This window comes from Pleurodeles waltl, chromosome 6 (assembly GCF_031143425.1).
Source record: "Pleurodeles waltl isolate 20211129_DDA chromosome 6, aPleWal1.hap1.20221129, whole genome shotgun sequence".
Lineage (NCBI taxonomy): Eukaryota > Metazoa > Chordata > Amphibia > Caudata > Salamandridae > Pleurodeles > Pleurodeles waltl.
In genome coordinates, this window is record NC_090445.1 from 556,642,494 (window position 1) to 556,714,582 (window position 72,089).

The following is a 72,089-nucleotide window of genomic DNA, read 5'->3' on the forward strand; positions in this document are numbered from 1 at the left end:
CTGGCCTAGCAGTAAACAGGCTACAGCATTGTCACCGGTTCATAATCAAGCTGGTGGCAATGCTGTAGCCCGCAGGGTGCACCAGTACCCTCACAATGTTCACTGTCTGCAAAGCAGACTGAACTTTGTGATGGTGCTGGTCAAGAGAGCCCCTACACTGCCCATGCCAAGTGCATAGGCAGTGCAGGGGCCCCCTGTGGCCCCCTGCACCTGCACTTGTTCTCCACCAGCCTTTTCATGGTGGTATTACTGCCATGAAACTGCTGGTGGAGAAAAGGTCCTAATTCCCAGGACTGTGCTGCTTGCAGTGCTGCCCTGGCGGATTAGGATCTCCGCCACTGACAGACCTCTGGGATCCAAGAATCTGGTGGAACTGGCAATCAGACCACCAGGGTTGTAATGTGGAGGTCATACTGCTGCATTGGCCCAATGTGTTTCACCAAAAAAAGGCTTGATCATAGATATTGAATATTTCAGCTCCAGCTGATTCTTCTGAACATGGATGCTTCCTCAAAAGAACAAAAACTATGCTTAGGAGCAATAAGTATGCTATAGCTCACATCAATACAGCTGTCAAGAGTGTAAAGCACAAACTAAGCATGCTGAAGAAGGTATTTCTGCTACTCAGCTCTAACCACTAGATTAAAGTGGTAAAATTGCTGATCATTTAAGGCCCAACCTCAGCATGATTCCAAAGAGTTGTGCTACCTTTCACTCCCTAACCAGTTACTTCAGTTTCCTGTGACACCCTAGTATGATGATTGACTGTAATCAAGCCCTGAATTTATAGTAGCTCTTACCCCCACTGCATTCATGAAGGTATGGAAATCAGGTGAATACATTCCTTAACTGAGAAAGTGAATCATAATTAACTTATGTTTGATACATACTGAGGAAGGGCAGTGAACTGACTTGGTGAACCATTCAGTGCCCATACAATGTGCACATCTTCAACATAGTTTTGAAATGTAAGGCCCTAAGTCTGAATAAGGCAAATGGGGGGTGGCTGTAAGTCTTAAACACAGAGGTAGAAAGTAGGGAAGCCTAATGTGCATTACAATCTCATAACAAAGGAAAAAGGGGCAAGCCTGACCACACTATAATTTATTCTGTGATCTCAACCATGCAATTACATGCTCAGAAAGCACCTGAACATACCTCCACAATCAATTGTATGCTAGGCGTAATGAGAGATCTCCTCCATTCTGCCACCCAAGGGACTAAATGGGCTAATTTAATTCTTGGCGGATAGAGTAATTACAGTAGCCATGGTGGAGTACTTCACTCTCACCATGCTAAGGGTACTCCTCTAACCGTATGTAGAGATGTCCGCTGCACCCAAGCACATCACTAACATTGTAAATTTGACAGATGGTTCCCTCACATGACAGAGCCAATATACATGACTTACAACTTTTTTTTATTTTCAAAAAGAAAATCACAAAACAGGATTTTCTTTTTGAATATAAAAAAAATGCCCTCCCCCCTTGCCATGGGAGTATTCTGCCACCCAAGGGGACTAAAGGGCTAATTACATTCTTGGCGGATGGAGCAATTACTGTAGCCATCGTTGAGTACTTCACTCTGGCCATGCTGAGGGTACTCCTCTCACAGGATGTAGAGATGTCTGCTGCACCCAAGCACATCATTAACATTGAACATTTGACAGATGGTTCCCTCACATGACAGAGCCAATATACATACCTTACAACTTTTTTTTTATTTTCAAAAAGAAAATCCCCAAACAGGATTTTCTTTTTGAAAATAAAAAAAAATGACTCCCCCTCCCCTTGTCATGGGAGTATTCTTCCATGGTGTCGGGATAATTAAAAACTTTTCACAGTCCCTTACCACCACATTTTACATCACAGTAATGGGCAGTGAAATCTGGCTGTGTGTTCGCCTAATCCAAATACAGCAGGCAGACACATATCCGACCTCTAACAGCCCTGGCTTTGTCAGGCCTTCGGAGGTGTATGTACGTGGTGATGTCAGAGTAACTTCCTCCTTCTATACACTGAAGGTCCACCCGACGCGAGCGGACCTTCAGGTTGGTAGAAGAAGTACTCCATCATTGTTCTGACAGATTATCCTTTCGGGTCAACATAAAAATCAGATCCTAAGTCTTCCTGCCCTTAGGAATTACAACTCATTCCATCAGCAGCAGCAAGCTAGGCTTAGGGAAGTCCCATATGACTGGTAATCTTGGTACATAAAACAAAGATCACAACAGATCCCTAAAAATACACCTACCATCACAGTCTAGATCAAGAATCCCCTCAATGGCTGGACTTCCAAAATCTAAAAAAAACATTCACTGAAGCATCTTTTAGCATATATGCCAGACTAAACGAGAAAATCTAAATAAAACATAACCTGATCATGATAACTATTTACATAGTTGCAGGAAGATAAAAATAAAAAAACAACTAGGAAACATTTCCACCAACAATAAAACTAACATATAAGGAATGCATTATGAAAAAAACACAGAAAGATAGACCTCTGTAAATACTACACTGAGCACTTATGATCACCCATTATCTTTACCCGGACTCATGCATGGAAAGTCTGGAAAAGCCCATGGGATGCATTGGAAATCATTGGGGAATTAGCAAGAGATGGAAGCATTTTGAAGAAGAAAAGAATGCATATTAATTTATGCACTTATTTTATTGCTTTTAGAAATCATAAACATAGCTTAATCACTTTACAATTAGCTTGAGGTGTACAGTGACTTAGAATTCAACAAAATAAGAACCATGAGCAATAGAATTTGTGGAATTGGATATGAGTGCAGTTAGGTACAATATCAATAACAACTTTATTGATACACTGACTGCTGCAGCAAATGTGGCACACACACAAATACATTTGTAAGGTAAAACATGACTTGTATCATTTGATGTGAAATCTGTGCACTAATGTATCAAGGTCAATAGCAAAGAGACAGTAGAGGGATGGAAGAGGGGCAGAGTACTGTAGGACAAGAATGTGGAAATTGAGGCAATAAAAACAAGAGGGGTAGAGAGAGAAAAACGTGATGGAAAAGGGTGGTAAGGAGTTCAATGGAGGATTAGTAGGAGAGGTGATGGTTTAAGAGATGCTATTTTTCAATGCAAGTAGGGAAGGAAGCTGTCTGATCTCTTTAGAATATTGTTCCATATTACTAGAGTTTGTTGTTATATAAAACAACCTGATATTTTTTATACATACATATATATATATATATATATATATATATATATATATTCTCTTTCTGTTTTTACAAGAGAAAAACCGCACTCTGTCGTTGTGCCAATAATTCTTAACTTTTATTCCATTAGTGAGATCATGAACAAAAACAACCAGGAATCCCCTGACGCGTTTCGGTCTCACCGGACCTTGTTCACAGGTGTTTCCTGTGTACTAATTTAGCGCTTTAAATAAACTACCCAAAAGTAACAGAAAAAATACTAAGGTTACACCAAATTATCAAAAATTACTCCTTAACATCACAAAATATTTACACTTTAAAATAAATCCTTTTTTATATATCCACATTTACCAAATTGCAACAATGTTTTCACTGCAATCCAAGATGTTTTTCCACTAAGTTCCACATTGCAATGTCTTCTGGTAGATGTGGTTTATAACATCTCGTTAAATCAAATGAGTTTTAAATATATTTTGTGAAATCTTATTTCAGTGACTAAAGATTTAGAAACAATTTATTTCGAGGTATATTAACAAAACACAGGGGCCCTCATTAATTTTTAATTTACATTTACATAGGAGTCATACTCATTTATTGCCTACAATAGCACAAACCCCAAAATTCATTTTAAAAAAAGAGAGCCCACACTAAATCCTGCACCTCTGATTTGTCAATATTAGTATTACGAAATTATTCCTTCAATCAACTTATATTTTTAGCACCTGACAGATGACAACGGAAGAAAAACACATCTTACAAAATGGTAGAAATAAATTCAAATAAATGAATGGCAACATATTATGTGCTACGAAGACCCTTTATAGGTGTACAAATAACTCTTCATCCTGATTTAAACCTAACGGGGTGAGAGATCGAATGTCTAGGATATGTCTGGATTCCAGTTGACGCAATTTCTTTTCTCTGTCACCACCACGTTCTGATTTGGGTACCTGATCAATTGCATAGAATGTCATAAGTTCCCACTTGCTGTCATGTTTCTGTTCCATATGTCTCGCTGTTGCATAGCTCCTATCTGTATTGACAGTTGCTTGAATATGTTCTAAAATTCGCTTTTTAGTCTCACATATGGTGCTGCCAACATATTTCAACCCACAAGGACATTCAATTACATACACTGTGAATCGACTTTTGCAATTCAAATGCTTGCGTATCACTCTCTCCATGCCAGTATTTGTTGAGTACTCTTTCTTGTTCACCCCAATTTTACATGCCTTACAGCTGCTGCATTTCCAAAAAACAGGTTTTTGTAACCAGTTTGCTTTTGTAGTTTGGAAATGACTGTGTGTTAATTTGTCTCTTAGGTTTGCTGTTCTTCTGAAAGTCATTAGTGGGTATTGTCCCATGATTTCTCCCACTATTGGGTCCATTTGTAAAATTGCCCAGTGATTTTCCAAGATTTTACGAACTTGTGTAGCACTCTGTGAGTATGTTGTTATAAACCTCAACTGTTGTTGTTTGGCATGTTTAATGGCTAGGTTACCTCCATGAATTAGTTGTTCTCTTGATAATTGTTTCAAACGTTTCTTCGCCAAAGCTAAGCATTTTTTTGGATATTGTCTTGCCCGGAATCTCTCCTCTGATAATTTCAAGTGCTTCTCACACTCTTCCGGTTCTGAGCAAATTTTCTTTATTCGTAGAAATTCACCATAAGGGATATTCCACTTCGTTCGTGGTGGGTGAAAACTGTTAGCATGTAATATGGAGTTCGTGGCTGTTGTCTTTCTATGCAATGAGGTCTGAATTGTCCCCTCCTTAACATAAATTTCTGTGTCTAGGAATGTCACACGTGTTGCACTAATGTCGTAGGTGAAATTAAGTTTTGCTGCATTAAATGGGTTGGTTTGAACAACGAATAGCTTGGGCAGAAGAAAATGAGATTTATCAACAAAAAGTAGTGGTCTGGCTGAGGTACATATCCCAGTATGCCACATAAAGGCATAAATGAGAGGGAAAGTATAAGTAGAGCACTTAATGGATTGGATAATTACCATGATCAAGACCGTGAAGGTCGAAACGCGTTGGTGTTTGTTTGTCTGGTATCATTTCACCTATTAAATGAAGATTTTGTGAAAATCCTGTGAGTGCCGCATCGTTGACAGAAGTGTCAAGCTGGTGTGGAAATATCTATATATATATATATATATAGATAGATATATAGATAGATAGATAGATAGATAGATATATGCACTGAAAAATCAAAAGGTCCAGAGATGTTATAGTTCGGTTCAGATTTCACACTCACAAAACCATCGAAATTATATAGCAGTTGTATTATCTCAAGTAACTATAATTTGTGCCCTAAGGTAACTATAACTTGCAGCCCCACGATGCAGAGTTTTCTCATTAAGAATTTCACTGCAAATTATGCAGTGATATTATCAATGATTACCTAGATGATGTCATGAGTGATTAATATATAGGGTTAGCAGTACATGGCGAGTGCATGAGATAAAGCTATCTTAAGCATGAGTTATAGTTACTTGAGATAACTATAAATATAATAATTGCTGAATTTCTATGCGTGTAAAATCTGAACATAACTATATTGTTCCTGTAACCTTTGGTTTTTCAGTTAATTTCTCAGGTTTTTAAATTGTCTTTCCTAACTATAGCATCCCTGTAACCTTTGTTTTGTTCAGTGAATTTCTTAATTTCTTTAATGCTATTTCCTAACTGTAATGTCCTTGTAACCAGGGTGTGAGAGTGGGTGTGTGATTGGTTGTGTGGGTATGTAAGTGGGTGTGAGTGCTTGGTGCATGTGGGAGTGGCTGTGTGGGTGTGTCAGATCAGCGTTACTTTCAGATTACTCAGACTTGAGCAAATCATGCCTGGTAAATGCGCTCAGCACCTCGCCTTTTACTAATTCCGGCACAGCAAAACCATTACACACATTCTGACCATAGTTGACGGTCATGCTCAAAAACTGTACCACTGTGAAAGTTTTGTTTGCCCTCATGTGGATTATCCACTTTAATTTAAGTTCAAATTCAGAGAAAACGTCAGCTACAGCCTCCTGAATTTAGAACACGCATCAACTAGTGCAGATTCTACATAACATAAAAAAAGAGAGACAACTGTTAATTGTGTAATTTAAGTCATCTTTTTTACTGCTGTAAATAACATGAATAATATAACAACTATTAGAGGTATAATAAAACTTAGCATTGTTCAATAAGAATCCAACAAAAACAATAATAAATACAATTATACATGTCATTAAAATATAATGAATTTGATAATTTTCTACTTTCTTCCAATAGCATTTGTGTCATTTTTAATATATTTCTGCTCATTTGTTTGGAATACCAGATAGATATTAAAATTGATACCTGTTTTATGTTGTACAGTGTTTGGACAAAATACAGAGAGTTTAATATTGTGATACCAGAATATAAATCCAAGGCTATTGTGATGTTAAATATATCATTGACAGGAATATCACCAGTAATAATTTCATTTTTTAGTGTTGATATTATTATCGTTGTTATAAACATCATCAGTAATGATAATGATGTAAATTGTTTGTTTTTTGTATTTTTTGCAGTTTAATGGTTTACCTTTAAATACAATATTATTAAGAAACATTTACAAATTTTGAAATGTTTAATAATTTTATTTTTAAAGGAAATTTAGATGTTAATTGGATTATTAATTTGTTTATTAATTTATTTGGATGATATTTTAAGTTTTAATTGTGTGTGCATAATGTGTATTTTAGCTGGATGATTATATATTATAGATGTATTTATATTAGTTATTTTTTATATATGAAGACATAGGGCCTCATTAGGACCCTGGTTGTCTGACTGTCGGACCGCCAACATGGCAGTGGGGAGGTAGCCACCAAGCCAGCGGCCTCCCCACCGCTGTATTATGAGGTTTCCGTCAGGCTGGCCAGCGGAGATAGTGCAGCGGCATTGGTCTTGACTCACATGGCAGACAGGGCACATTCCAAGGGTGATGACAGGGGGGTCCCTGCACTGGCATGGGCAGTGCAAAGCCTCCTGTGGCCCCGTCCTTGGCTTTCTGCCATTCTTTCCATGGTGGGGTCCCACCACGGAAAGGCCGGTGAAAAGGCAAGTTGTAATCCACATGGTGGAGCTGAACTCATCTTAAAGTAATAAGGAGGGCTTAGGTAGTCTTTCTTCAATGTCTCCAGACCTGCCCCAAAAGAGCATCAGCTTAGTACTCTCTGTGATGATATTGAAGTCTACATAGTTAGTGCCTCCATGCTGACAAGTAGGTCTAGAATCCAAGACATTGGTGAGGCTCTCTCTTAAGCATGTTGCACTGCTATACCCCAAACACCACCCCCCTATCTTCCAATGTTAATTGATTCACGCCAAACAAGAAAGTCCTCATTTACCTGATGCATGGTCATGTGTGCCATAAAATATGCAGGATGCACACGGAACGGAACACATTTTATCTAGCAGTGCAAGCCATCACCACTGGCTGGTGTTTTGAGGGCGGTCAGCCCCAGACTAATCCTCCATTGTACCAGTATTAGCCTCCTTCTTTGCCAGAAATGGTCCCCAACAGCCACCAGAGTCTTGCTGCATTTTCACACACTTCTCCTCTGCCAAAAATGCCCATTTTCACACAAGCCCTTAACAACTCATTGCTGAAATGTTAAAGTTAGATGTCAGAGTCTTCATATGAGAGTCCTAATCCTCTTCTTTCTTATAGGTAACTTTTTGCTAGAAGTTAAGCCCTTAGGCTACAGAAACAGCAGCAGGTTTTGACAGGGCTCCATCCTCACTTCAACTCTGCCTATCTCCAAGCTTCCAGGCTAGATTTAGGGCCTCATTCTGACCCTGGCAGTCAGATCGCCACCAATTTGGCAGTCTGACCGCCACATTACAACCGTGGCTGTAGCGCCACAGTCGGACCGCCAGCACCACCAGTTTTCCTCTGTAGGAGGGACTGGTAGTGCTGGCGGACTTAATCCGCCAGGGCTGCGATGCAAGTAGTGCCGTCCTGGGGATTGTGACCCCCTTCACCACCAGCAGTTACATGGCGCCGAAGTCATAATGACCCTCTTAGTCTTGTCATAGAATCTCCCCTTTGATTCTATGCCATGTTTATGTCTGCCACAGGATGCAAGAAGCTGTGATACTATAGTTGATCATCTTATAATCCTTGTGGATGCCTCACACTTCGGCTATGTTTCTAGAGTGCCAAATCTAAGATCCAGAGCTCCAGAGAGCCACCAGTTTATTTTATTTTACTTCTGTTGGCTGGCCTGCGACTCAGTGTCTCTAGGGTGCTCATTGAGACTGATACCCTCATCACAAGTCTGGCGGCCTCCACATTATGACCATGGCAAAAGCACCACAGTCGGACCACCAGCACCACCACATTTTCACCAGCCGACGACTGGTGGTGCCACCGGTCTCAAACCGCCAGGACAGCGTTGCATGCAGCGCTGCCCTGGTGATTACGAGTCCCCTCTCTGCCAGCTTTTACATGCGGTTGCACTGCCATGTAAAAGCTGGCAGAGACGGGGTGCTGGGGGCCCCATAGGAGATCCTGCACTGCCGATGCAATTGGCATGGGCAGTGCAGAAGCCCCCATGGTCAGCCCTGTTGTATTTTTCACTGTCTGCTTGCTAGACAATAAAAATCACAACGGGTGCTGCTGCACCCAATACACCGCAGCATTGCCGCTGGCTTTATTATGAGCCTGCGTCAATGTTGTGGGCTGTTTTCTGCTGGGTCGGCGGTCAACTCTTAATAGCCCTCGTGGTCGGATCACCGCACTGGAAGTTTTCTGACCACCTAGCTTCAGCGGACGGGCCTGAGATTAAATGCTCCTCTGGTCTCTTTTCTTCTCTGGCCTGTGACATACCTCTGGTAGCTTGGTACAAAGCAGGCAGGCTTAACTTAGAAGGCAATGTGTAAAGTATTTGTGTAACACTTTAAACAGTAACACAGCAAAAACATTGCAAAAGACTCCACACCAGTTTAGAAAAATAGATTATATTTTTATGAACAAAACAAGACCAAAACAACAAGACAGGGTATGTGGGAGGAGCTGGCCACAGCCTCACACTTATAACTGAATCAGCTGTGTCCTGTCCCCATGCAAATGGCAGCATACCCACCCCATGGGGAGTTTGGAGTCAGGGAAGAAAGCGAGGACCTCAGAGTACTTCAAAAACTCCTTTGAAATCTCCCCCCACTTCAAAGGCACCACTGTGCATAAAAATTGGACCTCAGACCTTACCACTTCTGTACACTTCTGGGCCTGTAGGTACTCTGTCAGGAAGAAAGACTCCTGTGCTGCTACAAGGTCTGCCACTCTGCTGGACTTCTGCTCTGGAAAAAATATTTTCTTGCTGTGCTGACCTACTGCCTGCTGCTCTCATTGCTTGAGTGAGAAGGACTGGACCCACATCACTTGAATTCAACAACTAGCGTGACCCCAAGAGGCAGCTGACTGGTCTCCTGTTTTCTGAAGGCTCAGGGACATAAAACACCTCCACCCAACCCAACTGGACTCCGCCATCTGTAAGCCTGACCTGCCAAGTGGTGCCACCCCCGTGCTGGACCCTTGGGGGTATATCTTCAGGTGCAGCTCCAGCAGAACCAGTGCATCCCCACCATTGTGTGGATAGAACCAATATATCGCTTTCAGAACCAGTACTGCAGCGTTTCCTTTGGCACAAGGCGCCTGCTTTCCCTGTTGATGACAGCCTTGACAATGATGCCAAGCTCCACATCAGAGCCACTGCCTTCATCAGAATCCGTGCAGCTCCGACGTACCGCCACCACTAAGCAGGGAACTTCAACGCATCTCCTTGACTGTGTAGGGAAAATCAACGCATCTCCTCGAAGGCATAGTTCAGAACCACCACAACACTTTCACAGAAGGATCTTAAGATACTTTGGTGCAGTGGTTCCAACTGGGTCCCTGTACCTAGCCCGTGCTTCATTGCAGTCATCCTGAACTTTTAACTTTGTCCGCGTCCAACTTGACAAGATAGGCCCGGCTTGCGCTTTTTGCTTCTAAGCACTTTTCTACATTTTATTCTTTAAAAAATCATAACTCATGTTCTGTTATTGCATTGTGGTGGTAGTGACCAGAAGTGGTGTCTTTTTGTTTTGCATTTTCATGGTTTTATGGTTTGAAGTGTTGCACAAATACTTTACACACAGCCTCTTAATTTTAGCCTGATTGCTTTGTGCCAAGCGACCAGGGGGTGAGCACAGGTTAATTTATGGTGCATTTGTGACTTATCCTGACTAGGATTGTGGTTCCTGCTTGGACAGGGTGTGTACCTCTCCCAACCAGAAACACCATTTCTAACAAGCACCAATAATCCCTACTATTTTGCCGACACTACTAGGCCATCCCTCCTAGGTATGAGGCCAAAACTGCATGTAAACAGAAGTTGAAGTTGGTCAGGCATTAGGACCACAGTGTTTTTAATATCACAAAAACAGTTCCCATACATTTTGTTAAAAACAACCTTCCCTGAATTGTTAAGGGGGACCTGAGTGCTTAGAGGGTGCTGACGGTGCTGGAATTTAAGAAGTTATTTGAAGTATCATAATGAAACATGTATTACTTTTGAGAGATAATGTAAGGATGGTGAGTTCTGGAAAGTATCCTTTTAATGGATTTATAAAAATCCCTGCCCTTGGTACAGTCTAGTTAGCTATTACTAATATGCATTCTTGAAAGCGCTTGGTTTATCATATACAGTAAATCATTTTGTGCAGCCTATCATATACCGTAAGTAATATAATTTTATACTAATGATTTAAGTATTCACAATGCTTTCTGGTATTTGCTGGGCCCTCAGAGCACTATAAATACACTATTTTGCACTGCCCCAAGTAGGATTCAATTCTGTGACTGCCTGTCCTACAGACACCTGCAGTAATCGTATTAACCAATTTATGTTTCACAATGTATAAGAGTGCATTTTCCAACAAATAGTTTATTTGCATTAAGTTTTTATTTAAGGTGTGTGCATTATCTCATACGCATTTGCTGTAAAGGTAAAAAAATAAAAATACTTAGAGAATATTTTGTGGCTTTTAGCCATTTCTTTGACCCCACCCCCACAGAGCTCAGAATCACACTTGCTGGCAATAGCAGTATTTCAATGTCTGTAACACAAATTTGAAAATACAGTACAGAAAATGTTAGAAGAAAGCACTTTAAAATATGTTCTAAAGCTGCCCTAATGGCCTCTAACTGATAAATAAAGTAAACAAAGACTGAAAAGGCATGTTAAGAATGAATACAGAGATGCTCATATAAAGTTCTACTTAACCATGTCTGGGTCTTTCCAGACTCATAAAACGTGAACAGGTGGCCAAGCATGGCATTTTCCTCTGTGAAAGCTGGGAACCCTAACTGCATTCAGTTCGTGTAAATGACGATGGTCTGGAAACATGAATAAAGTTGCACTTCCAGGCCACGTTCATTTACAATTCTTTAGTGAGGCATCTGTGCCCGCTGGGAATGCTGCCATGGACCACTAGAGTGGTGCACCCCACAGTTTAAAGACCTTTGATATATAGCCTTGTCTTTTCAGTTGTACTGATCCCGCTTTTAAATCTTAAATTGCAGTAAATTATGGCCCGATTTACAAACTGCACTTTTGAGTGTTTGGTGAATGTTTACTTCTTTGAAGTATTCACAAACTGCTCTTTTGTAATCACTTACACTTTTGTAGTAACTTACAATTTTGCAGTAAATCCAGCACTGTATATAGCCAGCCACTGGTACTGTGACACTCTCCCATAGAAAATAATGGAGGTAGAGATGAAATAATGTTAGATTACATTACATTTTAAAATAGTTAAAATTTAAATAAATGTACATTAATATTAGAAAAAATATAAAATATTACATATTATTATTTAATTATAAAATATGTAATAACATGCTGTGAATTTAAAAGGAAATATAAAAATGTGGTTGAATTTTATTTTAAGTCCCTAACTCCATTATTTTCTATGAGAGGGTGGAGTAGTACCAGTGATTGGCCAAGTGTAGTGTTGAGCTTACTACAGAAGTAGTTACAAAAAAGTGCTGTTTGTGAATTCCCAAAAAGAGTAGACTTACTCAAAAATGTAAAATTGCTCAAAATTGTATGGTACTGTTGTGAATCAGGGCTTAAGTGTGGTAATTAACTTATGTGTTTTCTAGTCATAACCCTGACTGATGTTGTGTTGTGAAATCGTTTTACACAAAGTTCCATAAAGCAGACATTACATTTACTTAATTTCAAATGGACTTTATTGAATAGTTATTCAGCTTCTACATAGAGACACACATGACATAGTTGGAACAGGTTCTCAGATAGTGGCATTTCTGTTTCATTGACCTACATGCAGTAGGATTTCTTTATTTAGGTTACGTAGACAGCACATGCAATCCTTCTTGCCACTTCTGCACTAAACACAAGTGAAATCTAGTAATACTATGTGATGTAGACTAATTATTAAAAAGAAGTATATCAGTTTAGGACACATTGGTCAAATCCAATACTCTCATTATCATAATTAATGGTAGCCTACATTTTTAATATAACACTTTTTGGACCCAGAGATCATGTTGTATTGTTTCACACTAGATCTGAACAATGTGTTTACAATACTTTTCCCACATATTTGGAGGATCATTACCAGCAAGTTTTAAAGTAATATATACAGTTGTATTTATGCAAGGTTTAAAAGGCATGTAGAACTCTTTTGATTCACATTTACTTAGATAAAAATACACATTTCCTCTTGCTGACACGCATCAGCATGACTAAATGTAACTTGCTGCCCATACCTTCTTTTTTTCATATGACAAATATCACCCCCAGCAAATGACAAAATGAATACATTCTTGTTAAAAATAGCATTGGGCCTCATTACGAGTTTGGAGGTATTTTGGCCATATTGGCACTGTATTAAGAATCACAACTCAGTCAGCCAAAAAAAATGGCAATTTTCTGAAACCGCCAGCACGCTGGAGGACAGAAAAGAGGCAGTTCGACCACCAGCACCTCCAGCCCACCAAAAAGCCTCCAAACATATTACGATCCACAAATCACGTGAGCGGTTCTTCCATGGCAGAAAACCATTGATGGTGTGAACCGCAGTGGTCTGAAGTCACATCAGTCAGAACACCACACCACTTTGGATAGTTTCAATACCCCACACCTGACACACATCCACACACCTGACACACCTACACACTCCACTATATAAGACACCCCTACACAACCCACAATCCTTTGCAACCAGAATGCCACACACAGCCAGAGACAAGACAAATTTTAAAGATACAGCAAAACAAACAATAGGCACCTCTACACATTTCACTCCGCACAGATCCCACACCTGCACAACATACACAACACAAAATGTAGTACCCCACACAATACACAACAACCTTCACCCACTCACATCACAGCACCAACACCTCACCACAAACAAAATGTTATCTCCATTTTCCAGTACCCCATCCTCTCTTCCACCACTGCCATGTCCCCACAAAAAAAACAACCTTCACCGACTCACATCACAGCACCAACACCTCACCACAAACAAAATGTTATCTCCATTTTCCAGTACCCCATCCTCTCTTCCATCACTGCCATGTCCCCACAAAAACATCCATGTTTCACTGATGATGAGTTGAGGGTCTCGATGGACGAAATTGTCAGAGTAGAGCCATAACTTTTTAGAGCACAGGTCCAGCAAACATCAATAGCAAGGAAAATGAAGTTGTGGCAAAGGATAGTCAATATGGTGAATTCTGTAGGCAGTTACCCACGCACATGTGACGACATCAGGAAGAGGTGGCATGACCTTAGGGGGAAAGTACATTCCATGGCAGCCAGGCAGCCAGACACCAGCTGGCGGTCCGCAAGACGGGTGGTGGACCTCCACCTCCTCCCCTACTTTCACATCGTGGGAGGGAAAGGTCTTGGACATCCTGCATCCTGAGAGCATGACAGGAATACCTAGGGGAGGTGAGTCTGCTAAGTCACTACACCATTCATGTCACCAAAACCTTTTGCCTTGCATGCTCACTGATCACCTTTCTCCACCTCAATGACCAAACCACCCACTACCCCTGTGGTAAATTGTCTAAATAACCCTCCCTGGCCTCCCAGATGTAAACTAAAATCACCTGGGGCCACAGTGCTTGTGTTTGGCACGTGAAATACAGTACCTGGCAGCACTACAACTCCCAGCAAGCACTGGTGGACTTGTAAGAAAGCCAGAACAGTGGACTACATTGTAAAATGTCTTGCATGTGAAACTAACAATCAATGTAATCCCTCCTGAATGCACCACTGTTTAGCAGTTCATGGCAATGACAGCAATGCTATGGCCCACTACCAGTACTATTACAAGCAGAACACAGCTACAGCTGTGCCCCCTAGCCATGAGAAAACCTTTCTAACAATGAAACATACTCACCTGGGGGAAAAACTACATGGCAAACTGGATGTACTTGCAGTACATCCATACAGAAGCCCAGGTCAAATGGTAACTCCCATACTGTTTGCCAACTCTATCATCATTGTGCACTGTCCAGCTGTTAGTTGAATCAATGGTGCCATACACTCTGTAAGGATACAAATATACATTGCCATGTCTTTACTCAGACATCTAAATACCAACATACTCTAAGGGCTTGGTGCATGGTGTATGCAATTACATATCTCTGTGTCCCACATTTCTCTAACCCAGATTTGGAAGCAGCTGCCATTGTAATTTGAGGGGATCATGTAAAGGCATTGTGTGCATGTCACATAGCATGTCTAGTTGTCAAAGTTAACCATCACTTGTTGCATCACTCACAGCAACTGTGTGTTCCACTTCTCCTACAGATAACCTTGCCCTTCCCAACATTGACAGGACACCAGAGATTGACACTACAACTCTGGATGAAGGCTCCAGTGAGGAAAACACCCCTGGATGTTTGGACACTGAGGACGAAGCTGGCCCATCAGGGACACCTGGTCAGTCAACAACTGTGAGCCTCATCCTGCCCACATTTTCCCAGCCCTGTTGCATCCATATCACAGGCAACCATTCACCCCTAAACCTGTGTCTCAAGGACAGTGTCTTCCATTGTGTCGAATACAGGTACCTGAGCCTCCTGTCCTAAACCCAGACAATGATGGTCTTGCCACCAATGGGAGGGTGCATGGGAGGGATGGTGCGGGCAGAGGATGGAGGCTCCAAGGGACACAACTGAACAGGACACTATCTCTCAAGTCTTGGGAGCCTAGCAATATTTCCAAGGCATGATGGGCCAGGTAGTGGCCATGATAGGGGAGATCCAACAGCTGCAGAGGGACAACCACAAGGAAGCCATGCATCAGTGGCAAGCCCAAAATGCCGGCCTGGCTTCCATTGCTGGAGTGCCGAGGGGCAGGAATACCACCCTTATAGGTTTTGTAACCAACATCAGGCCTCTTCCACAAGCAATGAAACAGCAGGCCCTTCTACATCTGGGGCTGCTAGTGGAATGGAGGCCCTGCCAGGGGAAGGGAATGCCTCAGACATCCCACCCTCTGTAGCAGAAGAACCCCGCCCTACAAACGTGGACGTTCACCCAGACATCCAGGAGGAGCAGATGCCAAGACCAAACCCATTGCCAGGAAGTGAACCTCTGCTGATTTGTTCCCAGATACACCCTGTTCTGACACCTATCTCCATTTTCCTATGGCACAAGGACACTTTACTTGTGTTTCCAATTGGTGTAGCAGTTACCCTGATCATTTCATCTGCCATGACTGAACCCTTCACTGTTTTGTTTGTGTTATTTTTGTTTCTCATCACACATTTGCACTTCCCAAAAATACCACTTAACCACAGTTCATGTGTCAGTGTGATTTATCTACCATATACAACTATCATGTATGACAAGTCATATGCAGATGCTCTTCTCTAATGCAAACCACATCATGGTCATTATACATGTACTGAATAACCAGGATACGGATTGCATTGACTATGTATTAGATACATGACACAAATCACTTGTATTGTACATTTTCCACATATTTATTTTGATAGTGCCAATTACCACATAGTGAAGTACTACTGCTAACGTCAGTGTTTCAGCATGGGAGTCATATACTACCAACCCACAGACTTCTGAAGCTAGGGACATGTCAGTCTTTCATGATCCCAGGAGGCAAACAGATTGGTTCAATTTATCATAATCTAAAGCCTTGTCACATAAATATGCCATAGCTCCCCAAAGACTATACCCAATGAAACAGACAAAGGTCAGTATCAGACCATACACCATGAAACAGACAGAGGTCAGGACTAAAGTCCCCAGTCATGGACTTATTCAACTTGCTATGGTCAGGTGTCTGTAGGCTTGCCGCTCGCCTATGTCAGTCTTCAGACACATGCACATTGGGATGCAAAGTGGAAACACACTGACAGCTATGTACAAGTTAGTTCACATCCAACACAAACCATTATGATGTTTAGAGGGTCTGTGTACCACATGATGACGTGTCAGAGACAAATGAACACACACAAGGCACTATCGGCCCCACCTCCATTACCAAACAGGTCTTTACTCTGGAAAGGGACAGTACTATCCCACAGTCCTGACTGTCTGGGCATAGCACTCACACACCACAAATCTCATGCCAGACAGTACCTGGTTTAATACATATTCACTTCACATGTCAGTCTGCAAATCCCATCTGCCTGTGACACTGTCTGATATTGCCAAATGAGGATGAGCCAACCAGTCAATCTGCTATATTTAATTAACAAACATAAGATATAGGCCACATTGATACATGTAAATTACAATACCAAATCATATGTAGGAATGTGACTTTGATTGTGCATTGAGAAAACATTACACTATATACATAACAGTTCTGTACACAACTCCATATAACAATCAGCATGCATATTTGAGTCATGGGCTTTGGAGCCACTTATGGCTTTATCTGAGGGTCATTATAAGAACCTTATCTGGCATTCCTAACCTCACCAATACCCCACTGACTCCCTATTACATCACATCATATACCTTGAGTCAGTTTAAGTACTGATTGATGATATCAGCCTTGATGTCTCCATCTTCAACCTCATCATGCTCATCCTCACTTGACAAATGTGCATGTCCACGAACAGGATCTGCTGGCTCCCCCTCATCTAGTGTGAATGGTATCTGACTTCTAAGGGCCAGGTTGTGGAGCATGAAGCAGGTAACAATAATTTGACAAACCTTGTTGTAGACTTATCATTGCTGCAAAATCTTGCCTTCAGGAGCCCAAAAGTCCACTTTATGACATTCCTTGTCCTGCTGTAGTGCCTCAATGAAGCAGACTTCACCTGGAGTGGTTGGGTATCTCACTGGTGTCAACAATCAAGGACGGTTTGGGTAACGGGAGTCCCCTGTACGGTATAGTTACAACAATCCAAACAAAACTTGGACATCCACATATATGGTAGCAAATAAAAGGTACAGACACACATGCCATGTATGATTTACCAACCAGCCAGGCCCTCTCTGAGTATAGTCATGTCATTATCAGTGGGATATTGCTGATCTGCATGATCAAGGAATCATGGATTGGCCCAGGATACTTTGCACAAACGTGTGAAACGTAGACGTCAGCCAAACAGACCACTTGGATGTTGGATGTTCCTGTTCCTATATACTTGTTCAGTGGCACTTGGGGTACCAAAGCTACATGGGTACCATCTATGGTCCCAACCACATGTGGAATGTGCCCCAGAGCATGAGAATCAGCCTTTACATGGGCCAAATCCTCATGTTGGGGAAATCTGAAGTAGCTATCAACAATGCAGACAGTGCAGCCTTCAAAAGCAGACTGAACATGAGCTGAGACATCCCTGCAGTTAGAACCACTGAATTGTCAAAGGACCCAGTGGCCAGGAAGTGTAGCACTGATATGACTTGGACAAGGGGAGGTATGCAATTGGGATTACAAATGGCAGGCATCAGATCTGACTCCAACTGACGACAGAGTTCCATGATTGTCTGCCTATTCAGGCGGTATATTTAGATGACATGTCGCTCCTTCATTGTTTTCAGGTCTGCCAGTGGACGGTACAATGGAGGTTGTCTTGCTCGTCTCAGGCCAGGGTATTTATATAGTACAATGCCAGAATGTATGTGTATGACTTAATCTATACATCATAAGTATGATCACACCAACATCACTGATAAAGCTAAATTATGTCACATGAAACAGTGAAAAAGGTGTGCTTGGCACATACCTAGGCAACATTAGCCTACATACTGTAATCAGGTCCCCTATCCCCTAGCATGTTTTTTAAATAGAGGAACATGTCACTGACAGTAAAAGTGACATCAACTTGCTTGACATGTGAAACATATTTGGAACACCTATACTAGGGTCATATTGTTATTACTCTGCTGACAATACTGGTTCATGTACATAACTCAGGAAACATATATTTTCACATCGGAAACACATTAAATGCACATTGCTACATGTTTGCATAAAGCCACCACTTAACACATTAGCATCAATACAATTTTTAGTCAATAACGCAGCTTTCATAACCTTAACGTACATATATGAGCCTTAAAATGGCAGCTGCCTGACCTACTATACTGGACATCAGGAAGTGACCTAACTCTGCCATCGGATGTCATCATGGTGGTGGGCAGTCACAACTACAGTTCACATTGCCATTGGAACACTTTGCTGCTTTTGGTGGACTTGGGCCAATGGCGACATCTGCCATCGGTGATGGGCCTGTACCTAGCCGCTGTTACTGACATCTTCTGCTGAATCCCTCACTTGCCTCCTGACACTGCTGCCAGCAAGACCTCCAGAACCTGAGCTGCTGTATACTGCCTCTGGGAACAATCATCCCATGTCCTACAGGTGATTGGCCCCCTCCCTTCTTGCCTGATGAGTGGCAAACTTGTAGAAGAGGTCCTACCCCTGTATTAACAGCTCTATGGTGCAATGTATGAAATGTTGAGTGTATGATGATGTTGATGAAATGTGATGGAATGAAGGATTACAATAATATGTGTGGGGAAATGGACATATGCACATGTGCTTAGATAGTTTAGAGCCCTGATACCTAGTAGAGAGTGAGTGATGTATGTACCGTGACCCACTTAAAAGCTGAAGAACATTTCCATTGAAGGTGGTGTTAGAATAAGCTGTATACTTAGAAATGTTTAAAGACATGCTTGTGGTCTGGTAATATGTTTCTAGCCAAAACCTGGTACTGGATATGCTTGTTGTATGCCTGACTCCACTTCACCCATGGCCTGACTGCAGATGGTCATATCACATAGAATGGGATGTTGGAGGAAGTGTATGTATGGCTACTTGTGCTAACTTTTGTTTCACCCTTCTTGTTTTGGGATGGTACATGTGTAGGAGGCTGGACTGGCTTGTAGTGAGTACCAAGGGGTACTCACACCTTGCACCTGACCCAGGTATCCCTTATTAGTGTAGAGGGGTGTCTAGCAGCTTAGGCTGATAGAAAAGGTAGCTTAGCAGAGCAGCTTAGGCTGAACTAGGAGACGAGTGAAGCTCCTACAGTACCACTACTGTCATATGCACAATATCATAAGAAAACACAATACACAGATATACTAAAAATAAAGGTACTTTATTTTTATGACAATATGCCAAAGTATCTCAGTGAGTACCCTCAGTATGAGGATAGCAAATATACACAAGATATATGTACACAATACCAAAATATGCAGTAATAGCAATAGAAAACAGTGCAAACAATGTATCGTCACAATAGAATGCAATGGGGGCACATAGGGATAGGGGCAACACAAACCATCTACTCTAGAAGTGGAATGCGAACCACGAATGGACCCCAAACCTATGTGACCTTGTAGAGGGTCGCTGGGACTGTAAGAAAACAGTGAGGGTTAGAAAAATAGCCCACCCCAAGACCCTGAAAAGTGGGTGCAAAGTGCACCTAAGTTCCCCAAAGAGCACAGAAGTCGTGATAGGGGAATTCTGCAAGGAAGACCAACACCAGCAATGCAACAACAATGGATTTCCTGATGAGAGTACCTGTGGAACAAGGGGACCAAGTCCAAGAGTCATGATCAAGTCGGGAATGGGCAGATGCCCAGGAAATGCCAGCTGTGGGTGCAAAGAAGCTGCCACTGGAGGGTAGAAGCTGTGGATTCTGCAAGAACGACAAGGGCTAGAAACGTTCCCTTTGGAGGATGGATGTCACACGTCGTGAAGAGTCATGCAGAGGTGTTTCCGTGCAGAAAGACCACAAACAAGCCTTGCTAGCTGCAAGGGTCGCAGTTAGGGTTTTTGGATGCTGCTGTGGCCCAGGAGGGACCAGGATGTCGCCAATTGCGTGAGGAGACAGAGGGGGCGTCCATCAAGACAAAGAGCCCACTTAGAAGCAAGCAGCACCTGCAGAAGTGCCGGAACAGGCACTACGAAGTGGAGTGAAATGGAGCTCACCCGAAGTCACAAAGAAGGGTCCCACGACGCCGGAGGACAACTCAGGAGGTCGTGCACTGCAGGTTAGAGTGCCGGGGACCCAGGCTTGGCTGTGCACAAAGGAAATCCTGGAAGAGTGCACAGGAGCCGGAGTAGCTGCAAAACACGTGGTTTCCAGCAATGCAGTCTAGCATGGGGAGGCAAGGACTTATCTCCACCAAACTTGGACTGAAGAGTCACTGGACTGTGGGAGTCACTTGGACAGAGTTGCTGAGTTCGAGGGACCTCGCTCGTCGTGCTGAGAGGAGACCCAGAGCACCGGTGATGCAGTACTTTGGTGCCTGCGGTTGCAGGGGGAAGATTCCGTCGACCCACGGGAGATTTCTTCAGAGCTTCTAGTGCAGAGAGGAGGCAGACTACCCCCACAGCATGCACCACCAGGAAAACAGTCAAGAAGGTGCCGGATCAGCGTTACAAGGTTGCAGTAGTCGTCTTTGCTACTTTGTGCAGTTTTGCAGGCTTCCAAAGCAGTCAGCGGTCGATTCCTTGGCAGAAGGTCAAGAGAGAGATGCAGAGGAACTCTGATGAGCTCTTGCATTCGTTATCTAAAGAATTCCCCAAAGCAGAGACCCTAAATAGCCAGAAAAGGAGGTTTGGCTACCTAGGAGAGAGGACAGGCTAGTAACACCTGGAAGAGCCTATCAGAAGGAGTCTCTGACGTCACCTGCTGGCACTGGCCACTCAGAGCAGTCCAGTGTGCCAGCAGCACCTCTGTTTCCAAGATGGCAGAGGTCTGGAGCACACTGGAGGAGCTCTGGACACCTCCCAGGGGAGGTGCAGGTCAGGGGAGTGGTCACTCCCCTTTCCTTTGTCCAGTTTCACGCCAGAGCAGGGCTGGGGGATCCCTGAACCGGTGTAGACTAGCTTATGCAGAGATGGGCACCATCTGTGCCCATCAAAGCATTTCCAGAGGCTGGGGGAGGCTACTCCTCCCCAGCCCTGACACCTTTTTCCAAAGGGAGAGGGTGTAACACCCTCTCTCTGAGGAAGTCCTTTGTTCTGCCTTCCTGGGCCAAGCCTGGCTGGACCCCAGGAGGGCAGAAACCTGTCTGAGGGGTTGGCAGCAGCAGCAGCTGCAGTGAAACCCCGGGAAAGGTAGTTTGGCAGTACCCGGGTCTGAGCTAGAGACTCGGGGGATCAAGTTACATGGCCATGTTCGGAGTTACCATTGTGACGCTATACATATGTCGTGACATATATATAGTGCACGCGTGTAATGGTGTCCCCGCACTCACAAAGTCCGGGGAATTTGCCCTGAACAATGTGGGAGCACCTTGGCTAGTGCCAGGGTGCCCACACACTAAGTAACTTAGCACCCAACCTTTACCAGGTAAAGGTTAGACATATAAGTGACTTATAAGTTACTTAAGTGCAGTGGTAAATGGCTGTGAAATAACGTGTACGTTATTTCACTCAGGCTGCAGTAGCAGGCCTGTGTAAGAATTGTCAGAGCTCCCTATGGGTGGCACAAGAAATGCTGCAGCCCATAGGGATCTCCTGGAACCCCAATACCCTAGGTACCTCAGTACCATATACTAGGGAATTATAAGGGTGTTCCAGTATGCCAATGTAAATTGGTGAAATTGGTCACTAACCTGTTAGTGACAATTTGGAAAGAAATTAGAGAGCATAACCACTGAGGTTCTGGATAGCAGAGCCTCAGTGAGACAGTTAGTCATAACACAGGTAACACATACAGGGCACACTTATGAGCACTGGGGCCCTGGCTGGCAGGGTCCCAGTGACACATACAACTAAAACAACATATATACAGTGAAATATGGGGGTAACATGCCAGGCAAGATGGTACTTTCCTACAACATGTGGACATGACTTCCTCTTCTTCTCTGTGTCATCCATGCAGGTCAACGCCCACCAGAAAAAGGGGATCTAGTGTGCCATCACCAGGAAAGTGCAGACCTTGGAGGACCACAGGCTGCAGAGCACCCACTGTGGGAAGCGGTGGGAGGACCTGAGAAGCTGGGCCCAGAAGACTGCGGAGCCACAGCTGGGGATGTCCTCCCAAGGAGGAAGGGGTGCCAGCCGGACCTTGACCCCTCTAATGACTGGCATATTGGTGGTGGCCTATCCTGAGTTGGATGGGCATTTGAGGACAGCACAACAGCCACAAGGGGGTAAGTACTAACTTAACACATTTTCATCCCCATGCCAGGTCAATGTATGAACTGATAGAATTTAAGCAGTGAAAATATGGTAAGTGCAAAGGGTCAAATATCTCCATGGAACACATAGATGTACAGTCCTCAACATTGGTACACAGATGTGCACATTCTATTGCGTATATGGACATATTACTCTCCTATGTTTTCCTTCCGTGCGAAAAACATATGATGATTCACATGTGACTGTATTATATGTTTACCTCTATACTGTTTTAAATACGTTGCTGGGTGTTCTTTGCAACCTAAAAATCCATACTCCCAAAGTCATGAAGGTAAGTTGTTCAGGTCTTTGCCCTATGTCCATTCCAATGCCCCGTGATCCATGTCTATGTGCAACATAGAGTCTGATGAGTGTAGGTCATTCCTACTTTTCATGAGGTGTCTGATGAGTGACAACTTTACCTGAGGTTGTGATGTCCATCTGACATTTCACATGCCATATTTGCTAAACTTACTCAAAGCTGTTAGGAGGAGAACCCATTTGGTAAGTGCGGGCTGTAATTTGGCCCCTGTAATGTCTAATCTGAGTGGACATCCTACATGTTGGAAACCATGGAGGTATTGCTAGACTACTATCGCAACACATACATTTATATCAGAGTTCTGAATGTTAGCACAATGTACATGTTCTTTGGATGGTAAGTGGCTACACTGCTATTTTCTTAGTCATTGTGTTGCCGGAATACTAAATAGGCCAAGACATCTTATTAACTGTTCCATTCTTCACTGGTTTTTGCCAACATCATGTGCCACTCACATGAGACATTAAACTGTATGTGGCCTTCATGCACATGACCGGTGTCCAATGTATTTAAGGAGTAGTTATGCTACCTGTGGTTGTCTGGGGGTAAATGTTATGGGCTAAATAGGCCCTATGAGTGTGCAAAACGTTCTTTACAGGTGGAGAATTACTAAGATTAGAAGGTCAACAAAGTATCTATCATCCTTTCCCACATCACTATTGGTACATGCGTTGGTGACATGTTTAGACTCTATCATACTCCAAATATTGGATATGCCAAATATAGTAGGTGCATGTTTGCAAATTTCAAATGTAAAGGTTGTGGACTCTGTGAAATGATATGGGTTTGTCTTGTAAAACTGTTGGTTGACTATGCTGCTGTGGATAGGGACCCAAATTCATGCTGCCAAGTCAGCTTGACATGGAGCGGTTAGTGTGATAGCACTACTGATAAGATGGTTTTGTAGGTGTGAGATAGTTGGCTTAGCTGGTGTGTGACATTGTTGTTATATAGGTGTATAGATTGTATCTTGTTGTGACATGATGTTGGCACTAACCTGGTTCTACCTGGGGGTGCAGTACAACTAGATGTAATGTAAATGATGTGTAAAGTGTGATGTTAGTGTATAAAAAGAAAGTGATGACCTTACCTCTCTTTCTGTTTTCCAGCATCAACATCGGCAGGCGAAGGAGATGGGGCACAACCGAGTCAGTAAGCTGCTGCCCACGCAACCTCATGTCATAATACCACCAACACCAAGGGACCCAGTGGCCTGGAGGGTGAGGGGAGTGCCTCGGGGAGATAGGATCTACCTCATCATCTTCGGAAGCCTGTTCCAGTGGATCCTCCCTGGTGGTGGCAGGCCCATCTGTGACCACCCAAGCACTGCCTCTGTCCACCACCCCCCTTTCTACCACCACCCTCCCTGTGGCTCCCCACCCAGTTGGCCGTACCTGCTCACCCAAGAAGGTGGGCATCTCCTTTGCTACAGGCACATCTGCCCAAGCCCCTGTTAGCCCTGCTGGCCACAGTGGGGCTATTGACCTCCTGAGGTCCATCTTTGTGGGTCAGTTGACCATCGATGAATGGCATTCAGGGACTGGCAACTCAAATCCAGCAGAGTAATGCATTCCTCGAGGGCATTCACAGTGCACTGGCTGGCCTACAGAAATCCTTTCAGGCTCTAGCCTCCACACTGAGGGCAGCCAGTCACTCTTTGTCTACTGCCCCCTCCACCTTCCTCTTCCAAATGCCAAACCCCTCTTCCCCGACCCAGCCAAAGCACACAAAAAGACAGGTATGCATCCACCTCAATATTCAAGGGTAGCTCAGACAAACATAAGCACCAGAGGACACACCACCAGCATACACACAAGCAACATTCAGATGTACACCCAGCAACAGTCACAACCTGCCCTGACACCCCCACCACCCCAGCATCACAGACAGCACACCTGACACACTGGCAGACAGCACACCAATATTCACTGATCCAGCCACTATCCAGCCACTACATCTATCGTACCCACAGACAGTACCACAGCAGACCCTAAAACACATATGTGCCCTCACTCCCACTAACATCCACCCAAAACATCCACACCAATACCTCATACAACCACTCCCTCTCCGTCCACACCAAAACCCTTTTGCTCTGACCATCCCCGTGTGTGTAAAAAATCTTTTCTTTCTGAGTTTGCCCTTTTCCCTACTCCTCTCCCCTGTGAAACACCTAAACGTGCTGTTTCCCTCCCCAAGTCCATCCATTTTACCTCTAGACCTCCCATGCCCCCCCACAAGTACCCATGCCCCAACCCCGCCAAGAGGTGTACCCCTCCCATGAAGACCCACCCCTCCCCGAAGCCTAAACCTAACCCACCTCACAAGCCAAATCATAAGGCCCCCCTCCCAAGCCGAAGCCCAACCCCCCTAACAGCCCACCAGATAATCCCTGAGGTGCCTGCCTGCCCCCTTGATGCTTCTTCCTGTGGAGTTTACATGGCAGTCAGGAGTCAAGTTCAGGGCACCAATATGTGCCTTTGATGCACATTGATTTTAAAATTGACTGGCTTATGGCCTTTGACTTAATTCTTATTTGTTGAGATAATATATTCAGACCAACCAGTTGTTGGCTTCCTGGTTACATCTTTGCTCTGCATCTTAATTACTAGGCTAGGCTAGAGTTGTTCCTGACTGACATTGGTTGTGTGTCTGCATTTGAGTGTGTGGTGCTTGTGCTTCCTATACTGTATGGCCAATATGTGTGGGTGTATGGAATGCTTTTGTCCCCCAGGGATAGGGTGTGTGTGTGGGTGATGGGCATGTTTTTGTAGCATACATGTTGTTGTCATGGTATTGTGTGGTATTTGTGTTGACATGTGTTTGTTGCTGTGTTGTGTTGCTTTGTGTGCTTTGACTATGTGAGGGTGCATGTTTTGTGCACAGTATGATAGGTACGATGTGCTGATGTGTTATGTGTGTCGAATTGGAAGTTGAATGATTGTGTAATTGTGTGTGTTCATTCCCTGTTGGTTGTACATTGTGTTGTATGTGTGAGGGGTCCCTGGGTAGTGTCTATTGTGAAGGCTTGCCAATGTGTTGACAATGGTGAGGCTGTGGTGTTGTTGTGACTTGTTGTGGTGTTATGTGATATTGTGTGAGACAGAGCCTGTGCTGTTTTTCAGTTCAGAAGTGTGTGTTTTTGACGTGTGTGTGTGCTGGCTGTAGTGTGTGTAGTGTGTATGTGTGGTTTTCTGTGTGGTTGTATGTGAGTGTGCGTGTCAGTGTGCAGTTACATCTGAGTGTCGCCCTCGCACCCCCTTCCGGATGGTATGTTGTGTAAGTGTACAAAAATTACCAATATACAACAGTAATAGATGTGTGTGTACTTACAATTGCTGTCGTCTGGGAATATTCTGAGGTCTTTCGGTGACCAGGAGCAGCAGGATGACGTCCTTTTCTGGTTCCATGGTGGCTCTGGACGAGTGTGGCTTCCTGAAGGTGAGTGTCTCCTTTTATAGAGTTTGTTTCTGCCTGGGTTTCCGTGATGGTGCGACCACAGTGGAAATCTTGGCGGTGTGCAGCCTCGTAAAATGTCCGGCAGAAACATGGTCTCCGCTGGCCTGCAGGTGCCTTCAGTCATCCGTGTCGGTCTGACCACAGTGGTGGTACATTGGCTCTTTCCCTATGGAATACTGCATAGTCATAATTTGGCGGTCTTCATCGCCAGCCTGTTGGTGGTATGACCTCCACCACCAATATGGCGGTCCTGGGACCACCAAATTAGTAAAGACCCCCCATAATCTCAAGCAAGTAAGTAAAGTCTTGATATTTGACAAAACTTGATTAACCTCAAAAAATACTTTGTGATATAATTAAATCAAAAAAGGAAGCATTGGCAAAGCCACTAAGTCTGGCTTTTCCACCAGCATTCAGGCAATTCTTGTTTTGTCATGGTTTTTGTCAAACATTATTGTTTGGCAATCTGCCAGGCCCTCATCAATCCAAAAAACAAAAACAAATTGCTACTGGCAAAAACATTTTTTGGTCTAAAAAATATACATATTACCATAGTACTCCCTGGCACTGAAGGGAACTACTTTTTGTGTGGATGTGTTCCTTGTGAAAGGGCATCATGTCGTAACTCGTAGTGAAGTCAGCCAATGCCTTAAGCAGGCTGATATATTGCCCCTTAAGGCTTGCTGAAATGGGTGGAAGAAAAATTTGAATTAAACCAACTACAGACCAATGGATGTAGTCTGGCTGAAACCCACTTAACTTTGGCAAAATCCAAAGGTATTGGATAACATAGACATAAAAAGGCACTGAGGGGTCTCAAGACCACCAGTCTCGTAGTGGCAGTCAGACTGCCACACTCCAGCAGGCGATCCTTCACATTACGACCCTGGCGGTCAGGCAGTCAGCCCTTTGGGAGCTGAGTTCAGCGCCACTCTGCTGGTCACTATTTCCCTTTCCGCCAGCCTTTTCATGATGGTTGAACCACCATGAAAAGGCTGGTAGAAAGGAAGTGCTGGGGGCCAAAGGGGGGCTGCTGCACTGCCCACGACCATGAAGGAAAGAGAGAAAGAAAGATAGAAAGAAAGAAAGAAAGAAGGAAAGAAAGAAAGAAAGAAAGAAAGAAAGAAAGAAAGAAAGAAAGAAAGAAAGAAAGAAAGAAAGAAAGAAAATAGAGAAAAAAGAATGAGGGAAAGTGAGGGAAGGAAAGAAAAGAAGAAAGGAGAAAGGGAAGAAAAGAGATAAAGAAAAGAGATAAAAAATAAGTAGAGATAAGGAATGAAGGAATAGAAGAAGGCAAAAATTAGAGGAAAGGGAAAGAAGAAATGAAAGAAGGCAAGAATTAAAGGAAAGATAAAGAGGGAAAGAGAGAAGGAAAGGAAAGGACAGAAAAAATGAAAAATGGCAAGAATGAAAGGAAAGAGTAATGAAATAAGGCAAGAATGAAATGAAGGATTAAGAAGCAGTGAAAGAAGGCAAGAGTGAAAAGAAAGTGAAAGAAGGAAGGACAGAAAGGAACTAGAAGGAAAACAAAATCATAAAAGGAAAGAATAAAAGAAGGAAAGAAAGAAGTTAGGAAATAATTTAGGAAAGAAAAAAATAGGAAAAAAGAGGGAAAGAATGTAGAGAAAGAAAAAAATTGAAAATAGGATAGAGTAATACAGAGCAGTTTCAAATGGACACAATCTGGTATGGTGTGAAAAAGCAGCAGTCACAAAAGCAAAACTTTTCTAAATGAATTTGCAACAGCATTAGCAGGAGATGGGATCTGATAATGATGGAATGTGCATCAGAAACATCCTGCTATCACATTAGGTTTTGAACGTGAAGGCAACGCTAAAATAAACACAACAACAATGGCACTGAAAGGAACTAGCTTGTGCACGGATGTGCTCCTCATGAGAGAGAAAAGTCCAGTCAAATCAAATCAGCCTTATTTGATTTTTTTTTAAAATCATAAAAGCACATGATAAAAAACTTTAATAAGAAAAAAACACCAATTTATTTACAACTAGAAAATAAACTAACTCCCACTCTCCTAAAAATGTATCATCTTTCTATGCCTTAAAATAGCCCATGAAGACCTAGGCATAACATTACAAATATAAATAGTTGGCAAAGGTTCTAAAATCACATAGGTTGGACACATTGTACCAAATCCATGTTACTTTCTTTCTGTCTTATACATGTTACAGAATAAAATTGTATGAAAGGTGCTTTGGTCCGCCACAAAAGCATCTTTCCATAGGCCGTGACCATTCATTTATAGTTGGAAAGCTCACTAAGTGGTGAAAAATGTCCAATCTAAACCTTGTTAAAAAAAATCTGTGCTGGTCATTGCTCTCCTCCATTAAGTATAATTGAATGCCAAATGAAGTTAAGGTCACCTGATTTTTTAAAACACTTGGCTTAAGCAGTTCTGCAGATAGCCTTAGTTCTTCCAAATGTGACAAGCACTCATTTCCTTGCTACAGTCCTTAGACGTTTCAGGTTCGTAAAAATAGTCTTGATGCCCCAGATCGGTCATAAAGTTCTTGACATATTCTAACCACTGTAATCTTCCTACATTAGAGGACCTAAGACAATCCCCAATAATCTCTTGATTCAGCTTAGTGTGCTCGGAGGACCATACCTTCTGCCATAACAAAATCGGCTGGATCTTAGCTAAATTTGAGATGAAATAAACCCTTAGTTCAGCATGGCATACATAAAATGGGCTACTCTGCGGAAGAGAAAAGTGTTATCGATAATTTGCGGGGATTCGTTTTTTACATACCCCCAGAGGCCTGCCCCATACAGGGCCATTGATATTTATAGACTGTTATTAGCTCCCTGAAGGGTTTCTTCCCAAGCTTGCAGGCAAAGTTACACAAAGCTGTAACAGTTGTCTGGAAATGTAACCTCAAGATCTTAATTTCCGTCAGCCATGACCCATCCTAGTCAAGCATGATGCCCAAATACGAAAAGGAATTGACATAATCAGGTGTAATGCCTTTTAGCATATGAATATCGCTTTCCCACACCTCATAGCAAATGTCTTACTTTTATTGGCTAGTAGCCCTAATTTATCCATACAGGATACAAATTGGGTTAATAACTGTGGTAGTGCGAGAGGTGTAAGTCCCATGAGCACTGCATCATCAGCATATATCAGAGTGTGGTTAGCGTGGTATCCTATTTGGGACCAACTTTTACAGTCAGCAGTTAATGTACTGCCTAAACTATTAATATATTAAGAAAAAAGGAAGGGTGCCAAAACGCATCCCTGCCTTACCCCCCTCTCTATGCTGAATGGCTGGGTGCATTCACCCGATAATTTGTACCGCACTCTAGCCCTACAACCCTGATACATTTGCCTAAGAAGCTGTATAATTGATGGGTCTACCTCAGATTCATCATAATAACCAACAACTTATTGTGAACTACACAATCAAATATGGCTGTCAAATCAACAAAAGCCAGGAATAAACTCCCTTGTTTGATAATACAATATTTCTCAATCAGTGTCTTAATATTAAGACCCTGCTCCAAGGTCCCCACCACACTGAACAGACCCCGCTCAACAGTCCCCACCCCCCTGAAACCCATACTGTAGGTCAGATAAGACGCTCTTCTCCTGAGCCCAATATTGTAGTCCAGCAAGGACAATACAACCAGCCACTTTCAACATAGAGTCTAATAAAGAGACTGGCTGGTAACAAGTTGGACTACACTACGCCTGTCTCCCTTTTTAAAAATTGGTACAATAAGAGATTTCCTCCAAGACCCCAAAAAACAACTTGACAGCATGCATTTAGCACTTGGGTAAGCTGTTGGCTTTAATCACAGCCTACAGGGATAACATCTGGCCCCGGCGCCTTGCCACATTTATTTGCATTTACAGCTGTAATAACTTCCTGCAAGGTGAATACAAGATTAATTGGGAAGTTAAAAGGGGCAAGAGAACAGCTAGCAGGGGCCTCATCATCTACTAAACATAGCCTATCAGATAGGCCCAAACAGATGGCCAAAAAGTGTGAGATCCAATTTGCCTCACTAATTCCAATTTCCAGGCGTGGTCTGTTGTCTGGCCTAAGATAAGGAGAATTAATTGCACGCCAAAAGGAGGCAGAATCTTTACTGTGGCTGGCTTCTTGCAATTTGTCTTGCGAACTTTCAATCAATCAATCAATCAATCCATCAGGGATTTGTAAAGCGCACTACTCACCCGTAAGTGTCTCAAGGTGCTGAGGAGGGGAGGGGGAAGAATGTAGAGGGAGAGGTGTTACTACTGCTCGAACAGCCAGGTCTTAAGAAGTTTCCTGAAGGTAAGGATGTCTTTGGTCAGGCGCAGGTGGGTGGGAAGAGTGTTCCACATTTTGACAGTGAGGTGCGAGAATGGTCTACCCCTGGTTGTAGTTCTGTGGACTTGTGGGACGGTTGCGAGGGCGGTGGAGCGGAGATGCTGGGCAGGGTGTAGAAGGAGAGTCATCTGTTGAGGTATTCTTGTCCGGTATTGTGCAGTGCTTTGTGAGAGTGGGTGAGGAGCACTTTTTTCCTCTGTTTTAAAACGTGCTTATAGTTTTCCCTAGCAGCCCCGATTTCATGAAAACAGTGTAGGCTTTTGTGTACGGCTGATTTCAATAGACTATGGGCCTTGGTACAGGATTCATCAAACCACCCCTTTTTCCTATTATTACTACTGTCCCTGCTGACAGCCACCAGTATATCTTTAATGCCCCTGCAATCCTCTGGAAACCCTCAATAATGTATGTCCTCAGGGCTAGTGCTCATATCGAGACATTTCTCAAAAGCATGTTTATTACCACAAATCAACTTTTTTTAAAGCTCCTGAGAATCAATCTGAGACCATTGCAAGGTGTACACATTATGCCTTGCAATATCCACGTCACCCACTGTATAAAAGTTAGAATGTGGCATCTGAGCTGACCAATCCTTGGACAATACATCCAAGTCCATACTCAGTGGGTGATGCATGCATACAATAGTATGGGTGATAAAATGTCTAACCATGCAGCGTGTCTGCTTGTAACCATATATAATCTATCACTGGGTATTTCCCTTGTCCATTAAATGTATAGGTAAATGGAACTGGTGGGGAACAGATCTCATTGCAGAGTATCAAATCAATATTGAAAAGAAACTAATTCAATTGGTCACTATAGAGAGAGTGTATGAAATGTGAATGCCCATTGTTCTCACTTTCACTTAAACCACATATCTTTTCTGAATCCTTGGTGCATAGTTCAACATTAAAGTCCCTGCCCCACAGGAATACCACATCCTTATAGATCCCATTCCTGATAGCTTTGAAATCCTTTTTTAATAGAATCAGAACTAATGTTACCTCCACCTTCGGGATGTTATTATAGAAATTAATTAATGCCAACACACATGTGGCTGAAAATTCAACAATTACAATCTGATAGAATGGTTGTGGGACCAACATAGTTATGCTGGAAGCTGCCAGGGAATTTGAGATATAAATATAAATCCCCCCATCACTCTCCCTGAATTTGACAGCACCGCCAGGTTATGAAAGGTTCTGAAGCCATTTGGATGGATTGGCTTTACTACAAAACGTTGGAACAGATTGTCCACCCATGATCTAATTACTGGGCAATAAACATCCTGCTCCTACCATCTGATGCACCTCACCCCCCACTATGTGCGTAGCCCCGGCGGCAGTGTTACTATCCACACCCTGGTTCAAGTAGGTACCTGAGGGAGTTTAATCACTCCTAATGCCAGAGCTAAATGTAGGCGCTCTGCACAAGTGGAGATCATGCATTCTACCTGAATCACTCTATTGGATAAAGAAGTCAATGACAGTTTAACAAAAGATTCTAAGGACTGCACAGTATTTAACAGCTCCTTAAACTCCTAAGAGGTAACCTTGGCCATACTTTTCTTCATGGAGGGTTTTACCATGTCCGTTTTATTAGGCATTTTGTGGCCTAGCTTCACAGACTTGACCTCCCCTATCTCAGTTACTTGGCGCCTGTGTAGGGGTCCTGCCGTCCTATTGAGTTTTAGCGGGGACTCAGGTTCTAGTTCATTGATTGAGTTAGAAGCATTGATAGCTCTATCTGCGCTAACCCTAGCTACAGTATCTACTATAGAGGTTCTGGGAGATTTCATGTGCGTGACTCTAAATTCACAGTGGGAGGTGCCTGATGCTTCCTCCTCATGGGTAGACAGAGATTCCTCAACAGTGATAATTTGATTTCATTAGCTCCCATAGCCCCTGTAATGTAATTGAAGAGAAGAAGTGCTAGAGTGCCTCTGTTCTTTGTCTTTCGCGCCAAACGTTGAGCGTTTTCTCTTCCCCTTCATCTATCTCACACTTCTCATCAGCACTCCCCAGAAAACATTTGCACCTTCTCGCCTTGCTCTCCCCCACAACATGGAAGGCAAGAGGGGTGGCCCTGCCCTCCCACCTGCTGAAAGGTGAAGGTTGGCCCGGCCTTGGCCCAAGCTTCTCCCGGGTGCGTCTTGCACTGCAGGGAGAAGAGATGCGATTTATAGTGCCAACCAGGCACAGGTGAGCTTGATGCTCGGGCAGCCTCCTGGGGCCCGAGAGTTCTGGGAGATGTAGTCCCCCGTCAGTAAGGCACTGTTATCCCATAAGAACACTTGAGATCCCTCACTCAGCTCCTCCAGTGTTTAATGTAACACTTAAATTTCATCAATATTCCTACCTCGGCTCTTGAATATGCACTTTGCGAGACTTCTTGGCTTCACTGCCTCATAGTCACGTACCAGGATAGCAGAACACTTGCCTCAGATAGTAACCAGACGGCCTTCACACTGATTCATGCCCATCATGCTGCCTGGCTGTGTGGCGTTGGAGCTACCACTACGACCTGCATCCCCTCACTGTGCAGTCACTCAAAGTAAAGTTAACCAGTTGCTTGAGTAGGCTGACCCATTGCCCCATGCTATATGCTGTAGTGGGTGGAAGCAAAATTTGAATGACACAACAACCGACCAGTGGATGAAGAGAGGTGACTGAAGCCCATATGTATATTATACATATTTTAGTAAAATCAAAATGTTTTGGCAGACGCTGTATCTAAAAAAACGAATCAATTCTTTAAAAATGTAGCCGTATAGAGCAAAAAATAATTGATTCTACAAAAATAAATCAATACAATTACATGATACTAATCGGTTTCTAAATAATTTTGCCTGATTCTGAAGCTGATCAGTTTGTCTGATTTAAAAGGGCGTCGTGCTAGTAACTTAACATGGGTCCTAATATTACTCTCAAGGGTGGTGTCATGCTATAAAGGAGGAATTATAGACACTTACAAAATGAGTTTGAGAAACTGTGTGAGCATCAATTAATTCAAGATTACAGCTTTAGGGATATTCTCCTTACTAGAATCCGATGTTTGAACGAAAGAATTGAGAATTGAGAATAAACCTAGACACAGTGCTGTTCTGCCAAACACGTGTGGGCTGGTAATTACAATATGCCTGTAGCTTACATTACAACAATTTTCTTATGGACTATATGACACTTAGAAGATCACATTTTCAGTAAATAAGGAAATGATGAAAAAAAAGAATCTTCGGAGATTTTGTTACTAATGTCTTGCAAAAAGTCAAAATAAGCAAAGGGGAAGAAAGACGATGTAAGAGATCTATGTTATTCTGGATGTATACTTTTAAGTGCTCCCTACAACATTCTATCCAAATTGTAAATTAACATATGTGGCAAGTAGGTATCATTTCAGCACAGAAAAATGCTTTCTGTTTGCTGACTCTTAGTTCTAATCTCATTCTTTAATCTAGCAGATGACAAACCAATGTTTGTCTTATCCGCATCTGTGTACAACTGACCTCATGCGTCATAAACGTGATAGCAGACCAAGGAGACATAGGAGCAGCAGCATCCTCACTCCCGTACACTGACACAAGGCTGATCTTTGTGATTTCCGGCCCTTGTTTATTTCTAATATTAGTGACCACAGGACATGGTCTGACATTAGTAATGAAGACGTTGATGAGGAATGGCATCATAAGAGGCTACTCTAGCACTTTCTCACTGATCAATTTCAATTATGGATTACTGTCCACAGTACACTGATGCTAAATGCTGGGTGTGTTTACCGAAGCAGTCTTAAAAATAGAGCAGACAGAGCACACATTTTTAGCAACTAAACATAACATATTTAAATGGCAACGAAGGGGTTACTGTAGCTCAGCATAACGCTACACTTAAGCATGCTTCTCATTTCAGCAGATAGTCAGGACTTCCCCCGTTTTCATTCCAACCCACAGCGACGGTGCTCAACTATTTGCATTCGTATTTTTGTGCTTCTGTAATTGGAATTACTCACGTTAATGCAATTACTAATGGTAGTAATACTCCTGGTCGTGTTACTACTAGCAATACGGCTTGTTCCGCCAGGCTGGATTTCCTCCATGGTACTGCATGGTATTTGAATCCAAGAGCGATACATCTCTCTTTGTAATACGACTATTAACCTCTTCTAACCTTATTACAATACTAAGATGGATGTAATTCTGTTCTTTCGCAAAAAACAGAAGCGAGATTGTGCCTAGTAAAGCGTGTTGCACTAGTTGATCTTCATCTAGCTGCTTGTTGCCCTATAATAAGTTTTATGGATTTCCAGGATCGTTCGGTAGTGCACACTGTAGCCATATCTCCTTCTCAAGGTCACATACACTGTTCCACCCCTATGCTCGCCAATACTGTTTTTAAAGATCTAGTTCACCTTCAAATAATCTATGAAACCAAAACTAATTTTTTACCCTTTCTAAAGGTCAATCATTTTGCCCTATACCTTCAAATTCCAAGCCATACTTCTCAGGACTGATGCAGTATTTATACAATGTACAGGACTTAACGTGGACGGAGGGGAAGGCCTTCCCGAATCTTTACTGTACTGTCTAGCATGTACCAGGCAAGTGACAGCTACATACATTTCTATACATCTCCTAAACGTATTCACCCCGCTGCTGATGGCTCATGATTTGATGTTTCATAGCCCGAGTCCTCAGTACATTTTTTGCTGCCAGTGGACTGCCGCAGCCTGCAGTTACATCGTTCATAAATATTAATGTTTCGAACTGGGAGAAGCCATTAATATCTAAATGTTCATTTGTATGAAAATGAAAAACATTATTGCCATCGTGGGACGCTAATAGAAATTCACCTTGCTATTACTCAGAGTGTTTGCGGCCTGTATACTTAATACATTAAAAGCATTCTAAACTTAGATATATGAATTCAATAATTCTAAACTTTCTAATATACGAATGCATCATGCATTGTATGTTCCCGAAATGTATACATACATAAAATGATCTATGTACACCTTCTTAGGATTCTGTGATCATACATATTAAAATGTATCTAATTTGCACTTAGTTGACACCAAGTTCTAACAGTAAATAAATCTAAGTTTATAAGACAAAAAAAATATACTAAGTCATTATTTATACATATACGTATGTGCTACATGAAAAAACATAGGCCTATTGTTATACTTGGCCATCTCTGCAGGGTCATCCCCATCGTTTGTGCCTTCACTGCTCCTGTTTTCTAGACCCATTTCTGTTGGCCTTTAGGACTCTGTGCACTTATCACGACTAACCAGGGCTAAAGTGCTAGTGCTCTCTCCTTTAAACACTGTAAAAATGGCTTACACTCAACTGGCACATTTACTTTACTTGTAGTTCCAAGCAAAGTGGTACTGCATGTGGCCAAAGCCTGTATATTAAATGGTACTATAGAGACTGCAGCCCTTAATGTGCCACCCACCTAAGTAGCTTTTTAAAAACATGCCTCAGGCCTGCCATTGCAGCCGTGTGTGCAGGGCTAATCCTTTTGATTCGGCTGTGGGTCAATGACTGCACTCCCTCCTCATTGCTCTTGTTGGCCACTGGCTGACACTGGAGAGGGCTACAAGGTATCCTCCGCTGAGAGAACCGTAGGATTACTTTTTAAAAAAAAGATAAGGGCTGGGACATTGTAGAATCGCTTCTGAGTAAGACCCCACCCCATCTCCCACATATCTAGGATGCCAGGTGTGCTGATGTCACAAATTCAGTAACGAGCAGGTGAGTGCTCTCTCACACTCCAGTGGGGAAAAAATGCTTAAAATGGCCTCTCCATGTATCAGGGATGCCTTGTTGAAAGGGGAGAGTCTCCCCTTTCAAATGAAGCCTTCCATAAACTGTTTAGTGTTTGTGGTGTAAAGAAGACTTTTCCCTGTGGGCATAATCACACCCCCAGAAGCATCTAAAACAGTGATTTAAAAAAAAAAGAAATTGACATGGGGTTGGCCATCCTTGTTTAATGGCCAGCCACCTGCGGGCCTGTCAAAATGTTTTGGGAAATGTATGCTTCCCTTTAGGAATCACACATTTAAAAATAAAAAAAGTGAAAAGTATGTAGAGGGTTGACTCTCAGCACATGGTTCGACTCCCTTTGGGGGTCAGTACATATTTTATCAAATGTGTGTTTTCCCCTGGGGTGCAGATAGTGCCCCGTACACATTTGTAAATATATATGTGTGAATGTGTATGCCACATAAGCCTACCACCTGCAGATTATGCAGCAGATGGTACATGTATGTGGCATATGCAGCATTTAAATGTTGTCTTGCAGTGAAAGGTCAATTCACAAAGGCTGACTGGTCATTTTTTATTTGCTTGTTCCTGAACTTGAGTGCTAAACAGATACTAATGAGGTGAAATGTTTAGTCATATGCTATTACCATGTTAACAAATGAAAAAAATAATTAAGTAATACTATAATCAAATGTGCTGCATTATGCTGCACAATTCACTCAATATTGTCACATAATTACATGCTCTTGCACATAATACCAGTGACATTGGTGATAGCAATGTGAGATTGTATAAGGAGCAGGCCTGTGCACAAAATTGCATGGCTACTATGGGAATGTATGTTTCTTGAGATTAAAGGTAGACTTGTAACTTCAGAAAATGACTTAATAACTGGCAATGGCCCAACATATTTCCCAACAACCAACAATAAGGTTTTGCTGCATAAGCCATGACAAGTGTGTGTTGTGGAATTGGGTATGTCACAAGGTGAAGTAATACTGTGTCTTTTTTGTCTTTTTTAGTGTCTTTGGATAACTTGTACATTCACCAAAAAAGTATGTTTTTGTTTATTTGCTGTTGCACACATCTCACAGACTCATACACCCACTGACTGATTTAGAACAATACTTCTGCCTTCTAGGTAGGACAGATTTTTAGATGGACATTTGTAGCCAGTCAGCAAATTTGGCATCTCTGGATGACTGCTGCCAAGGCCCTAACTCAGGTTATGGAGGGCAGCTCTGAGGCAGGATCAGAGACTGTGGCAATAGATACCTGGACTGCATCTGAGAAAGAGGAAAATGGAGCAGAATCTTGAAAAGATTTTTCATTTGGCAGAGTTCCATCCAAAGATACATCTTCCAGCGATTCTGAGGGACATGATGGAAGTTGTGCTGTCCCTTCGCAAGCACAGTCTGTGTAGTAGTGTGACTGTTGCATGCTATATCAACCCAGAGAGCAGGTATGTGCAGTGGCAAGCACAGAGGAAGTGCTATCTTGGCAGCGCCCCAATTTAGTTCAGTCTCAAATTCCACCTTTCACTGGCAATGCTGGATGTAAAGTTGATACAACATTTTGTTTTTGCCAATTGTGTATGTCTATCTCTTTTTGGATGTTGACTTTCTTGAGCAAATTGTGCAGCAAACAAATTTGGGTGCTGACAATTTCTGAGGGAGCATGGAGACACTCTCATTCTAGGGCACAACAGTGGGTTTCCACTTTACTTGAGCAGTTGAAATTAATTTTGGGCCTTATGCTCAAAATGGAGTTAGTGCATAAACCATGCTTGCAGTCCTACTAATCTACTCACATGGTTTGGGTAACACCCATCTTTGCACCATACTTGAGCACAGATTGTTTTTGCCATTTCAGTGTATCCTGAGTTTCAATGACAATGCTACTTCAGTGCCCCAGGATCATCCAGACCATGATAGGTTGTTCAAATCTGGCCTATCGTGGAACATTTGTCTGCAGTATATTGTAAGGAAAAGAGCTTGCTATGGTATCAAGTTGTACATGCTGGGTGAGAGCTCTACTGGCTAAGTGTACATCTTGAGAGTGTATATAGGGAAGGATTCCATCTAAACCCTGTAGGATGCCACCCATGCTAGGGGTCAAAAGAAAGATTGCATGGAAGCTTGGCCAGCCACTCCTTCACAAAGGTTATAACCTTTATGTGGACAAATTCCATTTGGGAGCAGAGCTGCTCAGTGAGCTGTAGAAATCTGGCACTGTGGCATGCAGTACAGTTCATTGTCGCCACAAAGGTTTCTGGCAGAAGTTTGTTTGTAAGAAGCTTCAAAAACCCCAGAGTATTGTGTTCCAATGAACTGCTCACAGTCAAGTTCTCTAATAGACGTAATGTGTAGATGCTCCCCACAAGTCATGATGAGAGCACATTTCTCGTCACAGTTTGGGGTCAGATCACTGCAGTTCACAAGCCCACCTGTATACTTGATTATGACAAGTTCATGGGCGGAATCGATATCCATACACTGTGAGTTGTAAAACTAACACTTGGTATAAGAAGCTGTTTACTCACCTGACCCAGATGGCAACATAAGCAGACCACTATGGGTAGGCTTATGTTTTTCCTTGACTTTCAGTTGACAGTCATTGAAAGTCTTACTGCTAGAGAAGTAGCAGCTTCCACTTCTATTGCTATGCGATGGAAGACATGGCAAAACTGCAGGTTCAACAATTTGCTTATCGCAAAAGACTCAGCCTTGTTGTCGTTGTAGAGTCTGCTCTTAGAAAGGAAAGAGGAAGGAGAGTCATGTTAAATGTCTCCAGTGCCCATCTTAGGCAGCTCTGTGTTTTCCTACTTACCTTATGTTCTAGCATACAGAAGTGAAGTACTGGAAATTGCTTGAGGTGGAGCTGCCGTAAAGTAAACCTTTAAATGGCTGTGTATCGGTACCTACCCTACGTGGGTCACTACTTCACTACGTAAGCTAGAATTTTTGTTTCTCTCCTTGAGGAAATCATGGACTTGCTTATGACCTGCTCGACACGCTTACCTGCCATTAGAAATCAATCAATCAATCAAGGATTTATAGAGTGCACTAATCACCCGTTAGGGTCTCAAGGCGCGGGGGGGCTACTGGTCGTAGAGCCATGTCTTGAGGCATTTCCTGAATGTCAAGAGGTCTTGGGTCTGGCAAGGTGGAGCGGTAGGGAGTTCCAGGTCTTGGCGGCTAGGTGAGAGAAGGATCTTCCTCCGGCGGTGGTGCAGCGGATGCGGGGGATGGAGGCGAGGGTGAGGCTGGCGGAGCGAAGATGTAGGTGGGGGTGTGGAAGGTGAGTCTCTCGTTGAGGTAGGCTGGGCCTGTGTCCTGGAGGGCCTTGTGTGAGTAAATGAGGAGTTTGAAGGTGATCCTCTTTGAGACTGGTAGCCAGTGAAGGTCTCTGAGGTGGGGGGAAATGTGATTGTGGCGTGGGATGTCCAGAATGAGGCGGGCGGATGCGTTCTGGATTCTTTGCAGCTTTGTTAGGAGTTTGGTTGTTATTCCTGCATATAGGGCGTTTCCGTAGTCCAATCGGCTGCTAACCAGGGCGTGGGTGACAGTTTTCCTGGTTTCTACAGGAATCCACTTGAAGATTTTGCTGAGCATGCGGAGAGTGTTGTAGCAGGAAGAGGAGATAGCATTGACCTGCTGAGTCATGCAGAGTGTGGAGTCCAAGATGAAGCCTAGGTTGCGTGTGTGGGTGGTGGATGAGGGTGCGGTTCCTAGGGAGGTGGGCCACCAGGAGTCATTCCAAGTTGAGGGGTTGGTGCCAAAGATGAGGATTTCTGTCTTGTCTATGTTTAACTTGAGGTGACTTGATTTCATCCAGCTGGCGATGGCGTGAAGTCCGTTGTGGAGGTTGTTCTTTGCAGTTGTAGGGTCTTTTGTGAGGGAGAGGATGGGCTGAGTGTCGTCTGCGTAGGAAACTGTGTTGATGTGGTGGGTTCGTGCGATGTTGGCGAGGGGGCTTTATTGGGAACATATGTATACAACACAAAGTCCACCATGATTGCCCACGAGAACCAGAGTAAGAACCCCATGATCACCCTGGTGGTCACCAGACTACCAGGGTCACGGTCGCAGTCGTACCAAAGCGGCGGTTTTGCCACAACATTACGACCGTGGCGAAAGCGCCATGGTCGGACCGCTGACACTGCCAGGTTGCTGGCAGGCGATAGCCTGGCTGTCTCGGCGGTTGTAATCCTCCAGGGCAGTGCTGGTTACGAGTCCCAATTCTGACAGCCTTTGCATGGCGGTAGCCCCGCCATGCAAAGGCTGGTAGAAAGGGTGGGCCGGGGCCCGAAGGAGGCCCCTGCACAGCCCATGCACTTGGCATGGGCAGTACAGGGTTCCTCATGGACAGTCCCATTGCGCTTTCCACTGCCCGAATTACAGGCAGTGGAAATCGCGACGGGTGCGGCTGCACCCACCGCACCACCACATTGGCACTGGTGGCAATGTTAAGACCCTGTTCACCGCAGGGCCGGTAGGCATAAACGCTGTTTCTGCCGACCGGCCCTGCGGTGAACTTTTTATCAGGCCAGCGGTGTTCAGGCCGTACAGGTGGCCTCATGGAGGAATGAGTTTGGCGGGCAGCCTCTGCCGCTCGACAAACTCATAATGGGGGTCTAACAAATGTCCTGTGGGGACTTATTCATCACCATTTCTACTTGCTTTGAAAGTGTGGAAACTCAATTAGTAACTGGACACTGAGCACTATCTTGCATCATGGTGATTTTCACATTTTTAGTATAAGGGAAATGTACATTTCATTGTGTATCCAAATTAGTGCAGATGGTGCAGTGCTCATGGACACCCCAACTTGCTTTCACAAACAGGAAGGAGTTGAATTTAGCACACAGACATGTTTTCTTGCGCTTCAAGTCACTAGCAATGGAAGGAGATAGTATAGGTTTACTTGCCAAGTACAAGGGATTAGTCGAGACTTTGATGAGGACAGAGAAATTAATGGGTTGGGAAAGTTTAGGATAGGTGTGCTTTCACAGGGATATTGCATAGGTAGAATGCAGATAATAAAGGTAGTACAGATACACATGCAATTGCTTCATCTTCACATATGGAATAAATCCATTGGTGCAGCAATCGCCCAAATAATGAATTACTCACTCACTCAACTAAGCAGAAGACTCCATACCATATAGAACACAGCAGACAGTCTCCTCCCTCAACATCCCAACATGCACACACCCTGCACCTCAAACAGCTTGACTGAGTACCCATCCCCAACTCTTTTCAAACTCCTGAAGCACTCATTCAAAGCCTTATGCAACAATGGTCTAACGTACTACAATACTGCCTCAAATTCCAAAAACCTTCAAGTCACCTTTGGTGAGTCAGATTTTTACTCACACACATTCAATGCATACACAGCACCAGAACAAGAAGTGACTTCTACTAATTGGCTCAAAAAGGGCAGAATGGCCTGCCTCTGCATATATGTACTGCCTCTAAAAATTAGTGCATTCCTCACAAAGCCAAAAACTTGACTGTTTGACTAAGTCAATCAATGGATCAGTCCTGAGTGCTCATACGTTTGTGACTGGATACCCTCTCGGGTGATAGTGAACTTTACAGAGAACACTACAAATATGAGTAAAATGTTTGTCCAGCTTGACATGTTCATCCTCCATCAGAACTTAGTATATATTCAGTTTACTGTATGGCAAGTGCATTATAGTCACAGCAGTACACAAACCAGTGGCCGTTACATATGCTTCATTCTCACTGACTACCCTTTGTGTCAAAAACTAATGTTCTTCATAGTTTATGATGCGCTATTTAGGGAACTTAGGCAGTTTTTCCCAGCATATTTGCCTTAGTTTCAAAGGTTAATATGCTCAGTCAGTTTGAGCATTGTACACCACAGAAGGCATTCTCAGACACCCCCAACTTGCATCCACAAACTGGAAGGAGTTGGATTTACCACAGTGAATGCACTAAAGACTGAAACATCCTTTTCTACATGGGAGGGTGTTGGGTATTTATTAGGAAAGAGCAGGGAAGGATTTAGGGTGGGCGTTGGGGTAGTTTTAAGGACATGGCAGGGTAGGTTTTTATGGTTCAGGGCAGGGGGGTTGCATCACTCTACCATGCATGTCTTTACCACATATATCTTTACTAAGCATTCTTTCAAATAAAATTAATTGTAAAGGCATGCATGGGAAAGACATGGATGGGAAAGGCATGGGTGGTAAAGAAATGCTCATGGTTCTGACTGCGTTGTTAAGCCATGTATGGTTATGCCATGTGTGGTTCTATCATAAAACAGAAGGGGGAAACAGCCTTTTCTACATGACCAGAGCAACGCAGGCCATAACCATGCAAGCGTTACCACGCTTGCCTAAACCATGCATATGCCTGAACCACGCAAATGAATGGGTAAGGCACCATACATATGCGTGCTTCAGGCACACATTGGTAACAGACGGCAGAGGAACCCACCAGCTGGGTAAGTGGGGCTGGGCAGGTGAGGGGATTTTTAAGGACAGGGAGGGGTACATTTTAGAGTTCAGGGAGGGGGCGGAGGGTCATGGTAGTTTTTAGGACAGGGCAGGGTCGGTTTTAGGGCTCAGGGGTGGGGGGCTGGGGTAGCTTTTTGAACTGGGCAAGGTGGGTTTTAGGGTTCAGGGTGGGGGTCGGGGGCTTGGGGTAATTTTTAGGATATGTTAAGGTAGGTTTTAGAGTTCAGGGTGTCAGAGGAGGGTTGGGGTAGTTTTTAGAACAGGGCAGGGGAGGTTTTAGGGTTCAGGGTGGGGAAGGGTTGAGGTAGATTGTAGGAGAGGGAAGGGATGGTTTTAGAGTTCATGGCAGGGGGGTTGGGTTAGTTTTTAGTACAGGGTGGGGTAGGTTTTTGGGTTCAGGGCAGGGTAGGTTTTTACTGTTTAGTGTGGGGTTGGGGTCATTTTTAGGACAGGACAGGTAGGTTTTAGGCTTCAGGTGGGGCCGGAGTAGCTTTAATGACAGGTTGTGGTAGGTTTTAGGGTTCAGGGCAGGGGGTAGGAGTCAGGGTAGTTTTTAGGACAGGGTGTGGCAAGTTTTAAGGTCCAGGGGTGGGGGTTAGTTTTTAGGACAGGATGGGGTCAATTTTAGGAAAGGGCAGGGAAGGGCAGGTTTTAGGGTTTATGGAAAGGTTTGCTGGGTCCGGGTAGTTTTAGGCAAGGGCGGGGTAGTTTTTAGGACAGGGTGGGATCGTTTTTAGCACAGGGCAGGGTAGGTTTTAGGGTTTAGGGTGGGGGTAAGTGTAGTTTTTAGGACAAGATGGGGTAGGTTTATTGTTCAGGGTGGGGCTGGGGATTCATGATAGTTTTTAGGACAGGACAGGGTAGTTTTTATGACAGGGCAGGGTACGAATTAGGGTTTAGGGTGGGGTAAGGGGCTGGGGTATTTTTCAGGACAGGACGGGGTAGGTTTTAGGGTTCAGCTATGGATTTGGGATAGTTTTTAAAACAGAATGGGATCGCTTTTAGGACAATGCAGGGTAGGTTTTAGGGTTTAGGGCAAGGGCGGAGGGTCAGGGAAGTTTTTAGGGCAGGGTAGAGTTTAGGGTGGGGTGAGGGGTCAAAGGGTCGGGTAGTCTTTAGGACATCACAGGGTAGGTTTTAGGGCTCTGGGGCAGGGGGTTTCTATCACACAACCATGCATGTAGTTATTCCATATACCTTTACTAAGCATGCTTTTACAATGAAATTCATTGTAAAGGAATCCATGGTAAAGGCATGCCTGGTAAAGAAGTGGTCGTGGTTCTGACCTTGTTGTCAAGCTATGAGTGGTACTGCCATGTGTGGTTCTGTCATATAACCACTAAAGACGCATGTAAAACATGTCTTCTTGAGCCTCATGTGGCTGTCATGGGAGCCATCAGTAAAAGTTCACAAGGTATGCATTTGGTAATATTCAGAATAGAGGTGGTTATTTGATCGGTGGTAAAAATGTAGTCAAACTTGTTTTTCTTTTTTGCAATATTAACACCTGGAGGTGTCCAGCATGGTGTAACTTTTATTGATTGTGTTCACTTACCCATAATGTCGTACAAAACTTAAAAGTGTGTGCAGGCCTAACATTTCACATTTGTTCACTTTTTGTTTTGGAAAGTTCAGTAATCTCTTGAGATCCACAAACTGACAACCAGCATTCCCATGTATTCGCGTGAAAACTGAACCCAATTTCTGTGGGTGGCTCTAGTACTCATGATTGGAAAATGCTAAAAACACAACATAAAAAATACACCTTTTATGCAATGTGAGTAGCTAGGGATTTTTGGCCCTAGCTCAGCCAGCACCTGGGCAAACCTGCACATTTTTCAAATCTAGACCACCAGGGCAGTCCAGTGTTGCATGATTTGCGGTTGTCACCAGATAATTTTACCCAGAAGCCCAGCAAACATCAAACTTTGGTAAGAAGCACATGTTTTCCTCACATTTCTGTGAATGAAACATCTGGAATCTGTAGGTAGCCACAGGTTTCCTACCACCCTGAGTTCACACACATCTCCTCATAAGAACGGTACCCCTCTTGTGTGGTTGGTCCAAGAGACAACGCAAAAGGCCTTAAATCACTATGTTGAAAGATAAGCAATAGGGAAAGCTGCTGTATTTGGGGTAGTGCAGTGGTACCACCCATTAAAGCCTGCAAACCGCAAACATTTTTGAAACTATAGAAGCAGGGAAGTCCATGGTGGCGTGCCTTTCATGGATCTTAACCACAATGCTCTACAAACCTCAAAATGTACCTGAAATCACAATTTTCTTTCCATTTCTTTCCACTTCTGGAATCTACAGGAATCCATAAAATTCCTACCACTCTGCATTATCCCACTAGTGACAATAAAAACACAGCCCCACATGTGTGGCTAGGTCTAGCGCCTGCTAAAGGAATGGCTCAAACCATTATCAATGGGAGTAATCACCAGGGAACTCCCATTCACCTGGGTTTGATCCATTTCTGTGATGTTGTTCACTGGTTGTCCAGTTTTCTAAAAAGTTCAGGTTTGCTAGGTTTGCCTAGGTGCCAGCTGACCTAAGGCACAACATCCTCAGTTACCCACTTTGCAAAAAAATTGTCAGTTTTGAGTGGGAAAAGTTGTGTTTGGGGCCATTTTCTGTTGTGGGCTGCGTGCCTATCCACACAGGTGAGGTACCATTTGTATCGGGAGACTTGGGAAAATGCTGGGTAGAAGGAAATTAGTGGGTCCCTACAGTTTCCTAAACTTTCCATCACAGAAATGTGAGGAAAATGTGTTTTTTAGTCAATGTTTGAGGTTTGCAAGGGGATTCTGAGTAAACAAAAAATCTAGGGAAAGCCATGCAAGTCACCCCACCCTGGATTCCGTCATGTGTCTAGTTTAAAAAAAATTGCAAATTTGCCATGTTTTCCTAGGTGACACCTGAGCGAGGGCCCTAAATCCACAGCTACTCGTTTTGCAAAAAAAGGTCATCGATGTATTTGGGACCATGTCCTGTCACTTACACTAGGCCTGCCCACACAGGTGAGGCACCATTTTTATTGGGAAACTTGGTGAAATGCTGTGTGGAAGAAAGTTTGTAGCTTCTTGCATATTCCAAAACTTTCTGTCACAGAGATGTGTTTTTTCAATAAAAGTTTGAGGCGGGCCAGCGATTCTCAGGAGAAAAATCTGGTGAGAGCCATGCAAGTCACTTCACTCTGGATTTAACCAGGTGTCCCCAATTTGTCGCTACCTGCAAATTCCATACCTTTCCATCTAAGAAATGAGAGGGAAACATGCTTTGAGTCAATGTTTATGGTTTGCAAAAATTCTGGGTGATAAAACCTGGTGAGAGTCGTCCCACCCTGGATTACCCCAGATGTCTAGTTTAAAAAAAATTGTGAGTTTGCTAGCTTTTCTAGGTGCCAGCTAGGCTAGGACCCAAAATCCACAGCTACACACTTTACAAAAAAAGTTCAACTTTGAGTGGGAAAATGTGATGTATGCATGTTGTGTTTTGGGCCATTTCCTGTTGCTGTCACTAGGTCTACCCCAACAATTGAGGTACCATTTTTATTTGAAGACTTGGGGGAGTGCTGGGTGGAAGGAGGTTTGTGGCTACCCACAGATTCCAGAACTTTCCATCACAGAAATGTGAGGAAAATGTGTTTTAGTCAGACTTTGAGATCTGCAAGGCATTCTTAGTTCAAATAAATTCACCCCACCCTCGATTCCCCTAGTTGTCTAGTTTTAAAAAATGTACAGGTTTGCTGCATGTCCCTAAGCACCAGCTGAGCTAGGGTTCACAATCCAAAGCTACCCACACTGGAAAAAAGGGTCAGTCTTAAGGGGCAAAATGTGATGCATCCATGTTGTAGTTTTTCCCAGTTCCTGTTGCTGCACTAGGCCTACCCACACAAGTGAGGAACCATTTTTATTGCCAGACATGTGGGAGCACAGAATACTAGAACAGTTGTTATTTCCTTTGGATTTCGCTGCATTTGTTCCTTCTAAATATAAGCCAGTCTATAAGAAGAGGACATTTTAAAAATGACCCTCTAAATCCCCTGCTTACATGCATACCCACAAATCCAAAGATGTACAAATAACCACTGCTCCTGAACTCCATATCTTGTGCTCATTTCAGAAATACATATGTTTCCTTGATGCCGATTTTGCACTCTACATATTTCACCAAATGAATTGGCCTGTACTCCGTAAACAATGAAAACCATTGTATGGTGTAGCTCTGGGTATCTTTAGTTCTTGGAGAACCTGCAACTGCTCATTCTCCTCCGTAGAGGTATGTTCCTCAAACAAGATCATACATTTTCATGTTTGCTCCGTAATCTCATTAAGTTCAATGGCTGCACATTTAGATAAAAGTCCCAGCACATTCTTACAAGTAGCTGCCATAAGATCAGACCATTCTTCAAGCAATTTAGGTTGAGGATTTTGTAACTGGATGTGATTAATGTCCTAAGGCCCTATGGGACCCTACCGATCTCTCCACTTTGTGTGCTCTGATGAAGACCATGTTGGTCGATAAGCATGAGATTTAATTAAATTCTTTAAGCAGCATTCTGGAGTGCGGGCGTTTTTCTGAAGTAAAATACAAAGGAGCCTTTTATTAATTTCCAGTGGGTCCTGCGCCCAATTGCCCAGCACTTGCCTCTTGGTGGAGGACATTGGTATAGGGAAGATCATTTTTTACACACACACACATAATTATATATAGCTATATCTATATATATATATATGTATATATATATATATATTATTTCTTCAACAGATGGACTGATAGCCATCTGACGGCTGCACCGATCCCATCACGTATCTCCCAAGTGTCGAGGTCAATTGAGTCCAAAGCGCTCGTATTTAGTTGATAAATATATTTATTTAGCTTATATAGGTAATTCAGAGTCCCGAATGAGATGTCTGTCAAAACGCCTTCTACTGGACAGTTTGGCTAATCAGCCGGCATCATTTACATATAGCTATTACGTCCTACATTTATTTCTATAACACTGTGATGTACTACAAACGCGGCGGCCATTTTGAAGTGTGTAATTATAATTATTATAGATACAACAATTAATAGAGGAATAAACCTACATTGATGCCAATATTTACAGATAACATCAAAGTTAAAATTGGACAGTCATAAGGAATAAATATTGAATAATAAATATATTAGGAAAAAAGGCAATTGCTTCCAATAATTCATAATGTTTGATCATATAAAAACATTAATTAAATAACAAGAACAATAATAGTGTAAATATAAACGAAGAAACGGTAATATCAATTTTTTCAATTTTACAATGTTTAAATTATCATTCGTTATATATACATATAATTATTTATAATTAATTAGTGTCTTGTATTAAAATCATGTTTAGGTAGTGACAATAGTTATGTTTTAATACCATAGTTTTTATCGGATGCCCGTATAATCAAATCTAGTTCCTCACTGTCCTTATCTGTATACTAGGTAATTCCATACACATACATATAAATATGTTGTATTAAAATGAGGCCTTGGCGTAAAGTGCAATGTGCTGAAAAACTAAACTAATAATAAGTGCAAAAGAGCATATAAAGTGCATAGAAGTGTTACAAAAACTCCAATTAAAAACAGTCAGATCTGTTGATCTTTTGGTCCATGTTATAATCTAGATGTACATATATAACTCTATATATGATATTTAATATTCTTCAGTCGCCAAGTTATAGAAGAATAAAATGGAATCAAACATCATCATCAATGGTACAGTACAAATCTGTATACGCACTAATTCCATCTATGTTTCATCAGTTTGTGATATGAATTCAAACTAGGGAAAGTTATTAAGTCATGTCTATTTTACAGATTACATCATGGCACGATCATTTAAGTAGATAAGATCTTATCACCCATCTTCCTAAAAAGGAAATATAGATAACATACTGCCAAATTAGCACTACTATTTTTAGGAATTGAAACACAGGGGGAGTCTCCATCTAAAAAGCAATGAACAGTGTGTTTTCATCTAAGATGGACATAGAGCTCAGCATCAAGATTGTGCCCCAATGGGGACTCAGATCCCAATAATAAAATCATCTTGGATTCCATTTGTCTGAGCTCGAGTATTCTATTGCCACCTCTGGAGTTGTTTTTAATGTGTTTGATGCCATAGAAAGCTAAAGTGCCACATTCTCCTTTGTGTACTTCCCAAAAATGTTTAGCCAGAGGATAGGTCTTGTCCTGATTTTTAATGGCTCTAAAATGCTGTAAGAACCTAACTTTTAATTTATGAATGGAACTTCCAATGTATTTTTTCTGGCATCCACATTCGATGACATAAATCACAAATTCAGTGTCACATGTAATCCGATCTTTGATCTCGCACTGTCGACCATCAAAAGTTTGGTATTTGTATGTGTTTTTAGCATACTTGCAGGCCTTGCAGTGGCCACATTTCCAAAATCCCAAACTTTTTTGGCTCAACCAAGATGTATTGGTTTTTACTGAAAAATAACTTCTAGTTAGATAGTCTCCCAAAGAACGTGCTTTACGAAATGTTATGGACGGATGGGTTTCTATGTGATCATTAATAATGGGATCGTTCTGTAAAACATGCCAATTTTTTTGGAGTATAGTTCTGAGTGACTCATGTTGTTGATTGTACTGGAGAAATATTCTAGGTGCTGTATGTTGGAAATCATTACTAGTTACTGAGTTATTAAAAAGTAACTCATCTCTGCTTTTATTCCGTACTCTGTGTAAAGCATCATTTAAGATTTTTGGAGGATAGCCTCTACTTAAAAACCTGTTCACCATAGCCTTAGATTCCAACTCATATTGGTTTTCATCAGAGCATATTCTGCGGGCCCGCAGTAGCTGGCTATATGGAATGCTCCATTTTAGTGAGTGGGGATGTCCACTATTGGCATGTAATATAGAATTACAAGCCGTGGGCTTTCGATATATGGATGTCTTTAAATGATTGTTTTCTACTTGTAGTAGGACATCCAAAAAAGAGATGGTATCTCTATTGTAAATGGCATCTAGATAAATGTTGAATTGATTATTATTTAATACATTTATGTATTCCAACAGCAGTTGTTCTGTGCCATCCCAGATAATGAACAGATCGTCGATATATCGCACCCACAATATCACTCTATCCATATAGATGTTATTGCTTTCTGACCATGCCACCTCCTTCTCCCACCAGCCCATATATAGATTGGCATAGGTGGGAGCAAAGGATGCTCCCATAGCTGTCCCTTGTTTTTGTAAGAAACTTTCATTATCAAAGAGGAACAGGTTATGTGTCAGGCAGAATAGTAGCATCGATAGGAGCATATTGGTATGTTCCAAAAATTCAATGGATCGTGTTTGTAAAAAATACCTACATGCCTGTAATCCATATTGATGTTTAATGGATGTATATAGTGATGCTACATCCATGGTGACCAATAAGTAGTCTTTATGCCATGGGATGTCATGTATCTTGGCCAGAAAATCATTGGTGTCACGCAAGTATGAAGGTAATTCTGTGACAAAGGTGCATAAAAACAGGTCCAAATATCGTGAGGTATTCTCAAGTAGTGATTGATTCATACTAACTATTGGTCTACCTGGAGGATGGGTTTTGTTCTTATGAATTTTAGGTAGGAAGTAAATACAAGGAATTTTAGGATGATCAATTTTCAAATACATAAACTCATCATAATCCATCAATTGCTTTGTATACCATTCATTTAACATATCATGATATGTCCCTTGGTATTGAGATAGGGGGCTGATCTTCAACTTCTCATAATGCTCTCTATTCATCAATTGCCGATATGCTTCCTTAGTGTAATCAGTTGTGTCCATGACAACAATGTTGCCACCCTTATCTGAGGGCTTGATGATGATAGAAGAGTTCGACCTCAGTGTGTTTAGATCATGCCAATCTTGTTGCGTAAAATTAGGTCTCGTCTTTCTCGATATCTTTAAAGTGCTTTTATTGCGAAATTTGTCAATATCGTTTATCATTAACTCATGAAATATATCTATCATGTTACCACTGGGTAGTGGAGGATTAAATCTACTCAACAATTTTAGATTACTTTTTTCATAGAGGTTAGTTGTAAATCCCATCTGATTAAGCATATCAGTGCTCTTGTTTATATCATCATGTATAGAACATCTAGCTTCATCGCTGTCACGATCCAACTCATTGATGGCTATCAATTCTGAGCTTTCAGAAATGTTGAATCCAGAGAGTCCAGTCCTCTGGTTGATGTTGTCTGTCATTCGATTTATATCTTTATTTGAAAAGTGTTTGATGAGACGTAGTTTACGAACAAATTTGTACAGTTCAATACGGGTATTAACATAATCCCATTGTACATTGGGGCAGAAGCTTAATCCTAAATCAAGCATGTGAAGCTGATTGTCTGTCAAGGTGCTGTGGGAAATATTTACCACCGTACTCAAGTCATTCAATTTATTGACTGATCCAGGATTAGGTTCTAATTTGATAGTTGATTGCTTCTTCTTCTTGCCCCTCCTCGTCTTCCGCTTCCTCGGCCACGCCTGCGATTTTGCCCAGGAGGTGGCGTGATCATTTGCATAAGGCGCATTTCCCCCTGAAAATCCAGCTTATTGCGCGGTATCTCATCAGCAGAAGACTCTACTTCTGAACTGTCATCTGCAGATGTCTGCTGTACAGCACATTATATATGTTACTATACTATACTATATTATATATATAAATATAGATGTATAGAGTGCAACAATTATTAAAATACATATTTTACATTATAATAAATGTGTATTTATAAGTATTTATATATATTTAAATATATAATATGTTTGTATTAATATACGTTTATAAATAAAGGAATCATTTTACCAATTCAGCTGCGAAATATTAAATAAAATCAAAAAAATAGAAACCAAAAAACATAATTACAAGAATTATTATAAAACATTGTAGTTAAAAATATAAACTAATAATTTAAAATTAGAAAAAAAGCAAATAATGATAAATATGTAACCAATATCAGGAACAAAACATTGGGGATAGTAAATATATTATACACTCCAGTTTATGCAACAGTAGAGAATGGGTTTAAATTTACTATGCCTACTTCAAACAGTGCAACAGTAGGGAAAGTGTTGGCTTCAGAGGGATTAAATTAACTATTCCCACTCCAAACAAAGGAACAGTACAGAAAGTGTTAGATTTTGGGTGTGTTAAATTTACTACTTCTCCTACACTCAACACAACTGTAGTAAAAGTGTTGGACTTCAGAGGGGTTACATTTATTATTCCTACTCCAGTCTAAGCAATGCAGGGAAAGAGTTACACGCTGGAAAGGTTACATTTACTAATCCTATAACAGCCAATGCAATAGAAGGGAAAGTGCTTTTAAGTGTTTATTCACCCAATAATATATTTCACATGTTTTTATATTGTAAATGTTTGCTAATCTTCACTGCACATATGTTACTAGGTATGTTCAACTTATAATTTTGCAAGTGTTGTTAATGTTTAGTTGAAATAACTGCAACTACCATGATGCCTTGTTTTTGCATCTGGGAAATAATATTGCAATGTAATGCTGTTCATTCACTCTTTTCTTTAATATATGCACATATTTTAAAGTATTATGGCCCTCATTAGAACCCTGGTGGTAAATCCCGCTTACTGCCGTGCTGAAGGCTGCCAACATACCGTGGCCGGGGCGGAAATCCCCTACCGGTATTATGACCCACATCTCGTAATCCTCCACAATACAGACACCCACACAAGTCCGCCACACCAAAGGTCAGTCATAAACTGGCGATAGCAAAACCCACACCGTCACGCCAAGAGGAATAGGCCCACAATATCACAAACTAAGGAATCACCGCTGCGGTCTTTCAACCCCAGTAATCCATTGGCGGTACACACCGCCGCACTCAAAATACAAACACACTTACAAAACACAACCACATTGGACAATTTGAAATACACACACATGATACACATACACACACCACACCCACACACTCAACCACTATAAAACACACACCCACATTACCCACAACCCCATACAACGACATTTTTGTGAAGAACCAGAGAGAGAGAATAGCAAACACAACACCAGCATCCACAAGCACACAACACCATCACTCATACAACATCCACGCACCTCAAACAACACACCCCAACACAACACATCACACAGCACAACAGACATCACCTCACACGTTACCCACACCACATCATGGCACCTCAAAGACAGCCCAGGTTTTCTGAGGAGGAGCTCAGGGTCATGGTGGAGGAAATCATCCGGGTAGAGCCACATCTTTTTGGATCACAGGTGCAGCACACCTCCATTGCTAGGAAGATGGACCTATGGCAGAGAATCGTGGACAGGGTCAATGCAGTGGGACAGCACCCCAGAACACAGGATGACATCAGGAAGAGGTAGAAAGACCTACGGGGGAAGGTGCGTTCAGTGGTATTCAGACACCAGATAGCAGTACAGAGGACTGGAGGTGGACCCCAGTCTCCTCCCCCACAACTAACAACATGGGAGGAGCAAGTCTTGGCAATACTGCATCCTGAGGGCCTCGCAGGTGTAGCAGGAGGACTGGACTTTGGTAGGTCATATCTTTACTACCATATCCCTACACCCCACCTGCATGCCATCACATACCCCACCTTCACCCTCAACCTCACCCCATCACTCCAACACCTCACATATGCCCCACCATCACAATCCACCCATCCCAATACCAAGCCCTGCATGCAACACCTCTGCATGTACAATCATCACCAAAGCATGTCCAGTATAGATACCCACACAGACCCCAAAACACTAACCACACAAGGGCAAACACAATAATGCAAGCACAGGAGTAGAGGGTAACTCACCCATTGCACGAAATGGCACACACAGATACAATAACTATGCATTTACACCCCAACAGGACCATACCCAATGTCACCGGACAGGACGTGACAGACATATCCAGTCCCCCCACAGAAGAGGCCCACAGTGACGATAGCAGCTCTGCACGTCTGGATCAAGATGACCAGCCCGGCCCATCAGGGACCTCGGGACAGTTGGTTCCCCTGCCACTATAATAAACCACCACAGAGCCTCCCCACTCAGGAAACACCAGCACAGCACCCACCCAGCGGGCCCATCCCTCTGTCCCCAGGACACGTCAATCAGCAGTGTGTCCACCACTACAGGGACCCCAGCCAAACCCACCAACCAAAGACAATCAGGGACCTGGGGTCAGTTGCAGTGGGCACACAGTTCAGGGGACAGAGGCACAGGATAACAGGGAAACTGGGAGAACTGCTGTGCGACAGGTGGAGGACAGGCCCAAGGAACCCACTCTCCACGATGCACTCTCCAACATCATGGGAGCATACCATCATTCCCAGGAGACCAGGGGCATGGTACTGGTCAAGTTTCAGGAGACCCAGCGGCTGCAAAAGGAACACTACCTGGGGATCAGGGAGGATTTGGAGACCATCAACACCACCCTGGTCACCATTGCAGGGGTGCTGGCAGACCTGGCCAACACCATGAGGGACACAGTGGCACACAAACGGGCCCCTGACACTAGCCTAAATGATGAACACCACACCACTTCTGCCGGCGCTAGTGGACAGGAGGTCCCGTCACAGGCCACCAGCAGGCCACCAGCACCCCACCCCCTGCAGAAAGGGAACCACCCCGCAAACAGTCCCTGAGATCCAGGAACAAGACAGAGAACATTGCCAAGACCCCCACCAGGAAATAACATTCTCCTGATTATCACCCTTTTGTCCCACTTTCTCACCCTGACAACTTTGTACTGCCATTATGCCCCATTGGACAATGCACCTGTGAGACCAAGAGACTGAACTCTACCATGGACATTCCTCCACCATCACCCCAGCCCATTGCACACCGCCTCCACTTATTTGCACAGAAATAAACACCCTTGAGTCACAAATCAATCTGGAGTCAGTCTGTACTTTCACAAATGTGTAATTGCAACCTCTCAGATATATAGCAATGTCAATGTTCATTTCACATACCAATGTTACACAGTTGTTGGGCAGCAGTAAACATAGCTAAGGGCACAAAGTGGGACCCAGATCTGTGAAATGGAAAGGCAAAGTGACATGTCAGGGTGCATACACAGAGATAGAAAGGCAGATTTATGCAATGTCCCACAGTAGTATGATACGTGAGAAGCAGTGATGTTGTTTCGGTTGTCTATATCTTCTTCTTCTGCCTCCTCTTCTTCACTGTCCACAGGCTCCACAGCTGCCACAAGACCAACATCAGACCCATCCTCCTGCAGAAAAGGCACCTGGCGTTGCAAAGCCAGGTTGTGCAACAAACAGCATGCGACGATTATCTGGCACACCTTCTTCGGTGAGTAGTACAGGGAGCCACCTGTCAGATGGAGGCACCGGAATCTGGCCATCACGAGGCTGAAGGTACACTCTATTATCCTCCTAGTTAGCCCATGTGCCTCATTGTAGCATTCCTCTGCCCTTATCCTGGGATTCCGCAATGGGTTCATTAGACATGACAGGTTGGGGTAGCCAGAGTCACCTGCAAATATTGAGGGACAACTGTTAGACATCCGGACGGGGGAGTAAAATGAATTCTTACTTCACTATTCCTCTAGGTCAGCACCCACCAGAAGGGGATTTGGTGTGCCATCGCCAAGGAGGTGCGGACCCTGGGGGTCTACCATAGACGGAGCACCCACTGCCGCAAAAGATGGGAGGACCTGTGCCGCTGGAGCAAGAAGACAGCGGAGGCGCACCTGGGGATGTCCTCCCAACGTGGAATGGGTGCCTGCCGCACCATCACCCCCCTGATGTACGGGATCCTGGTGGTGGCATATCCTGAGATGGATGGGCACTTGAGGGCATCACAGCAGCCACAAGGGGGTGAGCACAGTCTTATTCAGCTAACTCTGCGCGCTTCTTGAGGTTTCTGGGTGGGGGAAGTGGGCTGTGGGTTCCCCTAGGCCAGGGCAGACGCGCCAAGGTTGATCCATTGTTTTGCAGGCTCAGTGCCTCTCCAACCCCAAAAGTGGTAGTGGCCCTCTACACCTAGTCAGGCTCCTGTGGGTTCCAGCTGTGCATCAAATGTGTCTAGGCAGAGTCCCTCATGGGCATGTGCTGTTCCCATGAACTTTTAGTGCCTGGCTAGTGCTTAGGGCAGCTCCCTGTGTGTTGTGTCCACCAACGGTAGTGGTGTTGCAGGCATTGACCATGTGTCTGTTTTGTCTTTCCCCTCTTATTGTTTTGTCACCCTGTCCTTGTGTGCATTAGCATCATCTGGTGCAGGAGCATTGGCATCGGAGCAGGAGGAAGCTGCGACCCACATGGCCCTGGAGGGTGAACTTACGGAGTCTGAAGGCACCAGTGGGACGGAGGGCGAGGGGAGCTCCAAGACGGGGACAGGAGCAGACACCAGCAACAGCGACTCCTCCTCCGATGGGAGCTCCCTTGAGGTGGTGGACACCTCTGTGTCCACCGCATCAACAGGTACAGCCGTCACCTCCCTACCAGCACCACCCTCCCAGCAGCCCCTCAGCGTGTTTCCCGTGTCCGCTCATCCAGAATGGTGGGCATCTCCTTCGCCCCAGGAACCTCAGGCCCTGCCCCAGTCAGCCCTGCTGCACTCAGTGAGGAGGCTATCGACCTCCTGAGATCCCTCACTGTTGGTCAATCAACCATTCTGAAAGCCATCCAGGGTGTCGAGAGGCATTTGCAGCAAACAAATGCATATCTGGAGGGCATTCATTCAGGAGTAGCAGACCAACAGAGAGCATTTGAGGCTCTGGCCTCAGCACGGATGGCAGCCATTATCCCTGTGTCCAGCCTCCCCCCTCCAACTTTCAGTACCCAGACCCAATCCCCTGTACCTCAAACTATCCCAAGCACACCACAAGATCAGCATGCACACTCATCAACACACAAGAGTGGACATGGCAAACATAAGCACCACACATCCCACAGGCACTCACACAAGCACCACCCCCATGCAGACACACCAACATCCACTGCCTCCACTGTGTCCCCCTCCTCCACGTCCTCCTCCTCCCTCCCAGTCTCGTCTCCACTCACAGCTGCATGCAGTACATCCTCAGCCACTGACTCCATCACCAGCACGCCCAACACCACACAGCGCTCACGTGCAATTACCTCCCCCACTACCATGCACACATCCCCTGTGTCCTCTCCCAGTGTGTCTGGGAGCCCTCCTCCTAAATTACACAAATGCAGGCACCCCCCCCTCAACAGCAATCCACCTCACAACAGCCTCTGGGCCATGCACCTTCACCGAAATTCAGCAGACGTACACCTCCTACAACCACTACCTCTTCCTCCACTCCTAAAACCACTCCATCTTACCATCCCAGTGTGTCTAAAAAACTTTTCCTGGCTAACATCGACCTCTTCCTTACACCTCCCGCCCCGTCCTTTCCCTAGGGCCAGGATGTCCAGATCCTAGCCCAGCACCTCGGCCTCCAAATCCTCCAGCACTGTGGTCCCTGCAAGTCCTGTAACATTGCGGGCGGCACCCATCAGGGCTGCCAGTGTGCCACCTAGCGAGGCCAAGGATCAGCCCATTCCACCACCTGCCAAGGTGAAGAAGGGGCCCACATGCCAGAGGGAAAAGCTGCACCAACCACCCAGCAAGCCCTCCTTCAAGCCAAAAGGGGACAGTGCCTAGGGCCCAGCAGTGACATCCAAGGTGCGGAAGGGTCACAAGGCTAAGGGGAATTAAGCACAGGGCACGGATCCTCCGGCTGAGGGACTGGTATTACCCCTTCTGGCAAACAGAACAGCAACCTTTATGGTGGTGGACACCGACACCTGCACCGCCACCTGCACTGCCACGTTCACCGCCACCTGCACGTCTGCTCCCTCAGCAACCGTCCCCAGCATCATCCCCAGTGTGCAGCCATCTGAGGCAGCAGGAGATTTCCTGCTGTCTCCCTCCACAGGAGCTGACACATGCACCACCGGCAGCATCTCCGCCACAGACACCGCCGAAACCATCACCTCCAGCCCCGCAATGTGCACAGACAGTGCCATCACAGCCGACATGGACAACATTCTCAGTGGACAGCCGTGTGAGGCAGCAGGAGACATCCTGGACCCTGCACAGCGTGCATGAGGCAACACAACCAGCACTGTTAGTACCAGCAGGTGGCAGGCAAAGTCGCAGCAGGGTGGAGTGTGTCTCTGACTCCATGGAGGGTCATGCTACCTGTTTCCAGGTAATCTCACAATCTCATTGCGTACACACCCAGGTGAGGGAATGGGAACTGCCACACAGCATGTGCAGCACTCTGGGCACAAAGCACCCTCCAGAACCAGTGGAGAAAAGCATCCACTCACCAAGTCCTTGGCATGATGAAGCAGTCTAGGCACCATGCCCCCTCCAGAACCAGTGGAGAAAAGCATTCACTACCCCAGTCCTTGGCAGTATGAAGCACTCTGGGCACCATGCCCCCTCCAGAACCAGTGGAGAAAAGCATCCACTACCCCAGTCCTTGGCAGGATGAAGCACTCTGGGCACCATGGATCAAGATGACCAGCCCAGCCCATCAGGGACCTCGGGCCAGTCGGTTCCCCTGCCACTGTCACAAACCACCACAGAGCCTCCCCACTCAGGAAACACCAGCACAGCACCTACCCAGCGGGCCCATCCCTCTGTCCCCAGGACACGTCAATCAGCAGTGTGTCCACCACTACAGGGACCCCAGCCAAACCCACCATCCGAAGACAATCAGGGACCTGGGGTCAGTGGCAGTTGGCACACGGTTCAGGGGACAGAGGCACAGGATAACAGGGAAACTGGGAGGAGTGCTGTGCGACAGGTGGAGGACAGGCCCAAGGAACCCACTCTCCACGAGGCACTCTCCAACATCATGGGAGCATACCATCATTCCCAGGAGACCATGGGCATGGTACTGGCCAAGTTTCAGGAGACCCAGCGGCTGCAGGAGGAACACTACCTGGGGATCAGGGAGGACTTGAAGTCCATCAACACTACCATGGTCACCATTGCAGGGGTGCTGGCAGACCTGGCCAACACCATGAGGGACACAGTGGCACACAAACGGGCCCCTGACACTAGCCTGAATGATGAACACCCCACCACCTCCGCCGGCACTAGTGGACAGGAGGTCCCGTCACAGGACCAACAGGCCACCAGCATCCCACCCCCTGCAGATGGAGAACCACCCCGCAAACAGTCCCTGAGATCCAGGAACAAGACAGAGAACATTGTCAAGACCCCCGCCAGGAAATAACACTCTCCTGATTAACAACCTTTTGTCCCACTTTGTCACCCTGACAACTTTGTACTTCCATTATGCCCCCTTGGACAATTCACCAGTAAGACCAAGAGACTGGACTCTACTGTGGACATTCCTCACCATCACCCCAGCCCATTGCACACCCCCTCCACTTATTTGCACAGAAATAAACCCTTGAATCACAAATCAATCTGGGGTCAGTCTGTACTTTCACAAATGTGTAATTGCAACCTCTCAGAAATATAGCAATGTCAATGTTAATTTCACATACCAATGTTACACAGTTGTTGGGCAGCAGTAAACATAGCAAAGGGTACAAGGTGGGACCCAGATCTGTGAAATGGAAAGGCAAAGTTACATGTCAGGGTGCATACACAGAGGTAGAAAGGCAGATTTATGCAATGTCCTACAGTAGTATGATACGTGAGAAGCAGTGATGTTGTTTCGGTTGTCTATATCTTCTTCTTCTGCCTCCTCTTCTTCACTGTCCACAGGCTCCACAGCTGAACAAGACCAACATCAGGCCCATCCTCCTGCAGAAAAGGCACCTGGCGTGGCAAAGCGAGGTTGTGCAACATACAGCATGCCACGATTATCTGGAACACCTTCTTTGGTGAATAGTACAGGGAGCCACCTGTCAGATGGAGGCACCGGAATCTGGCATTCAGGAGGCCGAAGGTGCGCTCTATTTTCCTCCTAGTTAGGAGATGTGCCTCATTGTAGCATTCCTCTGCCCTTGTCCTCTGATTCTGCCCTGGGGTCAGTAGACATGACAGGTTGGGGTAGCCAGAGTCACAGCCAGAGTCACCTGCAAATATTGAGGGGCAACTGTTTGACATCCGGACGGGGAGTAACATTAATTCTTACTTCACCATTCCTCTAGGTCAGCACCCACCAGAAGAAGGGCATTTGGCGTGCCATCGCCAAGGAAGTGCGGACCCTGGGGGTCTACCATAGACCGAGCACCCACTGCCGCAAAAGATAGGAGGACCTGCGCCGCTGGAGCAAGAAGACAGCGGGGGCGCAGCTGGGGATGTCCTCCCAACGTGGAAGGGGTGACCGTCGCACCATCAGCCCCCTGATGTACGGGATCCTGGTGGTGGCATATCCTGAGTTGGATGGGCACTTGAGGGTATCACAGCAGCCACAAGGGGGTGAGTACACTCTTATTCAGCTGACTCTGCGCACTTCTTGAGGTTTATGGGTGGGGGAAGTGGGCTGTGGGTTCCCCTAGGCCAGGGCAGATGCACCAAGGTTGATCCATTGTTTTGTAGGCTCAGTGCCACTCCAACCCCAAAAGTGGTAGTGGCCCTCTACACCTAGTCAGACTCCTGTGGGTTCCAGCTGTGCATCAAATAGGTCTAGGCAGAGTCCCTCATGGGCATGTGCTGTTCCCCTGAACTTTTAGTGCCTGGGCTAGTGCTTAGGGCTGCTCCCTGTGTGTTGTGTCCACCAACGGTAGTGGTGTTGCAGGCATTGACCATGTGTCTGTTTTGTCATTCCCCCCTTATTATTTTGTCACCCTGTCCTTGTGTGCATTAGCATCATCTGGTGCAGGAGCATTGGCACCGGAGCAGGAGGAAGCTGCGACCCACATGGCCCTGGAGGGTGAACTTACGGAGTCTGAAGGCACCAGTGGGACGGAGGGCGAGGGGAGCTCCCCGACGGGGACAGGGGCAGACACCAGCGACAGCGACTCCTCCTCTGATGGGAGCTCCCTTGAGGTGGTGGGCACCTATGTGCCCACTGCATCAACAGGTACAGCCGTCACCCCCATACCAGCACCGCCCTCCCAGCAGCCCCTCAGCGTGCTTCCCGTGCCCGCTCATCCAGAAGTGTGGGCATCTCATTTGCCCCAGGCACCTCAGGCCCTGCCCCAGTCAGCCCTGCTGCCCTCAGTGAGGAGGCTATTGACCTCCTGAGATCCCTCACTTTTGGGCAATCAACCATTCTGAATGCCATCCAGGGTGTCGAGAGGCATTTGCAGCATTTGGATGGCATTCATTCTGGCGTGGCAGACCAACAGAGAGCATTTGAGGCTCTGGCCTCAGCACTGATGGCAGCCATTATCCCTGTGTCCAGCCTCCCCCCTCCAACTTTCACTACCCAGACCCAATCCCCTGTACCTCAGCCTATCCCAAGCACACCACCAGACCAGCATGCACACTCATCAACACACAAGAGTGGACATGGCAAACATAAGCACCACATATCCCACAGGCACTCACACAAGCACCATCCCCATGCAAAAAGAAAAAAGGGAGCACACTGCCTCACACTCAAGCAAAAGGTTAGCCCCAATGCATCATGGTAAATGCAGTCACTTCGTTTTGTACTGAAAATGTAATCAAAAGTCTTTCACCTAAGTAGGTGCAGCAAGTGCTGTGTATCTCTGGACACGTGTTTCTAGGTTTAGCCCGTCATCAGCAGAGAGCAGCCAAGTCTGTGGGGTTGCTTGAAATGCCGCCAAAAGTCTTCTCGGGTTTATGTACCACTCACTGGCGCACAGGTGCCTCTCCAGAGCTCGTCAGCTCGTTAGCTCAAGGGAGCAGTCATTGGACAAAAAGAAAAAAGGGAGCACACTGCCTCACACTCAAGCAAAAGGTTAGCCCCAATGCATCATGGTAAATGCAGTCACTTCGTTTTGTACTGAAAATGTAATCAAAAGTCTTTCACCTAAGTAGGTGCAGCAAGTGCTGTGTATCTCTGGACACGTGTTTCTAGGTTTAGCCCGTCATCAGCAGAGAGCAGCCAAGTCTGTGGGGTTGCTTGAAATGCCGCCAAAAGTCTTCTCGGGTTTATGTACCACTCACTGGCGCACAGGTGCCTCTCCAGAGCTCGTCAGCTCGTTAGCTCAAGGGAGCAGTCATTGGACAAAAAGAAAAAAGGGAGCACACTGCCTCACACTCAAGCAAAAGGTTAGCCCCAATGCATCATGGTAAATGCAGTCACTTCGTTTTGTACTGAAAATGTAATCAAAAGTCTTTCACCTAAGTAGGTGCAGCAAGTGCTGTGTATCTCTGGACACGTGTTTCTAGGTTTAGCCCGTCATCAGCAGAGAGCAGCCAAGTCTGTGGGGTTGCTTGAAATGCCGCCAAAAGTCTTCTCGGGTTTATGTACCACTCACTGGCGCACAGGTTCCTCTCCAGAGCTCGTCAGCTCGTTAGCTCAAGGGAGCAGTCATTGGACAAAAAGAAAAAAGGGAGCACACTGCCCCATGCAGACAGACCGACATCTACTGCCTCCACTGTGTCCCCCTCCTCCATGTCCTCCTCCTCCCTCCCAGTCTTGTCTCCACTCACAGCTGCATGCACTACATCCTCAGCCACTACCTCCATCACCAGCACGCCCATCTCCACAACACGCTCACATGCAATTACCTCCCCCACTACCATGCACACGTCCCCTGTGTCCTCTCCCAGTGTGTCTGTGATCCCTCCTCCTAAATTACACAAACGCAGGTACCCCCCCACTCAACAGCCATCCACCTCACAACAGCCTCTGGGCCATGCACCTTCACCCAAATTCAGCAGACGTACACCTCCTACAACCACTACCTCTTCCTCCACTCCCAAAACCACTCCATCTTCCCGTCCCAGTGTGTCTAAAAAACATTTCCTGGCTAACATTAACCTCTTCCCTACACCTCCGGCCCCGTCCTTTCACTAGGGCCAGGATGTCCAGATCCCAGCCCAGCACCTCAGCCACCAAATCCTCCAGCTCTGTGGTCCCTGCAAGTCCTGTAACATTGTGGGCCGCACCCATCAGGGATGCCAATGTGCCATCTAGCGAGGCCAAGGATCAGCCCATTCCACCACCTGCCAAGGTGAAGAAGGGGCCCACATGCTAGAGGGAAAACCTGCACCAACCACCCAGCAAGGCCTCCTCCAAACCAAAAGGGGACAGTGCCTAGGGCCCAGCAGTGACATCCAAGGTGGGGAAGGGACACAAGGCTAAGGGGAATTCAGCACAGGTCATGGATCCTCCAGCTGAGGGACTGGTGTCACCCCATCTGGCAAACAGAACAGCAACATTTATGGCGGTGGACACCGCCACCTGCACTGCCACGTACACCACCACCTGCACGTCTGCTCCCCCAGCAACAGTCCCCAGTATCATCCCAAGTGGGCAACCGATTTCCTGCTGTCTCCCTCCACAGGAGCTGACACATGCACCACCGGCAGCATCTCCGCTACAGACACCATCAAAACCACCGCCACCAGCCCCGCAATCTGCACAGACAGTGCCACCACAGCTGACATGGACAACATTCTAATTGGACAGCCGTCCGAGGCTGCAGGAGACGTCCTGACCCTGCACAGTGTACATGAAGCACCACTACCAGCACTGTTAGTACCAGCAGGTGGCAGGCAAAGTCGCAGCAGGGTGGAGTGTGTCTCTGACTCCATGAGTATCATGCTACCTGTTTCCAGGCAATCTCACAATCTCATGGCGTACACACCCAGGTGAGGGAATGGAAACTACCACACAGCATGTGCAGTACTCTGGGCACCATGCCCCCTCCAGATCCAGGGGAGAAAAGCATCCACTCACCCAGTCCTTGGCAGTATGAAGCACTCTGGGCACCATGCCCCCTCCAGAACCAGTGGAGAAAAGCATCCACTACCCCAGTCCTTGGCTGGAGGAAGCGCTCTGGGCACCATGGATCAAGATGACCAGCCCGGCCCATCAGGGACCTCAGGACAGTCGGTTCCCCTGCCTCTGTCACAAACCACCACAGAGCCTCCCAACTCAGGAAACACCAGCACAGCACCCACCCAGCGGGCCCATCCCTCTGTCCCCAGGACACGCCAATCAGCACTGTGTCCACCACTACAGGGACCCCAGCCAAACCCACCACCCGAAGACAATCAGGGACCTGGGGTCAGTAGGAGTGGGCACACGGTTCAGGGGACAGAGGCACAGGATAACAGGGAAACTGGGAGGACTGCTGTGCGACAGGGGGAGGACAGGCCCAAGGAACCCACTCTCCACGAGGCACTCTCCAACATCAATCAATCAATCAATCAATCACATTTATAAAGCGCGCTACTCACCCATAAGGGTCTCAAGGCGCTGGGGGGGAGGGGGTCAGTGCTCGAAGAGCCAGGTCTTGAGCTGCCTTCTGAAGGGGAGGTGTTCGGGTATGGCGCGAAGGTGACTGGGCAGGGAGTTCCAGGTGTTCGCTGCCAGAAAAGAGAAGGATTTTCCTCCGTCGGTGGTTTTGCGGATGCGGGGAACGGCTGCCAAGGCCTGACCGGTGGAGCGCAGAGTGCGCGGAGGGGTGTAGAAGGAGACGCGGGAGTTGATGAGTTTGGGTCCGAGGTTGTAGAGGGCTTTGTGTGCGTGGGTGAGGAGTCTGAAGGTGATCCTCTTGTTGACCGGGAGCCAGTGGAGTTTTCTCAGGTGTCCGGAGATGTGGTGGTGGCGAGGTATGTCCAGGATGAGTCGTGCTGCGGCGTTCTGGATCCGTTGAAGTTTCCTCTGCAGCTTGGTGGTGATGCCGGCGTACAGAGTGTTCCCGTAGTCCAGGTGGCTGGTGACGAGGGCGTGGGTGACGGTCTTCCTGGTGTCGATGGGGATCCAGCGGAAGATCTTGCGGAGCATGCGGAGGGTGTTGAAGCACGCTGAGGTCACCGAGTTGACCTGTCTAGTCATCGAGAGGGAGGAGTCCAGGATGAAGCCGAGGTTGCATGCGTGGTTGGTCGGTTGGGGAGTGCTGCCTAGGGCGGGGGGCCACCAGGAGTCGTCCCATGCGGAGGGGGTAGGGCCGAGGATGAGGACCTCCGTTTTATCTGTGTTCAGTTTCAGTCGGCTGTCTGTCATCCAGGTCGCTACATCCTTCATGCCGTCGTGCAGTCTGGTCCTTGCTGATGTGGGGTTGTTGGTGAGGGATAAGATGAGCTGGGTGTCGTCGGCGTAGGATATGATGTCGAGTCCGTGTTTGCGTGCGATGTTTGCCAGGGGGGTCATGTAGACGTTGAATAGGGTGGGGCCGAGGGAGGATCCTTGGGGTACGCCTTGTTGCAAATGTGGTGAGGACAGGGGTCGGAGGGTGATCCCGAGTGGATCGAGTTCATGACGCGGGTGGTTTCCTCGGTGGTGGTAGGGTTCCAGGCGAGGATGGTGGAGATGTCGTTTGCGGCTTCCGGGGGCGGGTTCATGTTGGTGGTCGTGAAGCTGTTGTAGATGTCGGCAATCTTACGGTGGAAGAAGGTCGCGAGGGAGTCGCAGAGGTCCTGTGAGGGAGGGATGGGGTTGGTTTCTGCTTCCGGGTTGGAGAGCTCTTTGACGATGCCAAATAGTTCCTTGCTGTTGTGGGCGTTGTTGTCAAGTCTGTTCTGGTAGGCTGTTTTTCATGCGGTGCGGAGGCGTTGGTGGTGTTGGCGGGTGGTGTCCTTGAGAGCTGTCAGGTTTTCCTCTGTTGGGTTGAGGCGCCATGTCTTCTCGCGGAGGCGGCATTCTTTCTTGGAGTTTTTGAGTTCGGTGGTGAACCAGGAGTTTTTCTTGTGGTTGTTGGTGTTGGTTTGGGTCTTCAGAGGGGCCAGGAGGTTGGCGCAGTCGGAGATCCAGTTGGTGAGGTTGTTGGCGGCCTCGTTGGGGTTGCTGGTGCTGGTGGGTTGGTTCAGGGAGAGCGTTGCTGCGAGTTGTTCTGTGGTGATTCGGTTCCAGTATCTTTTTGGTGGTTGCCGGGTGTGGTGATGCACGGTGGTTTTCTTGAAGCTGAAGTGGACGCAGCTGTGGTCCGACCATGTGAGTTCGGTGGTGTGGCTGAAGGTGATGTGTTTGCTTGAGGAGAAGATGGGGTCGAGCGTGTGTCCGGCGCAGTGGGTGGGGGTGTTGACCAGTTGTTTCAGTCCCAGGTTGGCGAGGTTGTCTAGAACGGCGGTGGTGTTGTTGTCGGTGTGGTTCTCCAGGTGAAAGTTGAGGTCTCCTAGGAGGATGTAGTCGGTGGATGAGAGTGCGTGGGGTTGACGAAGTCTGCGATGTCTTCGCTGAACTTGGTGCGGGGTCCTGGTGGTCTGTACATGAGGGTGCCTCTTAGGGTTGTCTTGGGGTCGATGTGGATCGCGAAGTGGAGGTGTTCGGCGTCGGGAAGTGAGTTGTCGGTGTGGGTCGAGATGCTGATGGAGCTTTTGTGTGCGATGGCGATGCCTCCTCCGGTGCGGTTGAAGCGGTCTCTCCGGATGATTTTGTAGCCGTCGGGGATGGCTATGGCGATGTCGGGTGCCGAGGAGGGGTTCATCCAGGTCTTGGTGAGGAAGGCGATGTCTGGGTTCGTTGAGTTGATGAGGTTCCACAGTTCGATGGCGTGCCTGTGGACGGAGCGGGTGTTGACCAGGATGCATTCGAGGTTGCTTCCGGGGGCGTCGTTCTTGGTGGTGGCGGTGTGGGTCCGTAGGCAGGTGAAGCGGCAGTTGCTGCAGGTGAAGGGTCCGTGGGTACGTTTGGGGGTGGCGCGGTAGCAGCCCGGCGCGCGGCCGGGGTTGAGGTTGGCGAGGGTGGCGGAGTCATAGGTCAAGCGGGGGGCGCGGGGGCCAGGGGTTCGGGCACTAGGCGCGGTCCAGGCGCGGACGGGCGCAGACGGGCTTGCCTTAGGCGCGCCTTCGGCGCACCAGCGGCGCGCCCGCTGCGCGCGTCCGCCGCGCGGCCTCGCAGCGGCCGCCATTTAAGGGGTAGGTGGGGAGGCGGGGTCAGCTGGGAGGCGGGAGGTGGGCGGGCAGGGGAGCTGGAAGCGGCAAAAAAGAGCGGCAAAAAAGATCGGCAAAAAAGAGCGGCAAAAACGGCGGGAAAAGCGCAGTAGGAGCGGCGGGAAAAGCGGCAAGACGGCGAAAAGGGAACAAGAGCCTACTAAAATCTACTAAAAAGGAGGGGCTGAGAGGGGAGGACGGCGCACGGCACTCGGGGGCACACGCACGGGATACAAGGAGAGAAAAGGGAATTTCAGTCACTCGGGGGCACACGCACAGGATACAAGGAGAGAGAAGGGATTTCAGTCAGCACCAGCACAAGCTCAAGCACTCGGGGTACACGGGCAAGAAGGGGGGAGCACACTCACAGGAGAGGAAGGCAGTCAGGGACTGGAGGCGCTGCGTGAGCAGGGGAGCGACCTACCCGAGGGTCAGTGGTCGCTACCTCTGCCTCGCAGCGGCCGCCATTTAAGGGGTAGGTGGGGAGGCGGGGTCAGCTGGGAGGCGGGAGGTGGGCGGGCAGGGGAGCTGGAAGCGGCAAAAAAGAGCGGCAAAAAAGAGCGGCAAAAACGGCGGGAAAAGCGCGGTAGGAGCGGCGGGAAAAGCGGCAAGACGGCGAAAAGGGAACAAGAGCCTACTAAAATCTACTAAAAAGGAGGGGCTGAGAGGGGAGGACGGCGCACGGCACTCGGGGGCACACGCACGGGATACAAGGAGAGAAAAGGGAATTTCAGTCACTCGGGGGCACACGCACGGGATACAAGGAGAGAGAAGGGATTTCAGTCAGCACCAGCACAAGCTCAAGCACTCGGGGTACACGGGCAAGAAGGGGGGAGCACACTCACAGGAGAGGAAGGCAGTCAGGGACTGGAGGCGCTGCGTGAGCAGGGGAGCGACCTACCCGAGGGTCAGTGGTCGCTACCTCTGCCTCGCAGCGGCCGCCATTTAAGGGGTAGGTGGGGAGGCGGGGTCAGCTGGGAGGCGGGAGGTGGGCGGGCAGGGGAGCTGGAAGCGGCAAAAAAGAGCGGCAAAAAAGAGCGGCAAAAACGGCGGGAAAAGCGCGGTAGGAGCGGCGGGAAAAGCGGCAAGACGGCGAAAAGGGAACAAGAGCCTACTAAAATCTACTAAAAAGGAGGGGCTGAGAGGGGAGGACGGCGCACGGCACTCGGGGGCACACGCACGGGATACAAGGAGAGAAAAGGGAATTTCAGTCACTCGGGGGCACACGCACGGGATACAAGGAGAGAGAAGGGATTTCAGTCAGCACCAACACAAGCTCAAGCACTCGGGGTACACGGGCAAGAAGGGGGGAGCACACTCACAGGAGAGGAAGGCAGTCAGGGACTGGAGGCGCTGCGTGAGCAGGGGAGCGACCTACCCGAGGGTCAGTGGTCGCTACCTCTGCCTCGCAGCGGCCGCCATTTAAGGGGTAGGTGGGGAGGCGGGGACAGCTGGGAGGCGGGAGGTGGGCGGGCAGGGGAGCTGGAAGCGGCAAAAAAGAGCGGCAAAAAAGAGCGGCAAAAAAGAGCGGCAAAAACGGCGGGAAAAGCGCGGTAGGAGCGGCGGGAAAAGCGGCAAGACGGCGAAAAGGGAACAAGAGCCTACTAAAATCTACTAAAAAGGAGGGGCTGAGAGGGGAGGACGGCGCACGGCACTCGGGGGCACACGCACGGGATACAAGGAGAGAAAAGGGAATTTCAGTCACTCGGGGGCACACGCACGGGATACAAGGAGAGAGAAGGGATTACAGTCAGCACCACCACAAGCTCAAGCACTCGGGGTACACGGGCAAGAAGGGGGGAGCACACTCACAGGAGAGGAAGGCAGTCAGGGACTGGAGGCGCTGCGTGAGCAGGGGAGCGACCTACCCGAGGGTCAGTGGTCGCTACCTCTGCCTCGCAGCGGCCGCCATTTAAGGGGTAGGTGGGGAGGCGGGGTCAGCTGGGAGGCGGGAGGTGGGCGGGCAGGGGAGCTGGAAGCGGCAAAAAAGAGCGGCAAAAAAGAGCGGCAAAAAAGAGCGGCAAAAACGGCGGGAAAAGCGCGGTAGGAGCGGCGGGAAAAGCGGCAAGACGGCGAAAAGGGAACAAGAGCCTACTAAAATCTACTAAAAAGGAGGGGCTGAGAGGGGAGGACGGCGCACGGCACTCGGGGGCACACGCACGGGATACAAGGAGAGAAAAGGGAATTTCAGTCACTCGGGGGCACACGCACGGGATACAAGGAGAGAGAAGGGATTACAGTCAGCACCACCACAAGCTCAAGCACTCGGGGTACACGGGCAAGAAGGGGGGAGCACACTCACAGGAGAGGAAGGCAGTCAGGGACTGGAGGCGCTGCGTGAGCAGGGGAGCGACCTACCCGAGGGTCAGTGGTCGCTACCTCTGCCTCGCAGCGGCCGCCATTTAAGGGGTAGGTGGGGAGGCGGGGTCAGCTGGGAGGCGGGAGGTGGGCGGGCAGGGGAGCTGGAAGCGGCAAAAAAGAGCGGCAAAAAAGAGCGGCAAAAAAGAGTGGCAAAAATGGCGGGAAAAGCGCGGTAGGAGCGGCGGGAAAAGCGGCAAGACGGCGAAAAGGGAACAAGAGCCTACTAAAATCTACTAAAAAGGAGGGGCTGAGAGGGAGGACGGCGCACGGCACTCGGGGGCACACGCACAGGATACAAGGAGAGAAAAGGGAATTTCAGTCACTCGGGGGCACACGCACGGGATACAAGGAGAGAGAAGGGATTACAGTCAGCACCAGCTCAAGCACTCGGGGTACACGGGCAAGAAGGGGGGAGCACACTCACAGGAGAGGAAGGCAGCCAGGGACTGGAGGCGCTGCGTGAGCAGGGGAGCGACCTACCCGAGGGTCAGTGGTCGCTACCTCTGCCTCGCAGCGGCCGCCATTTAAGGGGTAGGTGGGGAGGCGGGGTCAGCTGGGAGGCGGGAGGTGGGCAGGCAGGGGAGCTGGAAGCGGCAAAAAAGAGCAGCAAAAAAGAGCGGCAAAAAAGAGCGACAAAAACGGCGGGAAAAGCGCGGTAGGAGCGGCGGGAAAAGCGGCAAGACGGCGAAAAGGGAACAAGAGCCTACTAAAATCTACTAAAAAGGAGGGGCTGAGAGGGGAGGACGGCGCACGGCACTCGGGGGCACACGCACGGGATACAAGGAGAGAAAAGGGAATTTCAGTCACTCGGGGGCACACGCACGGGATACAAGGAGAGAGAAGGGATTTCAGTCAGCACAAGCTCAAGCACTCGGGGTACACGGGCAAGAAGGGGGGAGCACACTCACAGGAGAGGAAGGCAGTCAGGGACTGGAGGCACTGCGTGAGCAGGGGAGCGACATACCCGAGGGTCAGTGGTCGCTACCTCTGCCTCGCAGCGGCCGCCATTTAAGGGGTAGGTGGGGAGGCGGGGACAGCTGGGAGGCGGGAGGTGGGCGGGCAGGGGAGCTGGAAGCGGCAAAAAAGAGCGGCAAAAAAGAGCGGCAAAAACGGCGGGAAAAGCGCGGTAGGAGCGGCGGGAAAAGCGGCAAGACGGCGAAAAGGGAACAAGAGCCTACTAAAATCTACTAAAAAGGAGGGGCTGAGAGGGGAGGACGGCGCACGGCACTCGGGGGCACACGCACGGGATACAAGGAGAGAAAAGGGAATTTCAGTCACTCGGGGGCACACGCACGGGATACAAGGAGAGAGAAGGGATTTCAGTCAGCACCAGCACAAGCTCAAGCACTCGGGGTACACGGGCAAGAAGGGGGGAGCACACTCACAGGAGAGGAAGGCAGTCAGGGACTGGAGGCGCTGCGTGAGCAGGGGAGCGACCTACCCGAGGGTCAGTGGTCGCTACCTCTGCCTCGCAGCGGCCGCCATTTAAGGGGTAGGTGGGGAGGCGGGGTCAGCTGGGAGGCGGGAGGTGGGCGGGCAGGGGAGCTGGAAGCGGCAAAAAAGAGCGGCAAAAAAGATCGGCAAAAAAGAGCGGCAAAAACGGCGGGAAAAGCGCAGTAGGAGCGGCGGGAAAAGCGGCAAGACGGCGAAAAGGGAACAAGAGCCTACTAAAATCTACTAAAAAGGAGGGGCTGAGAGGGGAGGACGGCGCACGGCACTCGGGGGCACACGCACGGGATACAAGGAGAGAAAAGGGAATTTCAGTCACTCGGGGGCACACGCACGGGATACAAGGAGAGAGAAGGGATTTCAGTCAGCACCAGCACAAGCTCAAGCACTCGGGGTACACGGGCAAGAAGGGGGGAGCACACTCACTGGAGAGGAAGGCAGTCAGGGACTGGAGGCGCTGCGTGAGCAGGGGAGCGACCTACCCGAGGGTCAGTGGCCGCTACCTCTGCCTCGCAGCGGCCGCCATTTAAGTGGTAGGTGGGGAGGCGGGGTCAGCTGGGAGGCGGGCGGGCAGGGGAGCTGGAAGCGGCAAAAAAGAGCGGCAAAAAAGAGCGGCAAAAAAGAGCGGCAAAAACGGCGGGAAAAGCGCGGTAGGAGCGGCGGGAAAAGCGGCAAGACGGTGAAAAGGGAACAAGAGCCTACTAAAATCTACTAAAAAGGAGGGGCTGAGAGGGGAGGACGGCGCACGGCACTCGGGGGCACACGCACGGGATACAAGGAGAGAAAAGGGAATTTCAGTCACTCGGGGGCACACGCACGGGATACAAGGAGAGAGAAGGGATTTCAGTCAGCACCAGCACAAGCTCAAGCACTCGGGGTACACGGGCAAGAAGGGGGGAGCACACTCACTGGAGAGGAAGGCAGTCAGGGACTGGAGGCGCTGCGTGAGCAGGGGAGCGACCTACCCGAGGGTCAGTGGCCGCTACCTCTGCCTCGCAGCGGCCGCCATTTAA